Below are 70,216 nucleotides of genomic sequence, written 5' to 3'. Positions count from 1 at the left end.
ATTTTTCTGCATGTGACTCCTATTAGACTTTTTCCAACACTTTAGACAAATTTTTCCTATGAATCTGGAGCCTAAGTTCTGATACCACATTTGTCACGACCCAACCTATGGGCCGGACCGGCACTAGGACCTAGGCCAGCCTAAAGCCCCCGAGGCCCGTAGTAAGCCTAACTATTCCTTAACCCAACTCTGAGGCCCATTTGGGCCCAATTTCAAGAATTCAACCGGACAGAGTCCGGCCATAAAGTGGACCTTTCAACGGAGAGTTTTTGACTCAGCCGACCTGTAAATACAATATATAATCAATTAGGGAGCTCAGCTCACCCTCCACATACTCACTGTCATAAAAATAAATGGGAGCTCAGCTCCCTCATCCAGTCTATCAAACATGCATATAATAATACGTTTACAAGTCCAACATGATAATTATATTACAGACCCAAATCAAATAAATACTTCTAACACATGCGAAAATTCTAGGAGTTAATAAAATTACACAAACATTAATAAACAACCTGCAAAGGAGAAAAGCAAGTTAACCACAATAAAATCCTCCTGTAGCCTGAAAAATAATGAACAGGAGTGAGCGTTCGACTCAGAGAGTAAAATATCAATTTTAACCATAATCTCTATAACTATCTAAGGCTAATGCACCTTATAGAGTGAAATGCAACATCAGCAATATTTTCACATCATAACAGCAAAAAGGTAATTTGGAGCACTCACACACCCGATAATGTCAAACAATACATATATGGGAGCTGATCCCCTATACAGTTCTCTTAATCCAACCTGTGCCAGCGAAGAACTCAGCTCGGACTTCCACTTAAATAACCAAATCGGGGTCCCAGCGAAGAACTCATGTAACACCCCTAAGTTCGGTAGTGCGTTCTGCTGTACCGGTGACCAGTGTTGTCCGGACAGCTAGGATGCTTAGAACTACACTTCAATATGAGTGAGGAGACATAAAATAATGAAATACAAGAAAAGAAAGTACAAGAAAAACAAAGGAAAAATGATAGCAAAGAAATGTGATCAAGTTAAACGAGCCGGGAAACCTAGCGATGGGTGACCGCACCGGGAAGTCACGGCGTGGACCGTTGACTGGCCCTAGACTGCGGGGAACCCTGGAAAAATATTTTAGGACATAAATAGAACCTTATGGAAGGATTAATCTCATTAGAAAGATTAAAGAAAAATTAAATAATTAGTACAAAGAAAAGTGAGAAATCGAAAAACAGACAAAATACGGTGTTACCGAAAAATCGGGAAAGCCACCCGAACAGGGGCATTATGGTCATTTGACACCCCGAATTGTCTTTTGACCTAAATGTCCATTAAAAATAAATAGTATTACACTAAGAAAATAAAATGAAAAATTAAATTGGTGGTACCTAAAATAAATAGTGGAAAATCATGGGTTAATGTGGAATAAATGCACATTTAGCTTATTATATGATTAAATGACTAAGTGGACCACTAAAGGATTAAATTAAACATAAAATGTGGCTGATGTAAGGCCACTATACCCATCAGAATGTTCATCTTCCTCATTTCATAAACATTGCCGTGAATGGAGGTGAGAGGAACTCCATAGCCATTTTTCATGCAAGCTTTCTTAACTCTCCATTTTCAACTCCAACCTCTTGGGTTCCTTCATGAAACTTTGTCTACACATCACAAGGAAGATATTGATACCAATTTTGAGAAGTTTGGTGAAGGTTTAGCAAGTTACAATTAAAGGTAAGTTTGCATTTTTGAGAATTTCCTTGTTAAACTTTATGTTTATGTTATGGGTGTTAGTTTTGTGAAGGAAATTTTGAAGTTTAAATAGTTATTGAGATAGCCATTTTTGGACAGCCATGGGTCACGTTTTTGATGAGGTATTTGTGTATATAATTGATGAGAAATAATGTTAATCATGGTGATTTAGTAACCTAGTGATTTAATGCATGTATATATGGTGAATGATGCACTTGGATGGGAATTGGTAACTTGGACAGCACTTTGATGTTGAAGGACAAATTTGGGCAGCCTTGGGGACACTTGAATAAATGTGTATATTCATGGGAGTGTTGGCAGAATTGTGGCATTAAGGAATGAAGGATATGTGTATGAAATTATTGTGTAAAGTGTATGTGAGAATTAGTGGTGTTTAGGTGTGTATGTAATGGTATTGAGATATTGTAAATGTGAATTATATTTGGTGTGTTGAGGGTAATGGTAATCTGCCCAAAATAATGTTAATGTAAAGTAGATTATACTGTGGTTAATGCACCAAAACAGATTGGTAGGGAAGTGAACCAAATTGCAAGGTATATGTGTGTTTGAAGTGGGGTGTGAAATGCATATTGAGGGCAGTGTACATTTTAGCCCATAACCTGAAATGTGTAACCTCAATTGGTATGAGACCAATTTGAGGTGAAACTAGGCACAAAATGTGCCAACTTTCATTGAGAGAACATACCAAAATTCTGCTTGCAAGGTGATGTGAAAAATGACCAATTCGGATTAGGTACACTTGAGACCTAAAAACTGACCATTTGGGCAGCAGTGAGTGTTTAGGCCATAAATCACTCAAAACAGGTCCAATTGACCTAAAATTTTAACCATGAATAGTTAAGACCCATACCTACAAGTCTTATGAAGACACCAAAGCCCAGAAATGACCATAAGCAAGTCAAAAAGCTTGCACAAGTTCGGGTCCAAAAACTGGCCGAACCAGAGTTGACCAAATTGACCTAAAATTGACCTAAAATGGTACCATTTGACCAGCAATAGTATAATGACCATAACTTGGTCTACTTAACTCGGATTGACCTGAAATTTTGCCCCGCGTGCAATAAGACCTAGATCTACAAGTTTGTAGTTTCGACCGAGACTCGAAAATCGAGGGAACTAGATCGTCCGGTTAGGTCAAACCAGTGTCCCGGAATCCAGCAATTTGCATTAAAATGCACTAAGCAAGGAAATGACTTTGGTAAAACATACCAAACCTAAAACCTTATCGAATGTGACATATTAACGATACTAAAACCTAATGTACCTAAAACGCAATGAGGGCCGGTATATTAGGTGATTAAGTGAATAATTGAGTTCAGTGCATTGTTTACCAAACACCATCGATAGAGACAGTTTAATTTAGTACTGAAATACTTCAAATTGTGTTTCTCAGTTAACAAGGACTCAGCAAAAGGGAAAGAAATACTGAGTCAGGACCAGGAGACAAATATCAGAGGTTTGTGCACAACAACTATTTCTCTTGAATTTTCAATTGAAATAAATATTGACTATTTGTATATTATTGTTTTAAATTGTGTTTGTGCACAACGACTATTTCTTTTAAATTTTTCAATTGAAATGAATTATGACTATTATACATTATTATTTTAAATTGTGTTTGTGCACAACGGCTATTGCTTTTGAATTTTTCAATTGAAATAAATATTGAATATTTGTATATTATTGTTTTAAATTGTGTTTGTGCACAACAAGCTTTTCTTTTGAATTATTTTCAATGGAAATAAATATTGACTATTTGCATATCATTGTTTTAAATTGTGGAAATGTGTTTGGTGGACACTTATTGATTGAAAAACATTGTGAATGGTTTGAAAGCTGTGAAAAATTGTTTGAATGGTATTTGATGGATACTTATTGATTGAAAAGCACGTAAATGGTTTTGTGGAAATTGAAGTGAATTACGAATTGTGTTTCCATTTTGTGAATGAAATTATAACTTTGGAAATTTATTGGATTCTTACGGATCATTTGAATAAAATGTTTGGAATTCTTTTGACTCACAATTGGCATGACACTGATAATATGTTCCTCCTCCATTAATGGGGTGAGTGTGATTATTCCTCCCTCTTTGACTTATCGATGCAGGGTGAGTATGATTATGTTCCTCCCTCTTTGACTTATCAGTCTGAGGTGAGTGTGGATGAGTACTCATTAGATAGCTAGCTTCCTCCCTCATTGATTTCGATTATTGGGGTGAGTCTGTCTTGTCGTGGTGTACAACACGGCATATATGGAAAAATTTGTGTCATGACTTAAATTGCGATATTGATTGGCAACACTGTATTCTCCAGTTATTTGATCGAATGGTGTTATTGATTTGCAAAACGATATTATTCAATTATTTGATCGAATTGTGTTATTGATTTGCAAAACGATATTATTCAGTTATTTGATCAAATTGTGTCATTGATTGGAAAAAACTGTGTTATTCAAGAATTTGATCAAATTATGTATGAATTGGCAATCGGTTTTCTTTAGCTTTTTGACTAAATTGTGTTATTATGAATTTTGATAATTTGTGAATTGGAGTTTAAATTCCTTATGACATTCATTGTCTTGAAATCAACTATGGTTTTAAGTATCCACTAATGATATGATTTATGAATTGTGATTTAAAATTGTATTTGGTTAATGTTGTGCACCACTGAGACATTGTCTCAGCGATAGCTTTTTATTATCGCGGTAGAGAGATAGACAGGCGTGACTAGGTCGCTAGTACCGCCAATGAGAGATTTTGGGTATAGTGAGTATACCATATGTGGCATTTTGTCTTGTAATGTATATTCCTTTGTATGTATATTTTGTTCTTGGTTTTGAGCAGTTGTAAATTTAAGTTGTATAATAAAGTTGTAAAATAATTATGAGTTATTTGGCTTGTAAAAATTGTGTTATATTTTTGTATCTTAGTCTTTGAAAATCACTGTGGATTTGACTTGAGAAATGTGTTGTGTTGATAAAAATGTTGGAGTTGAGATTTGAAATTATATTGAAGTGCTTTTTACAGGTTTTCTGAAGAACTGTTTTGTCCAAAATACAAATGGCACCTTGCCAAAATTTTCTGAATACTCCAAATAAATCAAATGAGTTAGTTGTTTCACTTGATTCACCAAAGTCTTTCACACACTGTAAATAGTGCTCACCACTGTAAAAGAAGAAAAGTTTTTAAAATCCCTTGTAGTGTATTTAATGGATTATCAGTAGACGGAGTTGGTAATTCATTAGGTATACTACGGGATCATGTTATGCCTTACAGAGGGGTAGGGTGTGACATGTTTCAGTGGTATCAGAGCAATGGTTTTAAAGTGAATTTCGAACTGTGAATTTGAAATCTTTATGTCGGTAACTACAACTGCTCAAATGTTTGATACATACAGTACATTACATTATAAATATGCACTAACGGGAGGAAATCTCCTTGTATTATTGTACAGAGGTCGGAAATAAATTTTGATGCATTAGTGACTAGTCCTTTAGGATAAGGATTGTGATAACAAGTGAAATTAGTTTTGGAAGAGTTTATCGGCGAAAAGTATTTGCTGACACACCATAAAATTATAAGCTAATTGGCGAGCCTACTCAATGTAAGGCAAGAGGACGTAAAAGTAAGATGCAGTAATGGAATTGCTCTAGATGAGGGCAAGGAGGTTACTGTTAGAAATTGCGAATGGATATTGTAATCAGAATAAGATTCGAATATCAGTGAATTCAAAAAGAATAAAAGATAGCAAAGTTTGATCTATTGGGATGTATCGTAGTAACTATGCAATGTTCTTGATATTTATACTGTAAGCTGCAGATTACAGTACTAACTTGAGATTATTGTGTAGAGCTACGTACTACCCGATAATACACCTAGATAAGAATAGTTGCCAACGGCATCTGTTTTGGTATAGTTATGCCATGACAGAATTTAATTGTTAGAAATAAGTTTGAAAATCCTACGTAGGGATCTAAAACTCAAAAGTTAAAATATCGAAGGGTTATAGTTCAGTACAAAAGGAAGTAAGTTATAGAATATTGACAGATAAAAAGAGTTATGAAAATAGAGAATTGAACAGTTAATTCATATGTAACAAAGAAATATTACGAATGTGAGGAAGACTATGGACTAGAATGGTCAGAGGACCAATGACTGATGAATGATTCTAACATGACCTCAAGGGTCATTCAAGGAGCAACGTGAACCGAAATATTAGACAACATAATAGTAAGAGGAGATTGGGGTTATCCAAGCAAATTAAACATTGTATTAGATTGTTAAAAGTCTTACGACCATATAGAAAGGAGAAAATAAACGTATGACTATTGTAAGATGGCTATTGGGTAAAAATTTCGAGACGAAATTTATTTAAGGGGGGGAGAATTGTAACACCCCTAAGTTCGGTAGTGCGTTCTGCTGTACCGGTGACCAGTGTTGTCCGGACAGCTAGGATGCTTAGAACTACACTTCAATATGAGTGAGGAGACATAAAATAATGAAATACAAGAAAAGAAAGTACAAGAAAAACAAAGGAAAAATGATAGCAAAGAAATGTGATCAAGTTAAGCAATGGAAACCTAGCGATGGGTGACACTTGCAGGAAGTCACGGCGTGGACCGTTGACTGGCCTAGATCATGGGAACCACGGAAAAACATTTTAGGACATAAATAGAACCTTATGGAAGGATTAATCTCATTAGAAAGATTAAAGAAAAATTAAATAATTAGTACAAAGAAAAGTGAGAAATTGAAAAACAGACAAAATACGATGTTACCGAAAAATCGGGAACGTAACCCGAACAGGGCATTATGGTCATTTGACACCCCGAATTGTCTTTTGACCTAAATGTCCATTAAAAATAAATAGTATTACACTAAGAAAATAAAATGAAAAATTAAATTGGTGGTACCTAAAATAAATAGTGGAAAATCATGGGTTAATGTGGAATAAATGCACATTTAGCTTATTATATGATTAAATGACTAAGTGGACCACTAAAGGATTAAATTAAACATAAAATGTGGCTGATGTAAGGCCACTATACCCATCAGAATGTTCATCTTCCTCATTTCATAAACATTGCCGTGAATGGAGGTGAGAGGAACTCCATAGCCATTTTCATGCAAGCTTTCTTAACTCTCCATTTTCAACTCCAACCTCTTGGGTTCCTTCATGAAACTTTGTCTACACATCACAAGGAAGATATTGATACCAATTTTGAGAAGTTTGGTGAAGGTTTAGCAAGTTACAATTAAAGGTAAGTTTGCATTTTTGAGAATTTCCTTGTTAAACTTTATGTTTATGTTATGGGTGTTAGTTTTGTGAAGGAAATTTTGAAGTTTAAATAGTTATTGAGATAGCCATTTTTGGACAGCCATGGGTCACGTTTTTGATGAGGTATTTGTGTATATAATTGATGAGAAATAATGTTAATCATGGTGATTTAGTAACCTAGTGATTTAATGCATGTATATATGGTGAATGATGCACTTGGATGGGAATTGGTAACTTGGACAGCACTTTGATGTTGAAGGACAAATTTGGGCAGCCTTGGGGACACTTGAATAAATGTGTATATTCATGGGAGTGTTGGCAGAATTGTGGCATTAAGGAATGAAGGATATGTGTATGAAATTATTGTGTAAAGTGTATGTGAGAATTAGTGGTGTTTAGGTGTGTATGTAATGGTATTGAGATATTGTAAATGTGAATTATATTTGGTGTGTTGAGGGTAATGGTAATCTGCCCAAAATAATGTTAATGTAAAGTAGATTATACTGTGGTTAATGCACCAAAACAGATTGGTAGGAAGTGAACCAAATTGCAAGGTATATGTGTGTTTGAAGTGGGGTGTGAAATGCATATTGAGGGCAGTGTACATTTTAGCCCATAACCTGAAATGTGTAACCTCAATTGGTATGAGACCAATTTGAGGTGAAACTAGGCACAAAATGTGCCAACTTTCATTGAGAGAACATACCAAAATTCTGCTTGCAAGGTGATGTGAAAAATGACCAATTCGGATTAGGTACACTTGAGACCTAAAAACTGACCATTTGGGCAGCAGTGAGTGTTTAGGCCATAAATCACTCAAAACAGGTCCAATTGACCTAAAATTTTAACCATGAATAGTTAAGACCCATACCTACAAGTCTTATGAAGACACCAAAGCCCAGAAATGACCATAAGCAAGTCAAAAAGCTTGCACAAGTTCGGGTCCAAAACTGGCCGAACCAGAGTTGACCAAATTGACCTAAAATTGACCTAAAATGGTACCATTTGACCAGCACTAGTATAAAGACAATAACTTGGTCTACTTAACTCGGTTTGAGCTTAAATTTTGCCGGGCGTGCAATTAGACATAGATCTACCAGTTTGTAGTTTCGACCGAGACTCGAAAATCGAGGAACTAGATCGTCGGTTAGGTCAAACCGGTGTCGGAATCCAAAGAATTTGCATTAAAATGCACTAAGCAAGGAAATGACTTTGGTAAAACATACCAAACCTAAAACCTTATCGAATGTGACATATTAACGATACTAAAACCTAATGTACCTAAAACGCAATGAGGGCCGGTATATTAGGTGATTAAGTGAATAATTGAGTTCAGTGCATTGTTTACCAAACACCATCGATAGAGACAGTTTAATTTAGTACTGAAACACTTCAAATTGTGTTTCTCAGTTAACAAGGACTCAGCAAAAGGGAAAGAAATACTGAGTCAGGACCAGGAGACAAATATCAGAGGTTTGTGCACAACAACTATTTCTCTTGAATTTTCAATTGAAATAAATATTGACTATTTGTATATTATTGTTTTAAATTGTGTTTGTGCACAACGACTATTTCTTTTGAATTTTTCAATTGAAATGAATTATGACTATTATACATTATTATTTTAAATTGTGTTTGTGCACAACGGCTATTGCTTTTGAATTTTTCAATTGAAATAAATATTGAATATTTGTATATTATTGTTTTAAATTGTGTTTGTGCACAACAACTGTTTCTTTTGAATTATTTTCAATGGAAATAAATATTGACTATTTGCATATCATTGTTTTAAATTGTGGAAATGTGTTTGGTGGACACTTATTGATTGAAAAACATTGTGAATGGTTTGAAACTGTGAAAATTGTTTGAATGGTATTTGATGGATACTTATTGATTGAAAAGCATCAGAAATGGTTTTGTGGAAATTGAAGTGAATTACGAATTGTGTTTCCATTTTGTGAATGAAATTATAACTTTGGAAATTTATTGGATTCTTACGGATCATTTGAATAAAATGTTTGGAATTCTTTTGACTCACAATTGGCATGACACTGATAATATGTTCCTCCTCCATTAATGGGGTGAGTGTGATTATTCCTCCCTCTTTGACTTATCAGTCTGGGGTGTGTATGATTATGTTCCTCCCTCTTTGACTTCCCAGTCTGAGGTGAGTATGGATGAGTACTCATTAGATAGCTAGCTTCCTCCATCATTGATTTCGATTATTGGGGTGAGTATGTCTTGTCGTGGTGTACAACACGGCATATATGGAAAAAATTGTGTCATGACTTAAATTGCGATATTGATTGGCAACACTTGTATTCTCCGCTTATTTGATCGAATGGTGTTATTGATTTGCAAAACGATATTATTCAATTATTTGATCGAATTGTGTTATTGATTTGCAAAACGATATTATTCAGCTTATTTGATCAAATTGTGTCATTGATTGGAAAAAGCGTGTTATTCAAGAATTTGATCAAATTGTGTATGAATTGGCAATACGGTATTCTTAAGCTATTTGACTAAATTGTGTTATTATGAATTTTGATAATTTGTGAATTGGAGTTTAAATTCCTTATGACATTCATTGTCTTGAAATCAACTATGGTTTTAAGTATCCACTAATGATATGATTTATGAATTGTGATTTAAAATTGTATTTGGTTAATGTTGTGCACCACTGAGACATTGTCTCAGCGATAGCTTTTTATTGCTGTCGCAGGTAGAGAGATAGACAGGGCAGCAGACTAGGCTGCTAGTACCGCCAGCGAGAGATTTTGGGTATAGTGAGTATACCATATGTGGCATTTTGTAATCAGAATGTATATTCACTGTATGTATATTTTGTTCTTGGTTTTGAGATTGTAAATTTAAGTTGTATAATAAAGTTGTAAAATAATTATGAGTTATTTGGCTTGTAAAAATTGTGTTATATTTTTGTATCTTAGTCTTTGAAAATCACTGTGGATTTGACTTGAGAAATGTGTTGTGTTGATAAAAATGTTGGAGTTGAGATTTGAAATTATATTGAAGTGCTTTTTACAGGTTTTCTGAAGAACTGTTTTGTCCAAAATACAAATGGCACCTTGCCAAAATTTTTACAGATACTCCAAATAAATCAAATGAGTTAGTTGTTTCACTTCAGTTCACCAAAGTCTTTCACACCTGTAAATAGTGCTCACCACTGTAAAAGAAGAAAAGTTTTTAAAATCCCTTGTAGTGTATTTAATGGATTATCAGTAGACGGAGTTGGTAATTCATTAGGTATACTACGGGATCATGTTATGCCTTACAGAGGGGTAGGGTGTGACAACTCAAGCCGTGTCTACCCCAAAGGATCGGGTCCCAGCGAAGATCTCAAGCCGTGTCTACCCGTCTTATCCATAGTCAACACCACATCACACGCACGCCAACGCACGCACACTGCTCCAAATTACCACATCAACATCCATGGCACTTTAACAGTTATGAATGCAACATAAAACGTGCCTAGAGTTTAACTACATAGATACATACATATAAGTGATGCATGGGCATGCTTAAACATATAATAATATCGAAATTACAATTAAAATTAATATTTTACTCACAGACTTGACAACAGTTACTGTGGCGGCTGGGCGGAGGAAGAAGGCTGTTCCGGCTCACTTGATAATTTTATTACAATTATTTAATACAATTGACTCAATACAAACTAAGAAAAGACCAAATACGTCCTAAGTCGTACCGAAAATCCAACAGAGTCTCCCCTATACCTAGGACCTACCCAACCTGCAAATAGGTTTAAAACACACTTCTATATCCACCAACCATACACTCACAACTCAATCACACCACACAGCCCCTCCTGGGCCCATCCAAACAGTCATCAATCACAATATGTAAAATTACAGTTTAGTCCTTATAATTGACCCTTTTTGCAAAAACCACCCAAATAAACTCTAAAAATTCTAAAACTTTGCCCCGCGGGCCTTAGCAATATTACTAGGCTAATGCAAAAAGAATCATAATTTTCTAAGCTACCACGAATATTTTATGGATTTTTAATCCCATTTAAGTATTAGAAAATTATGAAAAAGTAAGGTTCGGGTTTATCTATGTCGATTCCGACTCCGGGGACGCCCTCGGGACGTCTGACAATGGTGGGATAGCCAAAATCTCGAACCAATTCAGAGACTTTTTCGGTAGCCGGTCTGTCTAGCCGGAAATTCACAGACCTGGACAACTATCGAATTTCCACTAATTGAAGATACTTACACGAAGCCCACAACACGGGGGTTAGTATAAAATTTTTACGGAATTTTCTAAGCCAATTTAATGCTCGGAAAAACACTACGAAATTCTGTGGGACCCACCGAAAAACGGTGTCAAAAAATTTTGAAATTTATATTGCTGTAAAGCTCTCGACCAGTGGAGGGCTCTGGTACTCTCGGTTTTCTCGTGGGGTTCACGGTTTGCGAGAAATCTAGCCCAAAAGTCAAAATGGGCTAAAACTTTCCGGACAAAAATTGGACAAACCGCTCGATGGATTTTGGTGTTCTTGGTGTCTATGGAAAGCTCTCGAGGTGCAAATGGGTTTAGACACAAGACCCGGCCTAATTGGTGGCCGGATCGGCCGAATTTCAGCTGGGAAGACAAAGCGGCGCGCTGCGCGACATTTCCCGGCGTTCCAGGCGGTGGGAGGAGGCTGGGGTGGCGCGCCGGCGAGGTGGGGAGGCTGGGGAGACGGCTAGTCGGTGAGGGGAGGTGAGAGGAGAGAGAAAACGGGAGAGAAAGAGAGAGAGGTGACGCGATGCGGGAAGAAAAAGAAGAAGGAGAAGGAGCCGGCCCAATCTGGTCCGGTTCGATTCGGCCGGTTTGATTAAGGATATAAAATTTTAAATTTTTTACTCTGCCTTGGGACCGAAAATGAGGCCCAAAAATTTTGAAAAAATTCTAAAAAACTCAAAAAAATTCGTAGACTCCAAATATATTTTTAGTTTTGCCACGTGGTCTTTAAATTAATTTTTAAAATCATCAAAGTTTTTATTTTCGGAAAATCGAACTCGATTTCTAAAATCTGAAAAATTTCAAATAATTTCCTAAAATTCAAATAAAATAAAATATCAATATTTACCCAAAAATAATAAATTTAAAAATTAGGGGTGTTACAGAAGTTATGAAAGACTAATTCTATTTGATTTGGAGGTGAAAATTGTTAGAGTCCAAGTTCAATGAGAATTAGGAATTAAATTAAAATTAGATATGATAAAAAAAATAGAAAGTTTAATAGAATTAAAATTAGAAAATTTAATAATAAAATCTTAAAAGAACTATATTTTAGTGACTTATTTATATGAGTAGTTATTATTGATGGAGTAGGCTTACGCTGAATCATGTTAAATTTTGTGTGGATGTAATTTTTACAATAGTATATGTATAGAACATATTTAGATTTATGTCCTTAGATCTACATTCATTACGATTAGATATAAGATTCTCTCCTCAATATAAAGTCTAACTCTACTCTTTATTGGGTTCTGTCTCCCCTCAGTTGGGTTCTGTCTCCCCTTAGTGGATTTTGTTTTGTTTACATTTCTTACAGTATTTGATGGGTTTGTTGATAGTTGAAAACAGAGTGTAAATTATTGACCACTTTTAATTGGGGACTTGAATCTTCAATTGTACGTAATGATATTATATTAATGGAGTCTTATAGTGTGACTATGGTAGATTAAATTTTTTGGCGGATCACAGAGGTAGTAAGTTTTTGAAAATTTCTTTTATTAAATTATATTGCTAAAGGTTTCTTTTATTGTCCAAAAAAAAAATGGCTTATTACTATCTAAAATATTATTATACATGAGTTTTTATTTTTTATATTTATATTTTTTTATACAAAAATTATACAGTATTTACATTATGATACATATGAATGAATGAATGAATGGTCAAATTTTCTAACAGAAAAATTTTAGCTAAAGAAATAATTGACTTGGCACTTTCTTCAGTCTTGTGGTCGTTGGTGCTAATTAATATGAAAAGCATAGAGCGTTAGCAATCAGTAAAAGGCTTTAATTAAATTGGTGCCTCTTTTTCCATTTTTTTTCCCAGGTGCGTGCCCTGTGGTGCAAGGCCAAGAAAAAAAAAATTATACATATTTTTAATATCCAAATGAAGAAAATAAATTTATTTTCATCCTTCTTTCCTCTTATTTCTTCCATCCCACTTTCCTCATAACATCCAGAGAGTCTTAGAGATTTTCCATATAATTTAAGGGAAATTCTTACTTAGATCGATCATGAATTTAAAATATAATTATATAAAATTTATGTATTTAATAAATAAATATTAAAAATAAAATTATATTATTATATTACTTGCCGCTAACGCTCTATGCTTAATAGAGAATTCCGAAGTGAGTTTAATAATTATTTTCTTCAAGGGAAACTCATGCTTAATGAATTATATTATTTTTTTTATATTATTATATTTTCTAACAGAAAATATCACAAATACAATATCCAAATGGAGAATTCCCAGGTGAGTTTAATAGTTATTTTTTTTTGTTATTAATCTTAAAAATTCATTTGCTAATTCATTTTAGTAATGAAAAAAAAAATCTATTATTATATTACTTGTCGCTAAAATGGAATGGTAATGAAATTTTAAATTCATTGTTAATTAAAAATAAATTAGCAACAGAATTTGCTAAATATCAATAAAATTCCGTAATTTATATTCTATTGCTAATTTATCAACGAAATATCAATCTGTTTTTTTTTTTTTTTAAATAACATTAATCCATTGTTAATTTACCAACTGAATGCTAATTCCTTTTTAATTTTAAAAAATAAATTTTAAATAAAATAATAAATTATTATTACAAATGCTAAAGAATATTATTTAAAAAAAATATTTTTATTCAAAATTAAGGTGAATTACAGAATCTCTCTTTTTGTGTGTATACATGTAATTAAGAAGTTTATGCTTTTCTTTTTTATATTAAAACAATGAATTTTATAGAAAATTCTAGTTGTGAATAATAATAATAATTATATAATATGTTGTGTAACTCATAAAAAAAAATCATACAAAATATAAATTTACTTTATTCCAAAATATAAGCCATCAGTAATCTTGAATATTGATATAAAAAAAATTTAATTTGTAATTTTTGTAATAATTAATTAATTTTCTTATATTTGTAAATTTTATTTTCAATAACAAAATTTTTTATTTTTTAACCAAACAAGAAGAACAAACCATCAACGCACACATTGACATTGGTCAACAACCAAAAAGACTATGTTAAATAAATAAAAATAAAAACTCCTCTTCACGCCATAAATAAGACTATACGTCAATACCCAATAGTCCTGTGCATCGACTAACTCTACATCGCCAAAACGGCAGCGAAGAAGCCAGCAGCCACAGTTCCAGAAAAAGCAAATCTGTTTGAAACGGCGCCGTTTTTAGGTGAAGGACCTTCAGATGGCGGGTCGGAGTTTGCGGATGGAGGAGGCGGACTAGTTGCTGGAGGAGGAGAAGACTCTGGAGTAGTAGTAGGAGGAGGAGGAGGAGGAGGAGGAGTAGTTGCTGGAGGAGGAGAAGACTCTGGAGCAGTAGTAGGAGGAGGAGGAGGAGTAGTTGCTGGAGGAGGAGAAGACTCTGGAGAGGGTGCTGGCGACGAATTACTCTCTTTAGGTGCAGAAGGAGAGACAGTTGGTCCAGATTGAGGAGCGGCGGCTGGTTCCGGAGTTGGAGTCGGTGACGACGGTGGAGATTTCATGGGAGAAGATGCTGGTGAGGACAAAGGAGATTGAGCTAAAGCGGAGGTCAAGAACAGTGCCATTAGCATCAAAACGACAACGCTTGAGCGAGCCATTATGAAGGAGGTGAAGACGCGCAAAAGTTGCAGAGACTAGAACTTGTTCGCTGAAACAGAGAGAGTCAGCTTGACGATGGAAGGAAGGGAGGGGAGAATGGGGGGAGGTATTTATAGAGTGTGTCCGTTTAATTATTTCGTAGTCAATAAGTTATTTCTACACCGTTGGATTAGCTAGAACTTGTTTCACACGACTGTCATCAACGGTAAGGATTGTTTTATTTTTTTTTTTTTATTTTTGCAATGAGAGCCCCACTTGTAAGGGAAAATACACTATTTTTTTTTATAAATAACTAAAATATAATTAAAATTTAAATATAAAAAAATAAATATAAGTTATTTAAAGTTAATTTTATATAAAAATAAGTTTAATAATTATTAAATTAAATATTAATATTTTTATTATGCATTTTAATTTATTTTATATAAATATAATATTAATTAAATTTTTTTTTTAAAAAAATATTAATTTTAATTTAATAATTATAAAATACATTTTTATCTTAGTCAACTTATATTAATAAGCACTTCAACATTTGGAGGGCACTAGAACGTGTGTGTGTGGGGTTATGTGGGTAACCGCAAACAGACAGTCGTGAATGGATCACAGTCGTGCACGTGGAATGTGATTTGTACATCGTGGTCATAGGGTTCGAGAAATGAAAATTTTGTGGTGGGTCCACATACGTGGAAGCCATCTATTTGGAAACCCGAGTGATACGTTTGTTGGACTGTTTCTTTACTCCGTTTACTTCTTGGTCAACAAAATAAAGTGCAATTCCATTTCTCTCCTCGCATTTATTTAATCAATAAATAACGAATGCGAGGTTTTTGAAAGTAATTTTTTTTATTTATATTATTATAAATAAATTTCATCTACTAAATATATGTAAATTTATAATAAATTAAATATAAATAACAATTTTTTTTATAAAATTTTATTTTATTTTTTTAAAGTCGATTTAAGAAATAGACAAAAACTTTTCATTTTATTTTTCTATAATTAAAAATTTATTATTGTATTTGTACCTAACTTTTGCCATGACCCTTTTTTATTATAATCCGACAATAAAATAAACTAATTCCAGATTGAACGTGCTGAGGTTGATCAAATGTAAGGACTTGTGATCCATTGGGGGGTAATTTATAAATTAGTCATTAAAATATAATAAAAATTATAATTTAATTTTTATATTTTTTAAAGAAAAAGAAGTTAGCCCAATTCTATTAACAAAGACAATTTAATCTTCATGGAATACTTGGTGAAACCCACTGACACGTTTTTCGTGAAAATGGCGTTGTGGAAGGTTGGGCATTTTTCATCGACGTCACAAACCAGAGTCTCATATTTCTCATAGCCCTCGTCATTTTCCACTTGTGTCTTACATTTTATGAGTATCTCCCATAGCACTAGTTATGAGTATAGTGGATTCAGTTAAAATTAAATAAGAAAAAAATTTAATCAAATCAAATTCAATTAATTTTATTTTATTTTATTTTATTTAATTCAGTTTAGTTTACGATTTATTCATTTTAAAATTTTTTAATTATTTTTATATCATTTTCATTTCAATTCTAATTATATTTCTTAAAATTAATCACAAAATAAACTAATTGATTTTCTTCAATTCTATTCTATGATTTTCCTAAAAAAACAAAATCAAATAAAATAATTAAAAAATTAAAATAAAATAAAAATTAAATTATTAAAAAATTGAATTAAAATTTTAAATTAAATTTATTTTTTTATTTGAATTAAATATTGCACATCCCTAATTGTGTACTACAGTAAATGCTTCGTGAGTTAGCATATAGAATAATATATTCATTATAAATATAAAAAATATGTAAATACAATAAATTAAAATAAAAATAAGAGGGAAAATTATAAAAAAATATCCAATGATTTCATTAATTTTCACTTCTAAGGCGAGTTTGTGACAAAGTTTTAGCCAACGACGATTTTCTATTTTCTTTCCTCAGAAGGTGCTGACGCAAAAAAAAAAAAAAAAAAAAAAAAAAAAAAAAACCGCTAACATGTAAGAAAAAAATTATTGACGTGAAATATTAAATAATAAAAAAATTATCATGTAATTTTATCAATTTATCATCTTAGAGTTTGAGATTTTTTTTTTTTACTTTAAAATTTGAGATTTATTTTATGATAAAATAATAATTTTATAATAACATAATATTTTATTGGCATTGAAATAAAATTTTTAAATTTTACATGCAGTTAAAATATTTCGTATAAAAAACAGAATTTATTTATTTTAAATATAGTGATTTAAAAAGTGAAAGTATAATCATGCAAAGTTTTACATGAAGACCTTTGATTTTTGGTTTATTAGTCATTTTTTCTTCCTTTTCGTCAAATTCTTCTAATTTAGAGACTTGACTTTCAAAAAAAATTAAAACTAGTAAATTAAGTTTTTCCAAAAAATATGCATTAATTTTTTCATAATATTAAAAGCAACTCATATTTAAAAAATAAAGATTTTCAAATTCTGACTATTTTTGAAAATTAAATATTTTGCTAATAGTAAGAAAAATTAATGGCTGTTTAGTTTAACCGTTGAATACAACTAATAGCTGTTAGCTGATAAACTGTTAGCTAATAGCTGATGATAGCTGTTTTATATTAAGTGTTTAATAAAATTATATTTAGTTATTATTGTTGATATATGAAATGACTAATAAGAGTATCATATAATTTATTTAATTTTTAAATAAATATAAAATTATAAATTTATTACATTATATTATTTATTTTATTAATAAATTAAATATTTATTATTAAATTAATATATTATATTATTTAAATAAATATATAATTATTAATCTATTATATTATAAAATAATTATTTTTTAAGATAATTAAATAATTTTAAAAATATAAATAAAATAATAAAATAATTATTATTGTTAATAGAAAAATTTATAATTAATTTTAAGCTTTTAGATATAAATAAATATTTTATATTATTAATAAAAAATATTTTAATAAAGTTAAAATACGTTAATTAAATGTTAAAATTATAAATAAAAAATAAAAATATTAATAATATTAATTTTTAAATTAAATAAAAAAAATAATATAATCAAAATAAAAAATAAAATCAAATCAGTTATAGTTGATGAGAAACAGCTTTAAAAATAGAATTGATACAAATTGTAGTCGATAGGTAGCATATCAATTGCACATCTATTTTTTTAAACTTATCAAATACTATAACTTACTTGTTTAGATATCCATCAGCTATTAGCTGTATCTAATAAATAAATCAAACACTCCCTAAAAAAATAATACAAAAATTTAAATTTTTTTTCAGATAAAATAATACAAAGAATTGCTAAAAAATGTAAATAATTAAAATGAAACACATTTCAGACAAACATATATAATATATTATATATTCAGAGAAACATATATAATATATTCACTCTATAACACCAAAACGGCAGCGAAAGCACCGGCAGCTAGAGACCCAGCAATAGCAAATCTATTTAATCCCACACCGTTTTCAGCAGGAGCAGGGGCTTCAGATGGTGTGCCAGAAATTGAGGAAGGAGGGAAAGCAATTGTAGCAGGAGCCGGGGAAGACAGAGAAGGAGGAGATGGAGGCGAGTCAACAGTAGCCGGTGATGGCGCATTTGCCTGTGGAGTCTTCAATGGAGAAGGCGCAGATACAGGTTGCTTAACGGTAGAAGCAGGTGTTTGAGTAGCTACCGGAGATTTTGTCGGAGAAGATACAGGGGAGGATGTTGGTGACTGTGCCACGGAGGACACCGCAAGCACCGCCATTAACATCAAGAACACTAAGCTTGAACGAGCCATAGCAGTTGCTTTTCTTGTTCAATGAGGTCGGAACACGCAGAATGAGAGTGGTGCAAGTATGATGATAAATTACGGTGAGAGGGGATATATATATAGATATATATAGCAGATTCGGTGTGAGTTGTTTTGGTCAAATCAAGAGCCGTTAGATTTTCTGTATCTTTAAGGCACGAATTGTGAGGGAAATGAACGGTTCAGATGTGGTGATGGAAAAGACCAGCTGGAGGGATTGATTTTGGGTGTGCAAAATCATGATAGTGGGGACCAGGTAAGGCAAAAAGACACACGGTGTTTTTGGACTGGTGGGGTCGGTGAGTGTTGTCAATTAATTATGGCCGTACACGTGTTGTGGAATTTGAAAAGTGGAAGGAAGGACAATTTGCCCTTTGCATAACGGTCAAAAAAATGGAAAAGCGGAGTGTTTTGGTTTCGGAGAATGCGGTGAGAAAGTCCGCAGTGATTCAGGGAATTTAATTTATGGGAAGAACCTGGATAACACGTTGAATTATTTTTAGAAATTGATCTGACAATTTCTTCTTCCAGTGATCAACAACACTGGATTTGCATCAATGGGATCTCTCATGTCTGGTTTACACCTTTTAAGAAGAAAATGAATGAATGGCTTTTCAGTGCAGTGCAGTACATAATTCTTTCAGCAGAACTTTATTTTGCCAAGCAAGTGTAATCATAGTTAAGAGTTTCTCACTAGAGAATGATAAAAGAATTTGAATTCGTCTCCATGATCAGTCCGATTGATAATTATGCCATTCTTTTGTGTGACTCGTGGGTGTCGAAGCCGGAGCACCTTGCTCATCGGTTAGAAGTAGCATCTGCTGCAGTGTTGATGCTAGGTTTACCATTTTCATTGGTGAGATTGCTTAATTGGCCATTGAATTCTACTCCATAGATATGACCCATTTTAGCACGTTTGGTCTCCAGATACCTCTTGTTTTCCTTTGTGATGGTAGTTAACAAAGGAATCCTACCTGCAACTGTCAAACCATAGCCCTTGAGCCCAATGTACTTTGCAGGGTTGTTTGTCATCAACTTCATTGTTCGGACACCCAGATCCTGTAATATCTGCAACGAAAATGAAACAAGTTTTAACACAAAAGAATATTCATCCAATTGAATTTCAATATTACCAAGATCAAGAATAGTGTCTAGCAAATTAAACAAAAGATTCTTATTCGGTTAAAAAATGTCATTTTATAATTTGGAAGGTCATGATCAACAGTTCCATTAAGATCACAGGACTCACAGCTAAACCTGAGGATGCAGAAATATATTATTATAAAATGAAGCAAAAAGCAACTTCCTTTTGTTATTAATTTTGTTTTACTTCTTCTAGGTTGATTAGAGTAAATGGCTATAGAGAAGTATCAAATTTAGTTGCTCCAAATGCCTGGTCAAGCGTGACGATGCTTCATTTTGTTTTATATGGAGTAAATAAAGCCAAAAGCAGAAACCCTAATAGGGATTACCTGGGCACCAATGCCATATTCTCGTGAATCAACAGGCAGTCCTAGTTCTTCATTTGCTTCAACTGTATCACGCCCAGCATCCTGTAGGTCGTAAGCACGGAGCTTGTGGCCCAAACCAATTCCTCTTCCTTCATGCCCCCGGAGGTATATCAGCACACCCCTGCCAGCAGCCTCAATCTGCTGCATTGCGAGTGCCAATTGGTTCCCACAGTCACATCTGGCAGAACCAAATATATCTCCTGTGAGGCATTCTGAATGCACCCTCACAAGAATATCCTGTCCATCCCCAATCTCACCCTGTTTGGGCAATACAGTTGCTCACAAGTAAGAATCCCTCTAATTTAAACTGAATATAATAAGAACTGATGCATGCTTGCATTTGAATTGTGTAGTAAAAGTAGAAGACTGTATTCCCACCAAGTTTTAAAGTTATGGGCACAGTATCTAGTAATTACCATTCCATCCCATATTTTGAATTAATCATAACAATTAGTCCAATTTAATAATTGTTGTTAACAATTGTAGCAAATATGATTGTGTAGCATATGCCTTAGTACAAAGGTGCTTGTTTTTAGAAAATCAAAACTGAATAAAGACAAGGTAGGAAGGGCAAAATTTAAGACATTTTTTTTTTTTTATCAAATGGTAAATAAACCACTATATAACAAGTATTCCCTCATCCCACCGCATTCTTTTTAGACCTACCAGACTTCAAAACCATAGAAGCAATTATGGTAACAACACATTTTAAATTTTAAGCAGTCCAGTAAATTTATTCTACCCTAATTTTGGAGAAGATCCCAAAAGAATTTGAAATTGCTCGAGTATCAAATAATAAACATTGCTCACCTTAACCATTGCAATATGTTCAATGCCATCTAATATTGACCTATAACAGTAAGCTGTAAATGGACCCCACATTGTTGGTATCCGAGCAGCAGAAGAACGATCTACTAATTTCTCTCTCTTCCTCCTATACCTGTCAATTATGATCCATGTATTTGTTAATGAGACTGACAATAAGTTTTCTAGCAGTGACATCAATGAAGATGAATATAAAGGATGCAATATAGCAGAAGAATGCAAGGATCTATGAGCTGGTATATTCACAATCAGCTGCCAACTCAAAATGGCAGTTGGAGTACACAGAATTTGAAGGGCAAGAGAGCTTGTAACCATAAAAATGCTTTACTCTATTAAAATATATAGCAGATGAAGAAACAGACACTGACAAAGCTAATTAACCGTAGAGTCCTTTTGAAATAAGCAGAAAGTAAAGCTCCTAAAAGAACAGGAAATACTTTACCTGATTAAATCAGCAATAGATATAATTTTTAAATTCTCCTGCTGTGCAAATTGACGAAGCTTTGGCAATCTAGCCATGGAGCCATCATCATCTACAATCTCACATAGAACTCCAACAGGGTCCAATCCAGCTAGAACAGCAAGATCAACAGAAGCTTCTGTATGTCCAGCTCTTTTCAAAACGCCACCCTCCCTGTACCTCAATGGAAAAATATGGCCTGGTCGGTTGAAGTCCTTGGGCTTTGAATCTCTGTTTGCCAAAGCTAACACGGTTGTTGCCCTGTCATGAGCTGAAACCCCTGTGGTTGTACCATGTTTGGCATCCTACAAAAGATATTTAGAGCCGCAAATAAAAACTTCAGAACTATTGTGTTTTAAAAGTACATTAATGCACACAATGAATGCATAACTTCTTATATCTGGAAAATACTAAGAGCAAGGGACTGTAAACCTCTGCTTGACAGGATCTGAGGGAACATTCACAAAGCGTAAGGAATTTATCTTTTGCAAGAAGAGGAGCGCTTACAAAATAACAGTTTTATGGCATGAAATTGTGATGGTTTGTAATAAATCTGTTATTGCCTGAAAATAATTGAAGAAACCAAACAGTAATTTAATGCTTTTCTTTGGATAAATGAAGTTACTTATCTGAAAGAAAGAGAACATCTAACTACTGAAAAAGCCAATCAGACACTACAATAAGGTGATGTACTCTGTTATATCTCCATCATGTCAGAAGTAGCATCAAATGAAAAGAATAGAAGAAAAGGTTTCATCATAGACATTTCAGAGTCTATTGCATATAAACATTTTATGTTTTATATTTTTCAAAACATATTATGAAAACAGAAATATATTTATCAAGTACAATTATGACTACAATTAAATTTCAAAAGTTAGAAATCACCTCTCATGAATGAAAAACTTGCTTATTTCTAATGAAATGCTATCAATGCAAATGACATTGACAAGAGAAATCAATTATTCCATATCTGAAAACACCAGTAAAAAAAAAGAAAAAGGTATATACCACTGTCACTGTGAATGCAGTGCAAAGTTTTTCATCATTTTCATTTTGGGTAACCATTAAAGGGAGTTGCAACCTGTCAAGATATTCACCAGCCATGCTCACACAAACTATTCCAGTACCGTGCTTCACAATAAAAGCCATAGCTTCAGGTGTTGCCAACTGTGCTGCCATGATAAGATCCCCTTCATTTTCTCTGTCTTCGTCGTCTACAACCACTACCATCTAAAATGAAAAATGTAATCAGCAATGCAACAATGAGAAGATATATTTTAAAGTAGTTATTGCTGAAAATGCTACCATAAATTACCACATGGAAAAAAAAATACCTTTCCTTGACGAATATCCTCAATGGCCTCAGGTATGGAGGAAAATCCTTCTGTGGGGCGATCCAAATCAAACTCATCATTATCGATAGGGAAGCCACTGAGGATGGCAGCAGTATCTGCTACAAGGGTTCCAAATGCTATTGCATCAGGCTGTAATTTAATTTCAACTGGTTTGTTATCAATTAAAGTCCTCTTTGCTGCAGCATTATTGCCATTGGAATAGGACAACAGGTCACCTTCATCAGATACTACTGCTGCTTGAATTTTGCCAACACCCTTAATACTGAAGGGAGATTTAGTACCATTAATGCAGATGAAATTGGCGTTCAATGTGCACCCATTTGTGGAAAATGAATTTACTCCATGTAATCCATTGAACAATTTGAAGTTTCTCCATGCCCTGTGTAAAAAGTAAGGGGTGAATAAACATTTTATTGTCTAAAATGATAAGACAGGAACAATAAAAGAAGAAAAGCCACTCTGCTAGCAGTTGTAGAACCAAATTCATGAAGCCAAGCCTAGATCAGCTTACTATAATATAAACTTCTCAAAAAAACATAAATCTAATGATATATCAACAATCATTTTTCATGAACTACATAAAATTTGCGTAAAGAAGAAAAACTATTATCAATGATAAAGTCACAAGAGAAGTGCAACTATTTACTTGGTGGATTAATTGCTTTCCAATCTGTTCATAAAATAATCGGTAAAAATTTTTGTTCTTTTGAAGTAATTTTAGTCATTGCCAACCAAATACAGGCATAACTCCCCTTTCTAGAAATTCTTCTTCTAGAATAAACATCATGAAAATATCGACTGGAAATTGATGACTATTAGCCATTCATTTTCATAAAAGAACAATGAATCAAACAAAGCAAACATCTACTGGAAAAGCAAACGAATAGGAAAAGCAAAGAAAGAAGAGAAAAGCCCAATTACAATAATAATAAAAAAATGATACAAGATTAAACAACAAAAAAAAAAAAAGAAAACTTTACCCAACAACATGAAAGCAAAGAAAGAAGAGAGAAGCCCAATTGCAATTAAAAAAAAAATTCTACACGAATATCCCCAAAAAAAAAAAAGGAAAACTTTACCCAATAACATGAAAACCCAGAAGAGTTCTAACATGTTAAGCTATTAAAAATTCAAGAAAGTAAAGAAAAAGAAGAAAACAGGAACAAAGGAGAACTCACTGGGTACAAGGGAGAGCTGTTCTGGCAGTTGTTGAAGAGCAAGAAGGGACGTTAATAGAAGCCATTTCTTGGTTAAGGCCTCCGCAAGAAGAGATCAACTCTTATACTTTTGAATCTGGAGACCAAATAGGCCTCATGTGCATATATTTATAAAGCTGTCGGAAGGAAAGAGGAGGCAAAATTGAAGGTCAGCAGAGACGATGAAACAACTGCGAATTTGCACGAGAGGATCATTCTTACCCGCGGGTGACGTGCGTGGCGTTTCACCAACCAGTGGAAATCGTGTCAACAATTAGGAACTTATATAATTATAATATTATAAAATTTTAATTTTAAAATATAATATAAATTTTTAAATTTTACATAATAATTTTTTTTTTATTTTTAATTATTAAATTTTTAATTAAAAATTAATGTGAATAGTTTTCACATGGTACTTAATCAATATTTTTCTCTATTTTTTTATATAAAATATAAAATTATTCTTTTTATATATAAAAAATTATTCTGTTTATGAAAAAAAATAATAATTTACACATAATAAAAAAAAAATATTGACTAAATTTTATATTAAAATTATCTAAGTCAATATCTAACTAATAATTAAATATTAGAGAGATTTTATTGTATAAAATTTAAAAGTTGATAGAGTTTTATATTATATTTTTAAATTAAAAAATTATAATATTATAATTAGATAAATTTAAAGATGACTATTAAAATTTATCCCAACAATTAATAACTTTTATTTTATATTTGGAGTTCACCGGTTTCATTTTCGCCAATCTAATTTTCTTAAATTCAACAATCTACCACTTTTACGTAAATACTTAAATATTATTTTTCAATATATAAATATATTTTATAATTTATTTTGCTTTTAAGATATTGCTAAAAAAGGATTATTCAGTGTTTTTCAAAGTATATATAATTTCACTCTCCTATAAATAAGAAAAAATTAAAATTTTGTCTAAAAATTCACTACCTTTGTAGAGCTTTCAATGTCTGCTATAATTTTTTTTCTTACTAAGGGTGAGCATAATTTAATTTAAATAAATAATTAATATATATTTTTTATAATTTATACTTTATTTATTTCATATAAAATAATTTTTATATGAAAATATTTTATTAAAATATTTTTTATTATTTAATTATAATATTACAATAATATATATATATATATTAATAAGATTATTAAAATTTAAAAAATAAAAAATAATTTTATCATGATTTACTCTTTTGAAAAGAGGAAGTAATTTTTTGAAAAAATCACATAGTTTTAAGAAAATATTTTCTCTTTAATTACAAAAAGTATTTTCTATGAATGTCTAAACACTAGAAAATATGAAAAAATAATTTTTATAAAACAAATGGAGTCTTAGTTTGATTCGATTCGATATATATTTTAAGAAATATAATTTCACTTTGATTAATTTTTTAAAGAAAAATTTGATAAAATTAAATCCAACTAAATAATTTTTGAATTAATTATTATTAAATTTCAAATTTTAACTTTATAAGAAGAGCAAAGGAGAGGGAAGGAGTTTAAGAGGAGGATTTGAATAAATCCATATAGAAAGCATTCAATTTTAAGGGTTTTGGATTGAAGGGGCTATAGAGGGTTAGAGAGAATGCATGTAATTTAAGTTAGGATAATTTTTTTACAATGAATTAATGGAATTTTAATTTTTTGAGTAAAAATTATTTAATTAACATAATTGAAATTTAAAAGTTTTAATATAAATATTAAAATATAGGGAAGAAATTTCGAAAATTAAATATTAAATTAATATTTTTCAAAAATTAATCAATTAAATTAATATTTTTCAATTGTTTCAAAAAACATTTTTTTCACTTGTGAATTCTCACTTTAACAAATAAAAATTAGGTATAATATATGACCAAGCTGCTGGCAAGCACGTGGGGATCGATGAATGCGTGCACAATATGGGAAATGCAGGGTGGTTAGGCTTAGCTGGCAAAACTTCCACCGCCTTTCGTTTAAGACGAGAAAACGTGATACTTGAGTGTGACTATGCAACGGTGTCGCTTGGAGATGGCCCGCCGCCGTTTACTTTATCTTTACCCAAAACGGAAATTCCTTTTATAATTAGTAAAGGGAGATTTTTCAAATATTTTCATACATTACATCCATTCTCATTTATTATTATTTTTTTTTTAAAAAAACACATTCAACATAATTATTTTAATTTTTAAAATAAGTAATAATTAAGAATATATGTGAATATATTAAATAAATTAGCATTTGAATTTGTTTCCACTTGAATGAAAATAATGCGTTTACTAATATAAATTTTAAATTATCATATATCAAAGAAAATTAATAAACTTTTCCGTCCACTGAATTTTTTTTTCTAATATTTATTACTATTAAATTAATATTATCAAAATATCTACAGCAATTCAAAATATGAAAAATTTTAATTTAAATTTAATTTATTATAAATATAAATGTATAAATTTTATATATTTGATAAATAAATTCTATATAGAGACTGAGTATTCGGTTCAATCAAACTGAATCGAAATGAATCATTAAAATCAAATTAATCAAATTATTATATTTTAGTTATCAAATCAAGCTAAAATAAATGAAAAATCAAACCAAATTGAATTACTCTATTTTAGTTTAATTTGATTTGAGTTGATCGATTTTTGAGTTTAGATACATTTTTTTAATTTATATTTGATTTTCAATTCATTTAATTTAATTTTGACGTTGATTTTAACTTTATAACCATTAATCAATGAAATTAAACAATTTATATATATAAAATCACATATAATTTATAAATTTTTTATAAAAATAAATTAATTTAAAAATTAATAAAGGAATTTAATTTGATTTAATTCAACCGAACTTTTTCTTTAAAATCAAACCGAGTCCAAATAAATAAAATTCTTAAAATATAAAATTAAAACAAATTAAATTACTTAAAAAATTAAATTAAATTATCAAATTCAAGTAATTTAATTTGATTTATTTTATTTAAACTAAATAATGCCGACCTCCGATTCTATCACGTGAGGAAAATCTTTATATATATATATATATATATATATTGGCCAATGAAATGAGAGGGGTGAGGGAAGTATGTGATGAGCAGGTGAGGAAATAAGCAGAGGATAAAAGGAAAATGGTGGCTAAGAATTAATTAAAAAGTACAAGACGTAATCGCGTCCCCACATACTGAATGAAAGGTGGCGAACAGCGCAAGGATACGCTGTTTGCGTCTTTCAAGCTGCACAAAAGTTTTTCAGAATTTTCTACACCCTTGACCCCCACCGTTACCCTTCCCTCCATTCAAAGGCTATTAATAATTTAAAAATAAATTATCATTTAATCCTTGGTAGTACAGTTCTTTATAATTTTATCCTCAATCTTATAATTATGATAATCTAAGATGGAAGAGAAATTGGTCCGATCAAACCTGCACAAGGCTTGCGTCTAGGGATCCTTCATCCCTCTACTTTTTTATTATATGTGTGGAATGTTTATCAGCACATACTCCGTAATCAGGAGTGTCATGATCTATTACATGGTTGTCATGTGGCCAGGGGCGCACTGCCAATTTCTCACTTATTTGTGCATGTTTTCAATTTTTAAAAGCCCTCCATAACTTTTGAAATGGGCTCACAAATATCAATAACCAAACAAGTCCTTGCATGACATCAGATTGGCCCTAAACAATTTCGAAGAATTGGATACATATATAATTTAAAGATATTATAGGACCTTCTTTGCAATTTACCATTTAGTAACATAACATATTTCCAACAATTCCCATCCTCACATTCTGCCACGTATGTCACGTGGGTCCTATCACAAAATCAATCTCTCTCCCTCTCATGTGATTTCCGCCAATAGTCTCGTAAAAAGCCCAAACACCCTTTTCTCTCTCATTTCCATTTCCATTCATTTCCAGTGTTTGGAGAAAACTGACGCCAATGGAGAGCTTGGCACTCCATTCTATCTCCACCACAACCTCCTTCTCTCTCTCTACCCGCAATTCCTTACTCCACCGATCACCAAAATCCATCTCCAAATTTCCACCTTCCATTGTCTTTCCACCGTCTCTTCCCACCACCATTCGCTCGCCAGCTCTTTTATCCCCAAAATGCTTTCTCTTCACTCCTCTTCACAAGCCATTCAAAACCCATTTCCAAATCCGTGCCTCCTCTGACCAACATGACTCTTCAACCGCAAAAAAGCTGCCGCCAATCGCTAACCCACCTCCTCGATGTGCCAAGCTTGTTCCCCTTACAGTATCTGTGTCTATAGGTCTGATTCTTCGCTTTTGTATTCCTAAACCCGTCGAAGTAACCCCCCAAGCGTGGCAATTACTCGCAATATTTCTTTCAACCATTGCGGGTCTTGTTTTGAATCCATTGCCAGTTGGTGCTTGGGCGTTTCTTGGTCTAACGACATCCATTGTGACGAGAACTTTAACTTTTTCGACAGCTTTTAGTGCCTTTACTAACGAGGTTATTTGGTTGATTGTGATTTCTTTCTTTTTTGCTCGTGGGTTTGTTAAAACTGGCCTAGGAGATAGAGTTGCAACTTATTTTGTTAAGTGGTTGGGGAAGAGTACTTTGGGATTGTCGTATGGTTTGACAATTAGTGAGGCTCTTATTGCGCCGGCAATGCCTAGTACTACTGCCAGGGCTGGTGGAGTTTTCTTGCCGATTATCAAGTCCTTGTCGTTGTCAGCAGGGAGTAAACCAGGGGATGCTTCTTCAAGTAAGCTCGGATCTTATCTCATCCAATCCCAATTTCAGGTTAGTATGATCGCATATTTGTTGAGTTGTTTGGTCTACTATGCCATTACAATATGTGCAAGTAGGTGCTTGTTACTTGTATGGGCTGGAGTGAATACAATGGATCAGAGTATGATCACTTGCTTGTATATGTTTATTGGTCAATCCATATCTGAGATTTTTCGGTAGAGAAAATTGTTAATGGGTGGATTTGTTTTTTTAGGTTTAGTAGATATGAATTAAAGGCAATTGCTTTTACCTTGACATTAGAAATATGCTTGTGTGTTATTTTGACCGGTAAAGGCTGGATATATTGAGTTGCATGAAGATGGGTTGCCTGTCACTAGTCTAATGAGATTTTTATACATACTCTGGTCTACGGCTTCACTCTGCGGTTCACTTTAATGTAGTTTTTATTATGAGCAATTTAGGGACCAATTTATTGTTTTGATTTGGTATTTTATTTTATGCTATTTTCCTTTTCATTGCTATAATTTATGGCCATATATACATTAGTTGGATAATTTCCTTCTACCCTTAATGATTTTCATGTACTTGATAACCTCTGTGACTTATGTGTTGTTCTTTTATGATGCTTGACAGTCTGCTGGGAACTCTAGTGGGCTTTTCCTGACTGCTGCAGCTCAAAATTTGTTGTGTCTCAAATTAGCAGAGGAACTTGGGGTTATAATTTCAAGCCCTTGGGTTTCTTGGTTCAAGGCTGCCAGTTTGCCAGCTTTTGTTTCTCTTCTAGCTACACCATTTATCTTATACAACCTTTATCCTCCTGAAACCAAGGACACTCCAGATGCCCAGGCAATGGCTGCAAAGAAACTGGAGAATATGGGTCCTGTCACAAAAAATGAATGGATCATGGTTGGCGCAATGGTTCTTGCAGTTTCTATGTGGGTGTTGGGGTAAGTCATTTTTATAGTTCATAGCACTGAAGTCATTTGATTATAATCTCTATTTATTACATAACAATTCTGGGTGTTGCATGAACATAAATCAATGGCTAAGAAAATTTAACCTTGGATATTCTGTGAACCATGTCCTTGTTACTCATTGTTTTAGAGAATAAACTTCTCTGATGTTTGTTTGGGCCCTGTACTATTTAAATGCTTGATGATTTACAAGGTATCATCAGTAGGCGTGATGCCTGTGTGAAAAGTTCTGGGTTAAAATTTGTGTAATATAGTACACTTTAGCTAACATGTTAGGGCTAATTGATATTTGAGTGAGTTTTTGATGCTATACACTTAATTTTCATGTGGGATAGATAATGTACTTAATAGTGAACATATTAGACCTTTCCAGTGCTCACATAATCCTTTTCTTCTTGTTCCGAAATAAAGTTAACTGTCTTGAATCTTGATATCATCATCTGAATGTCCTATACTTCTATGTTTCTCATAGCCTGTACTCTCCAATTTCTCATGTTTTCCTCACTTTTCTTCAGTTGTGTCTTCCATACCCCCGGATTTTGATCAAACTCCAGTTAAAATATACTATTTTTAACCTTTCCTGCAAGGATTATTGCCAATATGAGTATAGAAAACATACATGGAATTTGGGTAGAAGTTAAATGGGAATGAAAGGAGAGAATGCAAGTATGGAGATTGATGCATTGGGTATTGTATGGGATATGGAAGATATGTGGTTATGCGCAAAAGTGGAAGACTTCTCTATTTGGTGTCATAAGGCTAAAATAGCTTTATTGTGGTTGGAGCAAAGAAAAAATAATTAGGGTTTATAGAAAACCTCTTCATAAAATTTTGAATAAAAAAAAAAAACTGATTTGTCTTCTAGAAACCTTATTTATGCTAGGTGGGATAAATCTTATTCAAAGACTGAAAACTAATCCTAATTAATAAAGACGTAAAAGACAAGAATCTAAATAAAGAAGGAAAAGAAAACTAAATAAAATCCCTAACTGAATAGAAAATTAAGCAAAATCCAAAACTGAATAGAAAACTGAATAAAATTCAAAATTGAATAGGACTTCATATGTTTCTGCATCAGTGACCTTTTCTTTTGATAGTTGTCTACTTTTTGGGTTATAGAATCGACGGTTCTCAAATTTTTTATTCTTCTTGATAGTTCTAATTCTATGCCTCCACTAAATGTATTCTTCTGTGTCTGCTGCTGCAAGACATGACATTTGCTTCATGGAACCACCATCATGGCAGCCTATTTTGCATAGCTGCATGGCCTCTCTTCTTTAGGAAGTGGTCTTTGACTTTGATCTCCACCTACTAACAGTTAAAGAGAGAGTTCTAGAAGGAATTGAGGACAGTTGGTTTTGTGTAATGACCTTTTCCATCTGCAGCATCAAGCACAGTGCAATACCAATCTTTATAGAGGTTTGCATACTTGCAGAATAGCCAGATACTGTAAAGCAACATGAATGTGTTAATTGAAATATTAAAAGCACATTATTGAGGGAAATTAAGATGAAAATTAGATCTCTGAAGTGAGTGTTTTGACTTGACGCTTGTAATGCCCTACAAATCATATTTTTCTATTGCTTATTAAATTAACTAGCAAGAATGAGGGAATCGGAGAGACAGAGCGAGAGAGATTATGTTTCTTTTAATGGTTATTTGCTGATAATTTAGACTATAATAAGATTTTTTGCTTGTTAATAAGATTTTTTGCTTGTGTTTCATGCAGAGATACTCTTGGTATACCAAGTGTTGTAGCTGCAATGATTGCCTTATCAATATTACTTTTATTGGGAGTGCTTGATTGGGCCGACTGCTTAAGTGAGAAGTCAGCTTGGGATACCTTGGCTTGGTTTGCTGTTCTGGTTGGCATGGCAGGCCAACTGACAAACCTTGGTATCGTAGCCTGGATGTCTGGTTGTGTGGCCAAGATCCTTCAATCTCTCTCTTTGAGCTGGCCAGCTGCCTTTGGTGTTCTTCAGGCATCTTACTTCTTCATTCACTATCTATTTGCCAGTCAAACCGGTCATGTGGGAGCTCTGTACTCTGCGTTTCTTGCCATGCACTTGGCAGCTGGGGTGCCTGGTGTGTTGGCAGCACTGGCTTTAGCTTACAATACAAATCTTTTTGGTGCTATTACACACTACAGCAGTGGTCAGGCTGCTGTATATTATGGAGGTCTGTCCCTTTGCTTGCAATACAATCTTTTTATCAACTCAATGCTTGTTTCATGTGGTAAAGGAATTTATGTCCAAAAAATGAATCATTTAATGTTCTAATTTCCTTTTTGTTTCAATTGGTTGACAAGGGTGTGAAAGCAATGTAATATCTCATCACGACATTGATTCAGCTCAAATGGTTTAAAGACTCCATTGTTCTCTCTCTCTCTCTCTCTCTCTCTCCCCTCTATATTTGGTTGAATGGGAAAAAGTGTAGTCTTTTTGTGAATCATTTGTTTTGGTAATTTAGATACTTACGATTTCTTCTTATGATGCGTGATTGCATTCTGACTGATGCGATTAAATTGTTTTTTTTTTTACCAGCTGGATATGTAGATCTTCCTGATGTATTCAAGATGGGCTTTGTAATGGCGCTAGTTAATGCCATCATCTGGGGAGCGGTTGGAACCGTCTGGTGGAAATTTTTGGGCCTCTACTAATTTCAACTTTACATGTCGATAACTGCTTAAATTTCATGTTGTATGATGTCCTATTTCAGGTGACAGTTGAGCTCAATTGCTCGAGAGAGAGATTTTGATTTTTAGATTTGATATTTAATTATTCGTAACTGTGTTAGCTTGTAGTAACACTAACACAGGAATAATTTTTTTGAAGTGAAAAATCATATTGAATACAAAGTTATACTTCACTGTCTTTGTTTTATCTTGTGTGCAATACCTTCTCTATTTTTACTTAAATAAGATGAGCAGATACACAGTTTGAACTTTGAATCTCCTTTGCTTCTTTACCAGTGGCCAACAAACATTTATAATTGGATTTTGTTATGGACATTGACAAAAGGAAAATGCTAAAAGAAGCTCAAGTTCAAGTTGTGAACCATAGGATTTTTTTTTTTTTTTTTTTTTTTTTTATAGAAAAAAGCACTTGTTCATATTTTTCCTATTAGAAGGATTGTGAGGAATTTGTAACAGGAACATCCAATTTTCATAAGGAAAAGTTTGAAGGTGATTATGAATTTTAAAATATCTTGAATGAAACTTGACGTAGTTCTTATCAATATCAATGATTGAAGAAAAAAAAATGAAAAGAATTCCTATTTTGCGTCTTAGATGAAAGGAATGGACTAGAATTAGCAGTATTCTATGAGATCCGATAGCACCCATCAACTTTGATTGCCAGAATTTGAGATGGCTTGAAACCCCATTTGAGCTACTTCTGTCCGAGTACCAAACTCCAATCCAGCTTGAACAGAAGGTTGTTTGGGCAAGATGTACAAGAACTTATGTTTGTCTGCTTCAATTTCCTGACAATTTATCTGGTGATTATGAATTTCATGCACAATCCGTGAAAATTGTCCAAATTTCTAGTCATACAAATCAATCTACATGTTCAATAAAAGTTGATCAAATTTTCAAAGCTTTGAGATTTCTGTTTGGCCTACTTTATCCGAAATTTCAAAATTTACCTCTAAAATTTCCAAAAAGTAATTTATTCTCAAACATTTTGGAAAAATTTGATCCCAACAGCTGTAATATTATAGTTATTTGTCTGACTTTTATTTAGAAATGAAGGATTCAGCTCCTAAATCCACAAAATGATTTGATAGGTAATGAGCTTCTATTTTCTAGCACTGTTGGGTTGAACTACCATAAAATAATATAATAGAGTTGAGTGATTTTAATGATAAAAATATAAAATTAAGTTTGTTGATAAACTTAATGATTATGGATGAAATTAAGGTGCAAACACCTATCCAGACCTAAAGAAAAAGAAAAATGTTGCAGTGAATACAAAGCTATTTTCTGCTCTTATATCAAATGGCAGACCTTCGATTATCTTATGTTCTTTAGGAGACTAAAGAGGCTGACAAGAAGAAAAATCTACAGCCCAGGTCCCTGTTGGTCCTTGTTCTTCATGAAGCTTAAATATACAAATTTCCCCAACACTTAGGCCCTTGTTCTGCAGCTTTTAGGCTCTCTTAGAGACTTAAAAGGTCGACAAATGCTCTCCAGCACCTATCCAGAAATTCTGTTTCATATACAAGCACCTGCAACTTACAAATTTCCCTTGAAGTTTCTGTTCCCAAAAGTTTTTTGAATAGCAGTTCACAAGAAATGAATCATTAAGCTCACAGGTGCACAAGGTGATTTAATAGGTGACCAGATAACTCCTTCTAGTACTGTTAGCCAAGTCGAAATGCACATAAATTACAATGGAAGAGCAGCTTTCATTTATTGATAGGTTTCATCTTCTTTCTGGCTTTGGGAACACCCACCCAGACCTGAAGAAAGAAGTTAACAGTGAGGACAAACCCAGTTGCTGACCCTACTGCAAATGGCAGGCCTATAATTGTCATTTGCTCTCTGGGAGAATCAACAAGTTGACAGAAAGCAAAATCTCTGGCACCTAGGCCCTTGTTTCCCATGAAACTTGAATTTGGGAAGGTCAAGAATTGCCCACCTGTTGGGATTTCCCCACAAAGTTGGTTGTATGCTACACTGAATTTGGATAAAAAGTTGAGCTTTACCAATGAAGTTGGTATTTCTCCAGATAATTTGTTATAGGACAAATCCAAAGTTTCCAAGCTTGACATTCCTGATAAACTATCTGGAATTGGCCCTGATAGGTCATTCTTGTTTAGTTTCAAAACATGAAGCCTTTTCAAGTTCCCAAAACTTGGCCAGATTGGTCCAGTGAGCTTGTTGCAACTTAGATCCAAAGTTGGTGGAAGGCTGCCAATTTTGTTATACTGCAAACTTCCACTGGGTACCCTAGTCTTGTAAAGAGGAACGCATGGGGCATTTCCATCAGTTGAGATATTCCTGTCCGTTAGGGTTTGTAGTCCTGTCAAGCTCATTGGTATTCCACCAGTAAATGAATTGTTGGACAAATCCAAGTAAAAGAGACTATTGAAATTGCCTATCCAAAGTGGAATAGATCCACCCAAGAGATTCCAAGACATATCTAATAACTGCAGTTTTTTGCAGCCATTCAACCATAGTGGAATTAAACCTCTCAGTTGACAATTGGGAATGGCAAGCGCTTTGAGATTTTTGAATTGCAAATTCACATCACCAGGTATTTGTTCATCCTGAAAATTCATACTAAGGATCAGTGTAGTTAAGTTTTTGCAATGTTGTAGAATCCCAAGAGCCCCTGATATATTTGCAAGGTTGTTCTTTGACAGTGAGAGGGATGTCAGAGCTTGGAGGTTCTTGAAGTTATAAGGAATCTCTCCACCGAGTTTGTTCTTGCTAAGATTTAAAATATTCAAGCTTTGGCAGTAGGATATACTTTCAGGGATTGGACCATGGAAATTATTAGAACCAAGATTTAGAGAAACGAGATGAATCATAGCTGAACAATTGATATTGATAGCACCATTGAGGGTATTGTTGTCCACATCAAGAGTTATAAGGGATGGGGAATTCACCAATGACTCGGGCAGGTAGCCACTGAACATATTTGTGTTGGCTGAGAAGTGCTCAAGTTTTCCAAGCTTGCCAAAAACATTAGGAAGATTTCCAGAAAACCTGTTGGAGGAGATGTCCAACTCAACAAGGTTAGAAAGGTTACCAAGTTCGGCATTCAGTTGTCCAGAAAATATATTATCTTCAAGGTGCAGTACATGAAGATTTTGCAGCTGCAAGAGACTCTCAGGAAAATTTCCTGACAGACTATTGCTATTAAGGAAGAGATGCTGCAGAGAAGTACATTGCCCAAAACTTCTTGAAACTTCACCAGAGAAATTGTTACTTGCCAAGTTGAGAACTTGTATATGGGGTGAGATTTCACAAAGTGTTGCATTTATGGAACCTTTAAAGTAATTCTTTGACAAGTCTACGTACCTGATTGAGGACATCTTCCCAATTGGTGGTATTGAATCAACAAAATCATTGTTGCTCAAATCAAGAACTTCCAGATTCTGCAGACCAAATACTTTAGCTGGAAGGGTACCATGGAGTAAATTGTGAGAGAGGTTCAGGATTCTGAGTTGGTCTAATCCTGCCAAGGATTCGCAGATCATTCCTGTGAGTCTTTTGTTCCCAAGTTCTAGCCCAATAACTCTTTTGCTTAAATAAGTGGAATTATCACAAGTGACACCAGTCCAAGTGCAGCAATCAGAAGCAGTGCTATTCCAGCCATCTATCTTTGATGTCAAACAATTGGAGAAACCATTGAGAGCTAGTAGGTCACTTGGATTGCACGCCATATAGGTTTGGAAACTGAGTGCCAATAAAAGAAAGGATAAACACGAGTTTGAGAAGTAATCCATGTTCTGAGATCATGAAAAAACAGAGGAGTTGGGCAAATGGATGAGTTTCCATTTCTTTTAAGTTCTTTTTATTGTGCAAGTAGGCTACATAGAAATTGCCTCTTAACCCAGATTCTCTCCAAGTCGCTATATCAGTGATGTGGGCATGGATGATTAGTCCTCGGAAATAATCATTTGCAAGGACTTTTCACTATCCCTAAACCCACGTTAATGCTTTGCTTTATCATTGACGTAAGTGATGGATATGCTTTGTTCTCACGGTAGTGTTATGATAACAGCTTGGTTAGCTTAACATAATTGGATTAAGACACCAACAATTCATGCAATTAAGAATTTGATTATATAAAATTATTTTTTAAAAATCACATCTTAGAATCGTGGACTTGTGTCACCTTCGTAGTTATTTGAAGCCAGGAAAAAAAAAAAAAGCAGTAAGGGTTTATTTGAAATAAATTATTTGCCAGAAAAGAATTTTCACATAATCATGCACGAATTCTATTTCTTAGATTCCAGAGTATAAGCTAAGGGAAATAGATAACAGAAACTATATAACAAATTACACATATGGGAGATCAATATACTATTTCAGAAGTTTCTGCTCTCATATCAGATTTTCTTCTCTCTCTCTATTCTTCTTGATGATATATTGTTTTAATGCCAAATAAAGTGTGCACACTGAACTCATCAAGCACACTGAGCATGTTGATCACGAGTGTGCTTGGGTGAAAAGATGATAAACGATTAGGAATGGCTGCCTTTTAGATTTAAAATGATACAAATCTATGGAAAAGATTGACTTCGCATGATAAGAATGCTGATTAAGGGCTAATGGGGATCCCTTATATCAAGAATAACAGAAAAGATTACACAACTGGATTTGGCTATAAAGGTTAGTCTTATGATGTAAAAATTTAAGCTTGGGATGTGAGATGGAGTTGGACATATTGAGTTCAAATTTGAACCTGATATATCATACATATTGCTGCAAGCATGCATTTTTTATTCTATTCTATGTGATCACAGTGAGATCCAATCATTTCAAATTGCAACTTAGAAATGCAGGATCAAACCTTTTGCCTTAGTTTCTGATGGTAGTTCCTTCTTTCTTCCTTTGGCTTCGCGATCACCCAGCCAGACATGAAGCAAAAGATAACAGTGAGGACAAAGCCAATGGCAGCTCCTATCCCAAACTGCACACCTAAAATAGTCATTTTTTCTGTGGGAGGCTGAGTAGCAGCAGTAGCAGGAGGAGAAAGAGGAAGATGGGCAAGTTGACATGAAGTAAAAGCCCCATCACCACCATATAAACCATTGTTCCCCTCAAAGCTTGAACATGGAAAGGTCAAGAACTGGCCTCCTGTTGGAATTTCCCCATAAATTTGATTGTATGCTACACTGAATTTGGATAGAAAACTTAGCTTCACCAATGAACTGGGAATTTCTCCAGTTAATTTGTTATGGGACAAATCCAAAATTTCCAAACTTGACATTCCAGATAAATCACTCGGAATTGGCCCGGAAAGCTCATTCTTCTTTAGTTTTAAAACATGAATACTTTTCAGGTTTCCAAAACTTGGCCAGATTGGTCCAATCAGCTTGTTATAACTTAGATCCATAGTTGGTGGAAGGCTCCCAATTTTTTTATACTGCAAACTTCCACCAGATCCCCCAGTCTTCTTGTATAGAGGTATGCCTGTGGCATTGCCATCAATTAAATTATTCCTATTTGTGAGGGTCTGTAGTCCTGTCAAGCTTATTGGTATTTCACCAGTGAACAAGTTGTTGGACAAATCCAAGTAAAAGAGACTATTGAAATTGCCTAGCCAGGATGGCACTGTTTCGCCCAAAAGATTCCAAGAGAGAACTAATAACTGCAGCATTTTGCAACGCCTCAGCCATAGTGGAATTGAACCTCTGAGTTGACAATTTTGCATAAGGAGCACCCTGAGATTTTTAAACTGCAAATTCACATCACTGGGCATTTGTTCATTCTGAAAATTGCGATCCAAGGCTAGAAAAGTCAAGTTTTTGCATTTTTGTAGAATTCCAAGGGCTGCCGATATGTTTGTAATGTTTGTATTTGAGAGTGAGAGGGACGTCAGGGCCTGCAGATTCTTGAAGTTGGAAGGGACTTCTCCACCAAGTTTGTCTCCACTAAGATCTAAAATACTCAAGCTGTGGCAAGAGGAGAAGGTTTCAGGGATTGGACCATGGAAATTATTTGAACCAAGATACAGAGAAACGAGATGAATCATTGCAGAACAGTTGATATTGATAGAACCATTGAGGGTATTGTTGTCCAAATTAAGAGTTTCAAGGGATGGGGAATTCACCAATGACACAGGCATGTGGCCAGTGAATTTATTTGTGTGGGCAGAGAATTCCGCAAGTTTTCCAAGCTTCCCAAAAACATCAGGAAGAATTCCAGAAAAGCTATTGGAGGAAATATCCAACTCCACAAGGTTAGAGAGGTTGCCTAATCCAGCATCCAGTGGTCCAGAAAATTGATTATCTTCAAGATGCAATACACGAAGATCTTGCAGGTGCAATAGGCTCTCAGGAAATCTTCCAGAGAGACTATTGCCTTTAAGAGAGAGATGCAGCAGAGAAGTACATCTTCCAAAAGTATTTGAAACTTCACCAGTGAAACTGTTACTTGCCAGGTTGAGAACTTGAATACGGGGTAAGGTTTCACAAAGTGTTGAATTGAGAGAACCAACAAAATAGTTATTTGACAAGTCGACAAACCTGATTGAGGGCAAATCACCACCTGTTAGAATTGAACCGGTAAAATCATTGTTGCTCAGGTCAAGAACTTCCAGATTTTGCAGAGTGAATAATTTAGTTGGAAGGGTACCGTGAAGAAAATTATGAGAGAGGTTCAGGAATCCGAGATGATCCAATACTGCCAAGGACTGGCAGATTGTTCCTGTGAGTCTCTTGTTCCCAAGTTCTAGTCCAATGACCCTTTTGCTTAAAACAGTGGAATTGTCGCAAGTGACACCATCCCAAGTACAGCAATCAGCAGTGGAGCTATTCCAAGCTTCAATTATTGACGTTAAACAATTGGAGAAACCAATCAGAGCTGCTCGGTCATTTGAATTGCATGCCATCCTGGCCTGGAAACAGAGTGCTACCAGGATAGAGCACAAATAGAAGTTTGATAAGTCCATGGTATATTTCTGACCAGAAAAACAGAAGAAAGAATATGGTGTTCTGGAGGAAATAACTTATGCAAAGCAAATGGATTATTTTCTTAGATAGCTACGAATTTCTCCATGGTGGGACCGTCGAGTGGAATTGAATGAACAAATAGAAATGGTTGTTTCATCTTTGGATCTATTCGGCAATACTAATTGTTTTAGTAATAATCAGTTGTTCAGCTGTTAGATATTAGTGACAGTTTAAGTAATTTTTATATTATTTGATGGTAAAATATTTATATTAATGTACTGCTAATTTTTAATATTTTAACTCTAATTAAAATATTAATTATTATCTTAAAGCTGTTCTTGGAGCTTTGAATACAGATTAGCTGATCAAGGAAGACGGCTTCTCACAAAGGTTCTGGTTCTCCTGCCAAGGTTTGTTATTTTGGTAGCTTTTAAATTTTGGATATGTTTTTCATATATATGAATTTTGAGATATTCAGAAAATACAATTAAAGTTAGAGTTTGAGAGTTCTGATTGATTGATAGTGAAACTTTTCCTCTTATTTTACTCGTGGACATAGACCTTATGATTGAATCACTTTAAATCCTATTATTCTTCTTCTTTTTTTTAATATTGTGTGATTGTACAATTTATGTGTGTGCGTTAGATTTACATACTTGTTATAACGAGGTTGAATAGGAAGACTCCATCAAATAGTGACCCGAGTTGTTTCTTCTTATTAATTTCAAACCAAGTCACTGTTGAAATCAGTATAGCATTGTGAAGTGGGACAACAAAACGGGGTGTTTTGGAAAAAGATAAATGATTGACGTATTGTCCGCCATGACTCGTGTAACCATCTCACCTGTTGCAGATGAATTTGGGAATTTGGTAGCCTTTCAAATTTGCCAAACAAGTAACCGGCAATTAAATCAATGAGATTGAGATGTAAAATAGACTTATGCTATTTTTATACTAAATTTTGAAATAAAGAATTTAGATTTAATTTTAATATAAATTATCAATAAATTGTAAATTTCAAATAGCACCGTTTATTTATTAAAACTCTTTTATAATGAATTTCAAATGACACAATTTTATAATTCATTTTAAATTTATACTCAAATAAAATGTTATATATATATATATATATATAATTTATTTATTTAACTTTCAAATTAATTAATTGAATTAATTTTAAATAGATAAATTTTAAATTAATTTATATGAATAATTAGATTACTCTTTATAGACGATTTCAAATCGAGTTTGAATTTAAGTGAATTTAAATTTACAAAGCAAAATTAGTAAATTCTAAAAACTTAACGAATTAAATGTAAGAAATTTCTCTTCACATTTCCATCATTAATTAAATAAAATTTTGTGAATTCAATTTAATTAAATTTCATATTTTGTTTGTATGATTTGAATAAAAATTTTTTAAAATTCAATTCTATGAAATTCGTTATAACTAAAACTAATTCTTATTAAATTTGATAAATTTAAAATGATTTCTATAAATTTTCAAAAAAATTTCACTCAATTACCCATCTTATATTTATTAATTAGAAAACTTACCAAGTATCATTAATTAATTAAAAAGAAATATTTATTTTAGCTTGTTATTAATTTTTATAGCTAAGTATAATAATTTTTTAATAGAGTAGTAGATTATAATTTTTTAATTTTATTCTTAAATAACAAAAAAATGAATTTTATTTTAAAATTGTACTAAAAATTATATAAAATTTAATTGATTATATATTTTAAATTGCGTTTTACCTATTTAATTTGATTTCAGAAAATTTTGTTGAATAAAATATAACCAAACAGCATATAAAATTTTTGTTCCACAATTGCTATCATGATGACCTTTAATGTGTCATTAGGTCCTATGATTATTGTGTTTTTAATTTACTTTGTTAGTACTTTTAACCATTTGATTAGATTTTATCAATTCATCTAAGGAGAGTTTATCAGTAAATTTCACTTTGTGAAAAACAAATTTACCATAGAAAATCTTTGTCATCATTAATCTTATTAGATTCCAAATTGTCAAGCAGCAGACATTGTACTTTTGGTGTCTCAGTGCTCCACTACTGGGCTCCAGAAATTATTATCAACAATAATTGAAATTAGTTCCAATACAAAGCCAAATGCCTTTGTATCTTACAAGTGAAGATTGAGAATCCATGTACATTGTTATGTTCGTGTACACATACATCTGTTGAGAAACCAACTGTTCTTAGTCAGCTAAATGGATGCTTTATTTGCGCAGGCTTCAGGTGGTGAACTGCCATCAAACAAATGGTGGTGCAACCGGCTCCAATACTTTCACCTGAGCATTTAAGATAGACATGAAAACAAGTTTGCGCGGAAACTGAGGGCCAAAAGTAAGAACAATTGCACCACAGAAGAAAGAACTATCATCAGAAAAAAAAAAAAAAAAAATTATATCCCAAATAACAAAGATTCTCCATAAAGTACAACTAAAGGCAGTAGATTGAACTGTTAATTTGAAATCCCAGCAAATCATATGATTATTCCATTAAGTACCAAGTGACTCGCAAGCCATTTAACTCGAGGATTCGTTTGCCAACCTAATCCCCTTGGTTCGTTGAGCACCAACAAGGAAAAATGTTGAAACACACAAACTTGAAAATCTAAGTAACGCATGTATAAATATGCACTTCAATACCAAAGCAAGAAAATCACATAGATTTAGTTTTACTATTATTGTTTATAAACTAGAGAGGAGCAAACAAGCACATAGAAATAACTTTAACACGGTCCAACAAATGCATGTAGAGTTTGCCGAACATCTGTTCTAGATAACTCACATGGGTTCCTCTTTCTTCACCAAAAAGAGGGATGAAATAACATTTCAGATGAACATCGTCAACTCAGGCCTACTATATACGTTATTCTGTTCATCCTCCAGCACAGGATAAGCTGCCACAAGAGCATCTTGAGATCCAATATACAGTGAGTTGTAGATCTTCCAGTACACTTCCCTGACCTTCCGGGCAGGATGGAACAGCCCCTGGAGACAATAGTTTAACACAATAGCAGCACCCAAGGCCACCCTCATTCCTTCAATGGCTTCCATTACAGCATTGATGACATGAGGGGAAGTCTCAAAGATGTTTGGCCACACATAGTTAAGTAGGTGGATTAAGGCATCCTCACAACCTAATCCAGCAACTCCCAAAGCCATGTGCTTGACAGCAGAAGCTGCAGTCTGCCTATGCACTAGATCTCTGTCCATGAGGGCATCCTCAAGTAATGGAGTCACCGCATAGATATAGTCTTTACCCATTTCCCCTATGTACTCGAACAGAAAAGAGAGGGATTTCAAGACACCATTCTGCACATTGAGTTCTGGAACACGATACTCGTTCATCAGGGCTGGCAAGACTGTAAATGGTGAACATGTTTCTGCAACAATAGCAATGGCAACAGTTGTGCAAACACGATTCTGGCGCTCCTGGACCTTTAGATTGTTTAACAAGGTGGCCAGGACATCTTGAGGCCCAATGGCTTTGGCAATATAACCAAAAGTGTTTACAGTAGCCCTCCGAATACCCTTCTTGTGGGCCTTAAGCATCTCCAGGAGCTCAAAACAAATTCTCATCCACTCTCTGGCCGGAACAAACTCAGCCCCGCGATCAGCAATTCGACCAACGAGATCAATACAATTCTCCTGGACCTTTTCATGCCTATTCTTCAATATGGGGGTCAACCTAGGAAGCAAATCTTTAATAGGAGGAGTCATCTTTGTCATACCAATAACATTGACAATGGCCTTGAGAGCTCCCAAAATTGATCCAAGAACTTCAGGGTATTCTTCTCCCAAATATTCATACAAGACAACACCAAGATGACCCATCAGTTGTTCCTCTTGACACTGCTTCATGACAACAGCAATCCTAGAAATAAGATCTGCTGCTTGTTGTCTCACCTTGGCGCTTTTGTTGTTCAAGCGCCACTTTATGGTACCACAAATCTGTGGAAGATAAGGTTTCACCCTCTGTCCAAGAGCATTCACAACAGCACCAAACCCATTAAGCATCACATTGGCATCATCACTAGTCTGCTCTTGGAAAGCATAAAGAATACCATCAATCAATAATTCTTCCAATCTAGCATCAATATCAGATGCACCCAAGTTTGCAACCACTTTCTCAATTGTTTCCATAACCATACGCCTGTATGGTTCACTCTCATCTTTAAGATCCTCAACAATTCTGCCTACAATATCTTTGACACCAACCTTGTTAGCAATCTCCACAGTTGTATCCACAAGTTGCCGATAATTTCTCCTATCCAATGCCATCCTTCTAACCCAGAAGTTCCTAAAAAACTCGGGAAGAATATCAGAACGAATATATTCAGCTTCCACACCCTCAGTACTCACACATTGCTTTACCACTTTAAGCACAATTTTTTTCATTTCTTCATCAGGAGATTGAAATTCGCGGATTAGGATAACCATAACTTCCTTGGTGTAGTAACTGGCATATATAGCATCCATGAGAGGAATGATAAAACCAATTGCCTTCAAGAAAGCAGCCAAGACCTTCCCACGGTGTGACCTAATACCCTTCCACAATGGCTTCAACACAGAGTCAAAGCTTTCAATACCATAAGGGGCAGCAGCCTCAGCAAGAGCAGCCAAGGACAAAGCAGTGATTGTCCGCACTTTTTGATTCTCATCATTGAGACCGTGCTCTATGATTTCAACAAGAGACCTCAAATGAGGCAGAACAGCACAACCAATCAAGATAGCAATCTGCTGCACAATCTTGATTCCAGTGTGGCGGGCTTGCCATGATTTCTTACTCTGACACACAGCTTTCAAGAAAGGCAACAGTGCTGGAATCCCCAAAGCAGAGGCAACAACACTAAAAGCTCTAGCAGTTGTGTTCCTAACATACTCATCAATGTTATCAATATCAGGACGCATAGCAGCAATCATAGTAGCCAACCCAGCTGCTTTACTTAAATTAGAGATGATCTCTCTCCCTTCCACACGAGCATAATAGTCCTCATCAATCAACAATGGTTCAATCACAACAAGAATCTTGTGAACATAAGGCCTGACCAACTCATCCAACTTATACAAAACCCTATCGATTACCTTCACCAAAAGATGCCTCTCTTGATCTTCCAAGGTGGGCTGCATAAGCAGTGGCAAAATTCGGTTAAACAAAGGCCCAGCACCAAACTCTCTCGCCTTATCAGTCAACTGCCTCAAAGCAGTCTTTCTCTGAGGAGGTGTCCCATTCTTAACCTTCAGCAAGAGCTTCATAATTTTCCTCTCTTTCTGCTCATCCGGTGACAACTCCTCCTCATCATCTTCATTCAATAAAGCTCCAAAGTACTGATAATCCTCTGGCTTCATAAATGGCAACCCACCAGGAGCTTCCTTTGGCACATCAAATTGCTGCCCCCTATTATCCTCTGGAATAGCATAAAGTGGAGTCCCCATTGGTGTTGGGGTTGCCAGTAACTTCCTTGCAGGCGTTCTAATAGGTACATAAGATGCTGGAGGCTCCAAAATCTTGTATCCTTCCTGTGGAAACATAGCATCTAGCTCCTCATCAGTCAAGGGCCTGTTTCTCTCCTCAATATCCTTCTCCCACCTTAACAAATTATACTGCTCAGGGGTCATTGCACCCCGCATATTAATGGCATTTGGAGTAGGAGTGGCCAAATCAATCCCACCCACAGGGGTAACTCCAGGAGTATAAGCAGCTGCTGGTGTAGCCCCTGCCATAGGTGTGGCACTTCCCATAGTTGCTGGCGTCTCATCCCAACGTGACCTCTGCCTTTTTGGGGTCGGGGTGACCAGCCCTTTAGGAGTTGCATCCCAAGTGACTCCAGCTGGGGTAGCGCCAGGTGTTACTCCACCAGCAGGAGTAGCATCAGAATCTGCCAGCCTGCCAGGAGTAGGCGTTTCATCCCATCTATTCCTCCTCCCCACAGAAGGAGTTGCATCCCCTAGTCTCCCAGGAGTAGGGGTAGCATCCCATCTTCCAATCCCAGGCGTGGCATCTGGCAAATCCCAATCCGAATCAGTCTTGGCCTTTTTAGCCACAGCCCCGTCATCCTGTGACTGGTCCCACCTATTCCTCCTCTTGGGTGCAGCCTCCTTAGTTGCTGCAGCAGTGGTCTCCCTTCCCTCTTTTGCTGCCTCTTCTTCCTCCTTCTTCTTTTTAGCAATTGCCTTAAGAGTCTCCTCTTTTTCCCTCTTCAACGCTTCCTCCCTCATAACATCTGCATACGTCCTCACTGAAGGATCCGGCGTCTTCTCCCCAGCAGCAAATGCATCATGCCTATCTGGTGAAATCACTCTATTCAACCTTCTCCTCCTATATTCATCCTCGCGATCAATAATCTTGGACGGCTTCTTGAACCCACCATCATCCATCTCATCAGCACCGCGAGGCATCTCTTTGAGGAGCGACTTCGGTGCAGTATAAGAAGCAAGCTTTCGAGCAACTTCATTGTCACCAACATCAAACTCCTCCTCATCATTCACAGCAATAGAGGTAACATAAGCATCGCGGTCCGTTCCGCCATAAAGTTCTTTATCGAAGGTGAGAGTGGTGAGGGAAGCAAGCTCTTGCTCCATTTTTTTGCGCTCTTCTTGGGTTTTTGCTATCTCTGGATCCATTATTGATTTGAGATTCGATTCGTTTCGTGCTTTTATTACTGTTAAAGATAATCTAAAACCCTAAAAAGCAAATAAAACAATTAAAAAACAAAAAACAGAAATTAGGGTTTTAGGAGGCAAAATGGAAATGGAAATGATAGGAAATCTTAAATTGAAAAGACGGGGAAAACAAAGAATTAGGAACTGACCTGAATAGAGTTTTGATGATCGTCCAATCTCAATCTCTCTCTGTCTGTGGAGTGGGAGAGACCGTTTGGGAGATTTTGGGGGTTACAGGTGGAGATTTGCGTATATGACGCTGATGGGGCGAACCGACTTGAATAAAGGTCGGTTTTCGGGTGGGCGAGTGTTAATTATGGGCTTGGGTAGTTGGGTTGCTTTTATTGGAATTGGACCGATCCAATGGGTTTTAACTTTTGGGTTACTGCCTAATATTATAAGAAGAGAATAAATAGTCCATTTTATTATTTCCTTTGCCTTTTTCTGTTAGAATCAAATCTTAAATATTTGCAATGGTAACTTTTGCCATTTGATTTTATAGTTAATCAAACGAAATTGGATCAATTTAGTGTTAAGCTCAAACTCAATTTAGTTATAAAATTGGATTATAAAACTCAAGTTTAACTTGATAGAATATTATAATACTTAAAATCGACTCCACAAGCTATTCAAAGTTAAATTAAACTCAAATTTATTTTAAGCTGTTCACGGACATTTAAATATTAAATTCCATTTAACGACGACAATAATTAACCCTATTTATATTTAAAAAAAAAAAATAATAATTTACTATATCTGAAAAAGGAAAAGAAGATAATAGCATCTATTAGCATCAATAATATTGTATGAACCGCTCTCAACATACTCCAAACATTAAACTTAAAATACTAATATTATCTTAAAAGTTATTACCACATAAAATCAAGGTAATGAAAAATTTCAAATAAATAATTCCGTTGTACAAAGAAACCTTCATTTGAATAAATACTACTATTTTCAAATGAGCAAGGATGATATTCAAAATTGGTACTTCTAAAATTCTTAGGAAGGGAAAACCAAAATTTGAACAACTACTAGCACAATGAAAAAAACACCTATATATTCTCAAGTACAGTCATGGCATTACTACCAAATACACCTTTGAAAATTTTATATGGGCAAATTAATTGATTAATTATAAAATAGATGATAAAAGTGAAATCAAAGCGCAGAAACAGTAAAAAAATTGACTTGAAATAGCTCTCTGCCACCACAACATCTTCATGCTACTAGAATCTCACATACATCAATCTCACAATTTCATGAAACACATATTCCATGAACAATCAACCTACAGATTTTAAAAAAGGAGAACAAAAATTCTTGGTCATTAGTTCCTTTATTGTCATAATAACAACAGAAAATAAAGCATTTGCGACCTGATCAGAATTTTAAAAAATTTAAAATAAATAAGAAAAATAAGAAGTAAAAATACTTCCAAACTTAATAAAACAAGTTACTACTGAAGATTCATAATAGGAGTAGTGGCCCAAGCTACTTCTCCAAACAAAAACAAATAGCGGAAAAGTTAAATATATCACTAAGTCAAGTAACTTCATTGCTTTTGCTCTTCCTCACGCTTTGCGTCTTTGATCTCATCTGTCCCATCGTCCTGAGCACATGAAAGCAAATATCAATAAACATCTCATTAGCAACACAAGATAAAAACCACAACAGACAATATGAAAGAGCCAGACCAGGACCTGCATATCTGAGGTCCACAGAGTGAGATTATCCCGAAGAAGTTGCATGATCAAAGTGCTATCCTTGTATGAATCCTCTCCCAGTGTATCGAGCTCGGAGATGGCTTCATCAAAAGCCTAAGAAACACAATATATACATTTATGGTAATATATCATTATGATCTATATAGACCAAGAAAGTAATCATTATTACTGGTCCTAAAACTTGTACACACGAAGAAAAAAATCAAGATCAACCCTTAACTTAGTTGTCCTCCAGTTATCATTAAAAGAGACGCAAAAAATGAGCAGCAGAACTTAACCAATGACATGTAATGTGGGAAAGAACTAATTTTATAAATTTCTGATTCCCTCACCTGTTTGGCAAGATTGCAAGCACGATCAGGAGAATTCAAGATCTCATAGTAAAACACAGAAAAGTTCAACGCCAGTCCTAGCCGGATGGGATGAGTTGGAGCTAGTTCAGCATTTGCAATATCCTGTACACAGACATTAAAACAAACACTTGTAAATATAGCCACGCCTGCACTAAAACTTACAACACCATCCAATAAAATAGCTTAATTTTGACACAATGTAAAGGAAAAAACACTTCCCAGCTATTGCAGTGGAACAAATAAAAATCTGCAGTAATCAAGATGCAATACCATATCACAATTCCATCGGCCCATGATAATTACTTAAAAAGGGAAAAATCTATCCCAAAATTCAAATCAAATGATTGACCAAATCAAATGGTTGAGTAAAGGTACATAAACACCACAATCTACTACAGTTCATATATAGTCAGGGAAGCTCAATTGTCAAATGTTTTCAATGAATTAGTCAAATAATAGTAATAGCATAATTAAAACACAATATCGTAGTTGACAACTATAAACCAGAAGCATGTATTCTTAGAAAGGGTTTCTAATATTGACTCCCAGAACAAATAGATCTACACAAAAGACAACAAAATCATCACACAAGCGGATCAAATATAACAAAACCTACATCAAGTAAACATATCATCACTTGAAAATTATATATAGCGTATAAACAAAGGGATAAACGACGAAAAAAAATCCCAAATCAACTTAACAAACACGTACAGATCCAATCCAATATTGGCGCAAACGAATGAGTCACATCACATAACCAACAAGAGCAGATCCAACTAACATTCAACATTATTATGCATAAAAAATCAGTAAAATCTCCAAATTCATACAAACCTGAGCAGATTTATACGCATTGAGCGTATTCTCAGCAGCCTCTTTCCTCTCATTCCCAGTCTTGAATTCAGCAAGATACCTATGGTAATCTCCCTTCATCTTCAGATAAAACACCTTGGAATCGCCGCTGGCAGCAGCCGGCACAAGCTTCTCATCCAAAAGTTTCAAGATGCCTCCGCAGATCTCGGAGAGCTCGCCCTCAATCTTGGCCCTATACTCCTTGATTGCAGCGACGTGGTCGGCGTTCCCTCGGTTCTCTTCCTTCTGCTCAATGGAGGAAATGATCCTCCAGGACGCACGGCGGGCGCCGATCACGTTCTTGTAGGCGACGGAAAGGAGATTGCGCTCCTCGACGGTGAGCTCATCAGATTCCGGGATGGAAAAGACCACCTTCTCCATGAATTGAACCATTTCCTCGTAGCGCTCGGCTTGCTCGGCCAGCTTGGCCATGTAAACGTTGTCTTCACGCGGAGATCCGGCGGCCATTTTCCGATTCCTTTTGGTCTTTGGTGTGAGATTTGAGAGGAGTTTTTCTTGGAATTTTCAGAAAAATTGGGAGGACTAAAACAGATCGGCAAAGTGAATGGCGGAGTCCTGCATTTTATGATAGAGGGTAAATTTCATATTTAGTACCCTGATTTTAACCAAATTAAAATCCAGTTCTAGAACTGGGCTGGGTTTTAAGCCCAAATCCAATATCCAAAAATTACATTGGGCCATTGCATTTCTATTTGACACATAAGAGATTTATTTATTTATTTTTATAATACATTTAAAAATGTAAAATTTTAAAGTGAAATTGAAATTTAATTTAAAAGAAAATTCAAATAAAATTCTGAATTGAGAAGAAAATTCACAAATGAAGACTGATTAATTTGATTAAAAAGTAATTTCCTTTTTATATATTTTAAATTTATTAAAAGAAAATGAGATATATTTAAAAATGGACCTAACTTAGTGTAAAAATAAAAATATAGTAAAATGCAATGGGAGCCCATAAAACCAAAGGCCAGACTAGGCACTTCTTACCGAAATTGGAGCCCATAAAACCCAAGGGCCTGCTTGCTCTTATAAAGCTAGAATTCTGACTAAGGAGGTGATGAGTCTATAGACTCTAGACTTGAAATTGACGCTGTCGTGTGCAATATGTATTTAATTATTGAACCAGGTTAGGTTATGCAAGAAGCTATAAGACTTTAACTAAATTGATAAATATAATTAACTAAGGCTCCATTTATTTTAAAAGTATTTTCATAATTAAAAGAAAAATTAGATGAATTCATATTTTTAAAAGAAGAAATCATTTCCTAAAATTTAAAAATCTTATTAAAATATAAAAGTATTTATATATTTATAATATAAAAAATATTTTTATGAAGAAAATTTCTTAAAAAATAATTTTTATAAAAATATTTTTCATATATAAGTTATTTTCACAAAATAAAATATATAATAAATTTTTTTAATTAAATAAATAGTATATTTATCTTTTCACTTAATCAAACAGTAATATCGAATGAAAATATTTTTTATTTTGACGGTAATATAAGAGATTAAAATGTTTAATTTTAAAAATATAATAATTAAATTATAATATTAATAAAAATTTAAGAATTAAATAATTTAATTTCTAAAATATAATAATTAAATTATAATATCAATAAAAATTTAAGGATTAAATAATAAATTTTTAAAAATTTTATGGTTAAGGTTTTTTTTAATAAAAGGGTGTCAATTAATTTTTTTTTTATTTGCAGAAATGCATATGTCAATTTAAGCAAATATATACACACAAGAATAACTAAATTAAAAAAAAAAAAAAAAAAAGTCGATTGACTCAGTTATGCTGCCACTTTTGTTTTAACGGTAGTCAAGCATTGCCATTTTGGAACAATTCATTGTCCTGTATATGTTTCTTCTCCAGAGTTGCCATCCTTATATATGGCATTGACAGTATTGTCCCTCTGTATAAATTCTTCAACTACCAAAAAAATTGTCTAACCACACACCGTATGCAATTTTGTGTCCCATGAGAACATTTTCCTCTCAAGATTTGGCATTTGCCATCCTTACAAACATTGTTTCAGTTGTTCTCTGTTCAACAATGCAAAAAATGTTAAGACCATATATTGAATTTCTGAAACTTTGGTTTGCCTTGCAATTGTACTTTTTTGTTTTTGTTTTTATGCTATTATTTTTTATTTGCGGTTTATGGATATTGGGTTCAAAAATATGACCAGTAAAAGAGAAAGTACAAGATGAGTCAGTGGATAAAATGACCATTGTTTAGATAACTAAGCCAATGATGAGTTCTATTAGAATTAGTAGTCTTAGTTGAGTAGAATCAGAAGCTTACTTCGTTTGTTAAATCTCTTTCGATCACGGTGGATATTTCAAGACCTTTATCTTAGAAGTGATCAAAGTATCGCTAACTTTCTTATTCGAGTGTCCGGATATCATATAGTTATCGGGTTCGAATAGCTCATTACCCATTACTCAATTACCTATTACTCGTATTATTTTAGTGGTTGTTAATGCCATTTCTTTCTTGATCTTATACATCAAAACTATGTTAATAATTAATCTAAACTATGTTATACATTTTAAATTATTCACGGAATTCTTTAATTTTATACATCAAAGGCATTTATAAATTATAAAATTTAATAATTAATATAAATATTTTTTTAATAATATTCTTTTTAATCTAAGTTGGTAAAGAAATTTTACTTCTAATTATGAAGAAAATATGATAAACTAATACTTTATAAATCATAAAATTTTTAATAATATATAATATTTTCTTTCCCTCCATGATCTTATGAGTCTTTAAAGCATAGTCGTCCATGAAAATGTCATTATAAATTATCATGAGTGGTATTACAGATCTAAATTACATCATGAAAATGATGTCTCTAACTTGAAAATTTAATTATCTCAATTCTATGGGCGACTGTGAGGGGATGAGGAAACCATGGAAAATTGCTTAATTAAAAATTATTTTTGTTTTCCCAGAAAAGTCTAAGTTTAATAAGTTAATCTCGAAACCTTTGGCTACTTCCAGTCAATTACGCCATCTTGACTACTTTTATTTTCTATTTTATATATTAAAAAAAATGTTCGCATTTGCTTAATTACCAGATCACTGCGTGCATGAAAAGCTTAAATTTATATATAAAAATAAATTTAATAATTATTAAATTAAATATTTATAAATATTTAGAGCTTAAAATTTATAAGTAAATATATTTGTGAGTAACCCAATATTTAGAACGTAAAATTTATAGGTAAATACATTCATGGGTAACCAAATATTAAAATGGGGTAGGTTTTGATATTTTATAGGGAAAATAGACCTGCTCTAACTTCACCCAAAAATTAGTTCAAGACACGGAGATTTATCCAAATCTTATATATAGTTCAAACACTTTATCTCAAACCAACGTGGGACAATAATATATATAAGACATTTAATTTAGTAATAAGTTTAAAAATTGTTATTTAATATTTTTATTAGCCGCATGTGAATATTTCACATTGATTTTAAATAGGAGTATTTTAAAATTTTATTTTTAGAATATTTGTTATTATATTTGCTATTACGAATAAATTCTTTTAAATAGAATATAATTTTTTTTAAATGCAATTATACTAGAAAATATTACATTGTTATATTTTTATAAAGAAATATTGAGAGAAAAATAATAAATAATTTCTTAAAAAATAAAAATTAAATTTAGTTTTAATAGATACATATAATTATTAAAAATTTAATATGAATTTAAATTATATTGAACATAATTAATTAAGAACTTTATCATTAATTCAAAATAATTTTAACATACAAAATTTTTAAAAAATAAATATTAAATTATATTATTAAAATAAAAAAAAATACAACTCGAGAATAAAATGACTAATTATTCTTGATTATTCTGACCATAAAAACTTAAAAAAAATTTTAAACTATCAGATAAACTAACAGCTAAATAAAACATGCTGTCCAAGTATTGAAATGTGTATTGATATTATATATTTGCAAATTCATTTTCAGGAGGGAACATGTGATGAAGACACATTCATGAACCATATTTGCCTCTGGACTCTGGGAAGGTCCCAGGAACTTGCTCAAATGCTCAGGTTATGACGTCAACGAGTAGGCAGGCATGCATCAACTACCTAGTCTTTCTTCTTGTTCTTCTCTTTTTTTTTTTTTTTTTTTTTTTACCATTATTACCTTAAAATTTTTGTTTTTAGTGCGTAAAAGAAGGAATAATGATAGGTGAGAAAAAAATTTTCCACTATATATATATGATATTGCTATGTAAAATCTGTGGAATTTTAAGCCAAAAGTGATAAGTATTTGCTTGAAGCCCCAATAAGAAGGAATACAAAATTAAGCAGTCCAGCAGTGGTGGGTCGTAGGTGGTGTACTTTGGCTTTGTTGAGTCTTAATTAACTTTTTTAAGTTGACTGACTGGCAAGCAATGTAGCTTGGGCGTGGGTGCTGGGAAGCCTCCTCTAATGGCTAAGGATTGGAATATTAAAGCTATTTCAAGTTTGAATACCTACTTCCACTTGCAAACATGTGCTCGTCTTCCCATCTTTCTTTTTCTTTTTTACATTTGGTCAAGCTAGTAAATTGTGGGTAGGTATTTGTTGCACAATTTTTTTGTAAAAACTTTAAAAAAATGTAATTAAGTCTTAATTTTAAATTAATTCTTTTTTTTTCTTCTGTTGTTCAACTCTGTTTGAAATCAATTTTGTATCAATATTCAACTATTGAAAATCTTTTGAAACTACTTCCTTATTGTTTTCACCACTAATTTATCATATCCCCCTACAAGAGCATTTGATTCTCTACGTTAGACATATCAAACAATTTTAAGCTTTATATGATAAGTAGTAATGATTTAAGAAACGTATCATAATGTAGCAAATGAATCAATGATAACGTAAAAGAACAAGAAAATAGAGTAAAAAAAAGAAGGAAATCACCACAAGAAGATGAGCAACAGTAAGTTTTGAAATGGCTCTGCTTCTTCTGGCAAACCCTGCAAAAACCAGTACATTATGCAGACCTCGACTAAATTAAGAGCTTTGTTTCTGAGTTCTGACTACTGATCATCGTTGTGGTTAATATTCAATGGAGGAGAAAACACGGCATAGATAATACCATGTAGAGAAAAATTAAGGGCGATTACTATTACATCACCAAATTGATCATTCTCCATTATTAATGCCTAAGCATTTCGAAAAAAATCAGATGGGCAAAATTCAGCACCAATAAGTCACCTTGCAAGACTTTAATCACAATGTCTCTTTGCTGATGGGGTGATCAATCAATGAAGGATATAACACGGCATATATCAATGTCAATCGTAAAATTTACTTGGGATTCAATTTGGGTGCTTCCGATGAGTTCTAATTAAAAATGGATTTGATTTATATTTCAAAGTAAACATCATAAAACGACGATGCATTGTCAAATTCAATGCTTTTCATTTCAAATTCTTATTTTATTCGAATAGACTTTATTGTTAAATGCAAGGATTAAGAAGTTTCAATTCAACAAATTCCATAATGGCCAATCTTCTGATCAAGAATTTCTAACGTACAAAAAACTCTCAAATATGATTTCATAAGGTTTATTATTAGCATGCTTTTTTTAAAAAAAAAAATTATGACATGAAAGCCTTTATTTTATATAGGGAGATTGATGAATTTTTATTTGGTTTAATAATTATATATACAACGGTTTAATAATAATCATTAATTATGATGAGACTCACGTAAAATCCACTACAATCAATTGTTACAATGAAACCATTGTGCATACATTGGTTATATTGTACAATTTTTCGAGATTGAGGGGTAGGAACTCAAAACTTAACGCCTACCAGTTGAGTGATATGCATTCAATCATTAAACTAAACTAAGTTAAGTAACATGAAATATTATTATTAAAAAAAAAACTTTTGAATAAGACGCTCTAAATTTGAACTCTAATAATAAAAAAAAAAATACCTATAAAGAAAAAAAATTAAAAAGAGTATCTCAAGTAGACTCAATTTACCATATTATCTGCAAATTAAATCAATTAAATTATTACATATAATTATATTAATTTATTTACAATTATATAAATATGAAAAATAATTAAAAATGAAATCACGTTTATTTATACTTATTTTATTATAAAATAATTTAATTTAACAAAGAAGCAGAGTTTGTTTCGATCTTCTTAATTTATTAACAATAAACTTCACAATAATCAGTGCTTATTTTTTTAATTAGAGAACCGGAGGAGCAAACTCCAATACTAAATAATAATTAATTCAATGTCATGTGATGCCAGGATTTGTTTGAAATTTTTATTCTTTTTCTTTTCTTTTATTAAAATTGAAACTTAATTAATATATATAATTAATTAAAATTGCCCTTTTTTAAGGGAGAAGAACGATTCTTTTGTGGATATGTAAGCACATGGAGAAGCCATGAAAAATGCAGCTAGCTGGAGAGGCATGAATGTGGAATATTAGTTGGTTGATGAGGTATACTCTGTGAAATAAATAAAGAATTAATCCGCAGTTGGTGAGGTAGTTATCAAATTTAGGGATAGAAACCGGTTGGGTTTTTGTGGGTATTTAATTGGATCGAATGCTAATAGGATGAGTTTGGCTATTATATAATTGGATTTGAGTTTTAAAAATAATACCCGTAATGAATTCGATTTTTATACGTTGGGTATCCGTTGTCCGAACCCGAACCCGAACCCGAACCTGTTTATATAAATATTTAATTAAATATAAAATATATATTTTTTATAATAATATTTATAAATTTTTATATATTTTATTTTATATAAAATGAAATTTAAATATTTTATGAAATCATTAAAATTTTAAAATATAAATTATTAATTAAATAATTTTTATATAAAATATTAATTAAAATATATAAAATTAAACGGATTCGAATTTTTTTTTCGAATAATAATAATCGGGTTTAGAACGAAATCGACTAATTAAGTATAAATTTTAATCAAATTTACTATAAAATATGAATTTTAATAATATTATTTGGATTCGAATTTGTGAGTGCTCTACCCATTTCCTTCCTAATCAAATTAGAGCAAGAAAAGCAGTCACATGCCTTGTTCTTCTATAAATAACACCAGACTCCTTTCCATTCGATTCAACCAAACATAACCAAAATTTCCACAATCCTATATCCTTCTTTCACTCCTTTCACAGTCTAAGAAATGGCTCCAACACTTGCAGAAACAACCACTGACTCCTTTGATATCGCTGATTTTGTGATCAACCAAGGGAATGGTGTAAAAGGTCTTTCTGATTTGGGCATCAAAAGCCTTCCTAGGCAATATATCCAACCCCAAGAAGCATTGATCAATATCATCCCAAATGAATCTATACCTGTCATTGATATGTCAAACTGGGAAAATGATCCCAAGATCGCAGAATCTGTCTGTGAAGCTGCTGAGAAATTTGGGTTCTTTCAGCTTGTTAACCATGGTGTGCCTCTTGAAGTGCTTGAGGGTGTTAAGGATGCAACTCATCGTTTCTTTGGGCTACCAGCTGCTGTGAAGAGAAAGTACTCCAAGGAGCTTTCACCTTCTAACAGTGTCAGGTTTGGTACTAGCTTTAGTCCTGATTCTGAGAAGGCTCTGGAATGGAAGGATTACCTGAGTCTTTTTTATGTCTCTGAGGAAGAGGCTTCTGCATTGTGGCCTCCTGAGTGCAAGTAAGAAAACCTGAAACACCTTTTTTTTTTTTTTTTCTCTCTCCAGTCTGTTGGTTTCTGTTAACCCCCAAAAAAATTTATACTCTATTGTTCCGTGAATGACGATTCTTTTGTTTACAGGGATGACTGCTTGGAATACATGAAGAAATCTGAAATCCTATGCAAAAAGCTATTGACTGCTCTAATGGAGAGACTCAATGTAAAAGAAATAGACGAAAAGAAAGAGTCTCTTTTAATGGGATCCAGAAGGATTAACCTCAACTACTATCCTAGATGTCCAAACCCTCAGCTCACTGTTGGAGTAGGCCGCCACTCCGATGTCTCCTCCCTCACTTTCCTCCTCCAAGACGAAATCGGTGGACTTTACGTGCGAGTGAACGAAGGAAAAGGCGAAGAAGATGGTTGGGTTCACGTTCCTCCCATTGAAGGATCTCTTGTTATCAATGTCGGAGATGCACTGCAGATACTGAGCAATGGTCGATACAGGAGTGTTGAACATTGTGTGATTGCGAGTGGGAGCAAGAACAGGATTTCCATTCCAGTTTTCGTCAACCCAAAGCCAAGTGATGTGATCGGACCGTTGCCTGAAGTTCTTGCTGCAGGAGAAAAGCCAAAATATAAGAACATTTTATACTCTGATTATGTTAAGCATTTCTTCAGGAAGGCTCATGATGGCAAGAAGACTGTGGAGTTTGCTGAAATGTAATAATTTTTATTCTACCAGTTCACTACTGTTAATGTTGTAATCACTAAGTATTTATAATAAACTATAATAATTTTGTAAAAATTCACATAATTTAGCATTAATCTTCTGTGAATAATTTTGTTTTCGTCTTTTTCCTTGTCAAACTCTCTATTCCACCAAACAAAGAGTAATAGAGAAAATTCTATAAATATAGAGATAGAGGACAAGTCATATATAGTTTTTGAAACCAATGCTTATGCTTAGTCTCTTTCTTCTCTTCTTCTTTGTTTTTTTAATAGAGATTGAAGGAATGAAAACTAAAATTTAAATCTGATAAGTAAAATAATATGCCCTAAATAACTAAATTAAGCCAAATTAAGCCAAATTAAACTAATCTCAGTGTTGAAGTTAAAGGAAAAAAAAAAATCATGCAATCAAGCTAGGGATTGAGACATCATCTCTTGATTGATGTATATTTTATGTACAAATTTCATAGAATCAATGAGTTAAATAGGAAAATTCATGTTAGTGAGAAAACAAAACTATATAAAATCATAATAAAAATTGCTTATAAAAAAGTAATAAAATTTATATATTTTATAGGTGAATTTCATTATATATTTTGTATTTTAAATTTATAATAGATTAAATCTAAAAATTTATTATAATTACTAATATTTATCCCTAGAAATGATAAAGATTCGAGTTAGAGTTTAATAAATATTCCCATGATCTTAGAGCCGAGTCAATATAAAAAATAATTTTATTATTATAATCTTTTATAAGAAATTAATTTCATATCTTGCAAAAAAAAATATACAAGAGATGTGGTGGGAGAATATGTCTACATATTGAATTAATCACATCACCATGATTTTGCGCACCATGAATTAAAAAATATTTTTAATAACATTAATAATAAAGTAATTAAGTAATGCTTTTAGAAAATAAAAACTCATTAAGATTAATTATGAAATTATGTTGAGAATTTATTATTTTATAAAATTATTTATTTTTACTAATTATTGCTACTTATTAAAATTTGTATTTATTATGTTTTTTCTCAATAGATAATTTATTATTATATAAAATACTTACATTTTCACTTAATTGAGCAAAACGAAAACTTTTTTATTCCACTAACTTAATTCTTGGCTCTGGCCCTGCCTTCAATATGATATATTTGTGATAAATTAAATAATCTCAAATTTATTTTTACAACAATTTAATAATATATTTAAAGCAACTGTTTTTATAAAAATGCAATATTACACGTATTAAGATTCATTAAATATATTTATTTATTATTAATTTTACATTAGAAATTATTAATATTACATAAAAATATATAACATTACATTTAAAAGTGCAATATCACGTAAAAAAATATGATTTCTTATATTATCAGTGTAGAAATTATAATAAATAAATAAATATATTTATTAGAAAAATCGTTAAAACAATATTAAAATATATATATTTTTATTGTTTAGTGATAAAAATATATTTAATTCTCTTTTTTTACATTAATAAATGGTACTTTTGTAAATTTAAATATTTATTTTTCGTTAATTATTTGCAATAATCACTTACAATCAATTTTTTGAAATAATTAATTATCACTATCCTGTCTCATTTCTTTTCAAGTTTTAAGGATTTTCTCTAATTTTTTCTCTCTTTAGGAAAAAATTTAAAATAAAAAAAAACCATATTAACAAATAATAATAATAATAATAATAATAATAATAATAATAATAATAATAATGAGTCATTTATTATCAGATGAAGACGGCAAGACTTCATTGGAAACCTCGCTTTGTTCAATAAGGATTTAATTATCAGCCGTTGCTTAATTAGGACCACTCAGATTGCTCTTTAATTAATTAGGTAGATTAGAGTCAGAGACTTTTTAATTTAAATTTCCTATATTTTAATAATAAAATAAAATTTTAAATTATTTTTTAATAATATTTAAAAATAATGTATTTTTTAATTAATATATTTAAAAAATATTTTTTTTAAATGACAGCTTCAACAATAATATTAATTAGATGTGAAATCTAACAGGAAACAATGATGGAAAAACATAATTGACAAAATATTTAATTTATTTTCTATATTTATTAAGAATTTTTATTCTAAAATTTTAATTTAAATTTAATTTAATTCATAGGTTAAATTTTTTAATTTAAATAAAAAAATTAAGAAATTTAATTTTTTAATTTTAAAATTAAATTTCTTAATTTAAATTTAAAAATTAAGAAATTCAATTTCTTAATTTTATTAACTTTTAAATTAAATTAAAATTAAATTAAAATTTCTTAACTAAGTTTAAAAATAATTAAAAATAATTAAATTAAACTTCTCCAGTTATAAATATTGGGTTATAATTAAGCTTTAATTAATTTTAATTTTTTTAATTAAAGTATAAATAAGGGTTAAGTTATTAAGTAATTAGAAAATTTGATATAATTAATAAGAAAATTTATTTTAAACAAATAGAACATTTCTATGTTTAGACCATTTTGATACGCACTAAAAAGTTTTCTTTAAAAAAAAAAAAAAAAATCAGTAGCCGTCCACGAGGGATTTGGTGTTGCACTGGCACTGCCGTGCTAAACAATTCAAGTTGACGATCTGAAGGGTAATTTGGTCATTTCAGTATTGAAATGTATGCTAGTCAATTCCAGTTGCAGACTTGCTGTACCAGGTTTATCACGTTGGATTTTTCTTCTTTAAAATTAATTTATGATAAATTTAAAATATAAAATATATAATAAAATTTATTTATTAAATAAAAAAATACCATATATTTATATTTTAAATTTATAAAAAATTAATTTTAATAAAATTTTTTTTATATTAAAAATAAAAAAAAATAACTAGGGTTTATATTTTCAAGTCCAATGATTTATAGTCTAATTTAATTTGATCAGTTAATATTTTGAGTAATTTATTTTAACAATATGTACTAAATTCAATATTTCTTTTAATTTAATTTTTGTGTTATAGTCATATAATAATATAAAGTAGTTGAGAATAGAGTTTTAAATATATTAATTAATAAGCAAATCACTGAATTTTCACAATAATCATTTGGGTTTTTGAGTAAAAGTGGATAAATAAAGGGAATTAAGAACAATTCTAATTGATTGTGTGGATTGGAGATGTACGAATTAGACTATAGACCAGTCAACCATTGTTTGGCCTCTAACACATCGCCACTTGAAGAACCCACGAAACTGCATAATGGGGTTGGTGATGGTGAGCTCCCTATTTATATATATGTATGTTATAAATTAATAAAACAGTGAGAAGTTGCACATGTGTTTTAATGATTTTATAGCTATAAATAGCTTTGGATAATAGGTTAATGCCACCATAGCCACAGCTACCTTTTCCACTCTTCTCAGATTGATTTTCTCAGTTAATAATCTTGATATTGTTGAATTGCAATGGCTCCAACAATGGCAGTATCATCCACCGATTCCTTTGATATCACTGATTTTGTCATTAACAAAGGGAATGGAGTGAAGGGTCTTTCTGATTTGGGCATCAAAAGCCTTCCCTCTCAATACATTCAACCCCAAGATGCATTGATCAATGTCATCCCACAACAATCCATACCCGTTATTGATTTGTCCAATTGGGATAATGACCCCAAAGTTGCAGAATCAGTCTGTGAAGCTGCAGAGAAATTTGGCTTCTTTCAGCTGGTTAACCATGGCGTGCCACTCGAGGTACTCGATGGTGTTAAGGATGCAACCCATCGTTTCTTTGGGTTGCCAGCAGAGGAGAAGAGGAAGTACACCAAAGAGCTTTCCTCTACCAACAACGTTAGGTTTGGAACCAGCTTTAGTCCTGATGCAGAGAAAGCTCTTGAATGGAAGGATTACCTTAGCCTCTTCTATGTCTCTGAGGGGGAGGCTTCTGCATTGTGGCCTTGTGCTTGCAGGGATGAAGTCCTTGAATACATGAAGAAATCCCAAGTCCTCTGCACAAAGCTAATGACTGCACTCATGGAGAAGCTAAACGTGAAGGAAATAGACGAAACAAAAGAATCTCTGCTAATGGGCTCCAAAAGGATTAACCTCAACTATTACCCAAGATGTCCAAACCCTCAGCTCACTGTTGGAGTAGGCCGCCACTCTGATGTTTCCTCACTCACTTTCCTCCTCCAAGACGAAATCGGCGGGCTATATGTGCGAGTCAACGAAGGCAAAGGCGAAGACGATGGTTGGGTTCATGTTCCTCCCATTGAAGGATCTCTTGTGATCAACGTGGGAGATGCGTTGCAGATACTGAGCAACGGTCGATACAAGAGCGTAGAGCACTGTGTGATTGCAAGTGGGAGCAAGAACAGAATTTCAATCCCAATTTTCGTAAATCCAAAGCCAAATGATGTGATCGGTCCTTTGCCTGAATTGATCGCCGCCGGAGAGAAGCCAAAATATAAGAACATTCTTTACTCTGATTATGTGAAGCATTTCTTCAGGAAGGCTCATGATGGCAAGAAGACTGTCGCTTTTGCTGAGATTCAATCTTAATAATTTTCCCGTTATATTTGCTGTAATGTAATTCTACAATTCACTTTGATTCTTCTTCGCAAAAAAAATTAGTTCAACCACAACATGCTTGTAAAATCAATTGTACTTAATAAAATCAATGTGGCATAAATTAAAAAATAACTTACAAAAAATTAAGCCACATAATTTAATATTTAAAAAATTGTCATGTGACATATAATAAAAAAAATATTAATAAAATTATATTAAAATTTTAAATTAAATGATATATTTCTTTAAATTTTTTAAAATAAAAAACTAATCCTCCAATTGTAAATTTTTTTACTTGATTTATGACAAGTAAATATTTAAAAATGAGAATCATCTAAATAATTGTAATAAAAATACAAAGTCATTCCAATTTGTTCCTAGTAGAATTTCTAATTATATGATATCTACTATGATGACTGCTCTAAAGATCTATTATATTATACATTTTTATGAAAATATATTTCAGAAAAATAATTAATAATTATTTAAAAAATAAAAATTCAATTATAATTATTAAAACTTTTAATACAAATTTAAATTATATTTATTATAATTAATAAAATAATATAATTTTAAAATATAAAATATAAAAATATTAAATTACATTAACGCAACTCGCAGGTAAAACAATTAATTTAGAAATAAAAGTTATGTCTTTTGAGTCACTAAACACCACATTTACTCTCAATTAAGGAGAATTATTAAGTGCACCTGGTGCACATACACCTTCTCTCGCAATTATGTGGGACCCACTTCCTATATAATAGGAAGGACCCACTTTCTATGAGAGAGGGATGACTATTTTTTAGTGCACCTGGTGTACCTAATAATTAGCCCTCAATTAATACATGAATTAATCAAATCGTATATATGATTGAGATTATTAATATGAAATTTGATTTTGAGATATTTGGTTGTGATGGAGTCACCATTTAGAGCACACCATGTATATTCAAAGGGAAGGTGGCTTTGATAACGGAAGGTCCATGGGTCATCTGCCAAATGATCGAGCTGTGGAAAAGAGATCCAGAGATGCACGAATTGGGGTTCCATCGAGCAAGCTTTAAATCAGCCAAAAAAGGAGAATTTTTAATCTTTGAACGGAAAATCAGCTTAATTAGCAAACGCATCGTAGGGGAAAGCTTATTTATGTTCTTACTTAAATTGTTTTGTGGCTACGTATATGTATTTTCATTATTGGATTACATGCTTGAAGATCATTATAGATAGGGTTATGTAACATCTTGGCACTTGCTCTGAACTTCCCTTTACCAATCAAGACAACTATGTTTTATCAATCATGATAATTAACTATATTTTATTCAATAAGGTGATATCTAGAGATGACAATGAATCAGATTTTACAAATATTCGATCGTACGATAGATTTTAAAAGTATATAATCAGTTTTAAAATATCGTATTAAATTAAAAAAATAATAAAATAACAATGAGAATGAGAAGAAATAGAAGTCAATTACTTAATTGTGTTATTACATGCATCTTGTGGTTGAACTAATTTTTTTAGGGACAAGAATCAAAGTGAATTTTAGAATTACATTACAGCATATATATATATATATATATATATATATATATATATAATGGGAAAATTATTAAGATGAAATCTCAGCAAAAGCGACAGTCTTCTTGCCATCATGAGCCTTCCTGAAGAAATGCTTCACATAATCAGAGTAAAGAATGTTCTTATATTTTGGCTTCTCTCCAGCATCGATCAATTCAGGTAAAGGACCGATCACATCATTTGGCTTTGGATTTACGAAAATGGGAATTGAAATTCTGTTCTTGCTCCCGCTTGCGATCACACAGTGCTCTACGCTCTTGTATCGACCATTGCTCAGTATCTGAAGTGCATCTCCCACGTTGATCACAAGGGATCCTTCAATAGGAGGAACATGAACCCAACCATCTTCTTCGCCTTTGCCTTCGTTGACTCGCACATAAAGCCCACCGATTTCGTCTTGGAGGAGGAAAGTGAGTGAGGAAACATCGGAGTGGCGACCTACCCCAACAGTGAGCTGAGGGTTTGGACATCTTGGATAATAGTTGAGGTTAATCCTTTTGGAGCCCATTAGCAGAGATTCTTTTGTTTTGTCTATTTCCTTCACGTTCAGCTTCTCCATGAGTGCAGTCATTAGCTTTGTGCAGAGGACTTGGGATCTCTTCATGTATTCAAGGACTTCATCCCTGCAAGCACAGGGCCACAATGCAGAAGCCTCCTCCTCAGAGACATAAAAGAGGCTAAGGTAATCCTTCCATTCAAGAGCTTTCTCTGCATCAGGACTAAAGCTAGTTCCAAACCTGACGTTGTTGGTGGAGGAAAGCTCTTTGGTGTACTTCCTCTTCTCCTCTGCTGGCAACCCAAAGAAACGATGGGTTGCATCCTTAACACCATCGAGTACCTCAAGTGGCACGCCATGGTTAACCAGCTGAAAGAAGCCAAATTTCTCTGCAGCTTCACAGACTGATTCTGCAACTTTGGGGTCATTATCCCAGTTAGACATATCAACAACGGGTATGGATTGCTGTGGGATGATATTGATCAATGCCTCTTGGGGTTGAATATATTGAGAGGGAAGGCTTTTGATGCCCAAATCAGAAAGTCCCTTCACTCCATTCCCTTTATTAATGACAAAATCAGTGATATCAAAGGAATCGGTGGATGATACTGCCATTGTTGGAGCCATTGCAATTCAACAATATCGAGATTATTAACTGAGAAAATCAATCTGAGAAGAGTGGAAAAGGTAGCTGTGACTATGGTGGCATTAACCTATTATCCAAAGCTATTTATAGCTATAGAATCATTAAAACACGTGCAACTTCTCACTAGTTATTTTATTTTTATTTTTTATAATACGTATATATAAAAATAGAGAGCCCACCATCGCCAACCCCATTATCCAGTTTCGTGGGTTCTTCAAGTGGGTTGTGCAAAAGACCAACAATGGTTGACTGGTCTTTAGTCTAAATCGTACATCTCCAATCCATACAATCAATTGGAATTGTTCTTAATTCCCTTCATTTGTCCACTTCTATTCTAAACCAAACTCAATTATTAATTGCCTTTTTTTTTTAATTCATTTGATTTTATTTGAAATTTAATTAAAAAGTGAAGAGCTTGTAAAAGAAAATTCCATATCACTTGAATAACTGATACCACCAAAATTATATACCCTTTAAAAGTTTCTAACCTTGACCTTCCTAATGAATTAAAGAGCAATCTGGTTCTTGAGTGTTCCTAATTAAACAATGGCTGATAATAAACTAATATATACCCTGCGCTATTTTATTTTATAAAAAAATATTTATATATAAATACTTGAGATACATATATTTAATTAGTGAGTTCTACCAATTCATAATTAATTATAAAAGTAGATAAATTAGGGCATTCAAAATTGGGGTCTGTGTAGACCAAACAAGACAAAAATTTCTCACATTTTAAAATGTAAAATAAAATATTATAAAGTGAAAATTTATATAATCATCTCTCAAGATCCTGCATTCCACCAGTCCTATGGGCATTCAAAACCGAGGGTGAAGCACGAAACTGGGTGCTCTTCTCTCGCACACTGTCCTCTAAGAACGCCATGTTTGAAAACTTGCAGGATTACAAAAAGAAAATAGAAGAGAACTCCATCTTTGATAATGTCCCACGTCTCGTTAAAGCCTCATTCAATTTGCTACACTTCCATCAATCTTTTTCACTCTAGTCCCATTTTGGAAAATTTTATCTAAATTTAATTTATTATAAACATTTAATAAGTGATTCTGTATATTATGTAACAATTCTCTTTTTTTTTTTTTTTGAAGAGTATGTGAAGGGTCTGGTTTGGGTCGGGTCACCCACCGTAGAGTTCATTAACCACAATTTTTTTGGTTAAGATTTATGTAAAAGTAAATATTCAAGCAAGGGATGAATTTTTAAAATATATCATTCAAAACGTTATAATTTATTATTTAAATGATTTAAATAATGTTAATTTTCTCATCTATTATTTTATTTAAACATTTAATGTTGTGAAATTTGATTAGGAAATACTGAGATTAACAAAAAAAAAATGATTATAATAATATTTTAAAGGGTAATTTATTATATAATCTCTAATTTTATATTATTTTTAACACTTTAATTCTTCTATTTTAAAAATAACTTACTACTAAATTCTTATATAATGTCGAAATTAACTAATTTGGTCCCTTATCTGGTAAAATGATACTGTTTAGTGCTTATTATGTGAGACTATTTTCAGAAGATAAAGATACTCTCTTTCTTCTGACCAATGACACATGCTGTTGAGTAACGAAATCTGTGAAAAATGTTAAACGGAATGATTAAACAGCTTGATTTTTCACTTAATTGCTGGATAATATTCAAGAAAACATCAGCCTTGGAACATATCTTCAGGAGATCATTCTAGCTGCCACCAGTCCTGCTGCCAATGCTGCCCCAAATAAAGCATGCAATCTCACACAATAATACTTTGCCATGAAAATCTTCCCTTTGTCCTGTAATACCAAATTCTTATAAGCACTGATATCGACAAATTTTATGGAAATAACCAGAACTCACCTTGTGGTTTTCTTCAACAAAGGTAACTACCAGTTTTCCCATGGGCATTGTCAGGGCACAGAGAAGCTGCATTAAAGGATTCAAAATGGAAGAGAAATGTTACAGAGAATCCTCCATTGAAGTGTTTAGATGACAAGCACATGCTCTTGCTCTGTGGACTTACAATGCAGGTAAAAGGAAGAGCCCTGCTCAGACCAAAAGCAAACAAAAGAGAGTAGAGTGTCAAGATTGCTACTTTCACCACATCAGAACCTCTCTCAGTGCCAAGTCTAACCTGTATACAAATAAAAACAGGAGGATATAACTCAACTAAACAAACAAACATATAAGGCTATCAATGATATTTAGCTTAGTGATATTGAAGTTGTCTTCAGGACTGTAAAGTCTTGAGTCTGAGATACACACCAAAGGGGATATTTTTCCAACAGCTATATCCCCTTCTATTTGGTGGAAGTGACTGCAAAAGAGGATTAACGATGTTGTGAAGCCAACAAGGAGTGACACAGAAAGAATTGTACCGGTTAATGGGAGATTGGTCATCTCACTGTCAAAACAATAAGAAACTGATATTAACATGTGCAAAAACTTCTATGAAAGGGCTGAACTGTAACTACATAAATTATAAAACCTTGAACTCCCCAGCAGTAAGTAAAATGCAGTAGTGGCAAAGGGGCCAAATGCTGAAAAGCACAGGGGTTCACCCAGTCCTTGGTAACTTAGCCGAAATGGCGGGCACTGCACACATACAATGCTAAGCAGATAAAATATTACATGGCAATATGGCGTCACAAGATTTTCACAGGTGTATCCAAAGAAAGTATATGACGATTCCGCTATATTTGGATTCAAATTTACCAGCTTATATGACTTGAGATAGTACGAATCAATGCTTCAAAATTATTTTAAATACCTCCAAGCCAGTAAGATTTTCTGTACCTGATATATATAACCACAAGTAATTGCACAAGCTAGCAATAATATTGCTTGCACACTTCCTGCCCCTAGAGATGTCCATGTCAGTCCCATGAAGCCAAGGGCAAGAGATGAATAAGCAGCAACAAAGATCCCTGAACGGCTTTCCATAGCCGTAGCAGATGCAGGGCATAATTAGCCAAATATCTTACTGCTTTCTGTCAAAATATATTACTAAAAACAAAGAAACAAAGGCGTAATTACCATAAACAGATAGTTGAACAACTTACCTGCCAACCAAGTTCACAACTGATTCTTTCTTGTTCTTATCTGCTCCTGTATCGAAATCATAAACATCGTTGCTGTCCATGCACAATGTATAAGAATTTTAACACAGCTCAAAGGAACCAATTTAAATGGTTCTATCACACTACTTTAAGATAAACAATTGAATTTACTAGCAGGTGAAAATCGTGCAAGATGCTTCAACAGTAAGATCAAGGCGCAAAAAAGTATAATGAAATACAGAAAATTGAAGGAACTTATTTGCCAAATCAGTATTCTGAGCGTCATCTAGCTTAAAATCCTTTCAATATCCCTGAACAAGAAATGCAACCGAGATTGCCATTTAAGTCCCAAATTGGTCAGTTTCCTCCCTCAGATATCTGTCTTCAAGGTCCTACAACAGCTTAATTGCCTAATTCAACAACTTATATGAGTCACTTTCTAGCACACTTGTTAGTCATCAACACTATCATATACCACCCAAAGACAAGCTTTAAGCCAAAGCAGCTGCAAGGCAAAATGTTATTTTCCCTTTTTTTATAGAACTCACCTTAAATTGAGCCATGTTATAATAAGGATTGAAGAAGCTAAGAGCACAACATAGCGCCTAGCCGAAAACGTGCCGGTCTGCAGATAAGCAGCTGCACCACCTACCTGTTCCCAAAAACTAGAAAAGAGTTAAAGGCAAATGAAGTGAGGCAAATGAAGTGAGTATGGAGTAATCTTAGAAACTCAAAGCTTAAATCAAGTTCACACTTACGGTGAGTGGGACCAAAGCAACCGAGTAAATTGGCAATTTGATTGCCCTCCATATCAAGGTCACTTTAGAAATCTGTTCGTCTTTTTCTCCTCCATATGTATTATCATCGTATTGAGTTGCGCTCTTAGAAAAAATCAGTCTACTTTGGCTTTTTTGCTTGATTTCTACCTGTCTTCTATGAGTCCTAAAGAAAAATTCCTGTCTGCTATAATAGAACGACCACGATCTTGTAGAAGCATTTGGAAACAAAACTCCCTGATCAGACCTGAGAGAAAAACAATATCAGTAACTGCGGAAACAGAAGCAATGAAATCGATTTCAAAAGAACCACTCAGTCCAAAAGCTCAAATTGATGAGCCCTCGAGAAGATTTAAGTTCATATAAGCAAAATGTAACAATGGAAGATTGTGTCTAGCCTTGTAGCATAACTATACTTGATGAAAGATACATGGGGTTTCTTTAGACCCAACAACAGGTTCAGGTTACAGAATGCTACCGCCATATTTTCAGTGTTATGATCTGCAAGCAAGAAAGCAGAATTTTACATTGAATCCCAAATTCAATCAAATTTTTTTTTTTAAATGTTTGAAGAACAAATAAACTTACCTCGAAGGCTTACTCTTGCTCATGGCCTGCGGCCTGCCTGTCTGTCTCTCTGTTCCAAGATTAGATAAGATAAGAAGGTGACTGTAAACTTTTTCAAGTGTCTGTGACCTGTGAGAGGCAGTTGGAGATAGAGGACAAAAATTCAACACTAAAGTCTGTAACTGTTAACTGGCTGGAGGAAGGGCAAAGAAAATCTATCTAAAGCCAGTCACCACTAAAATGCTCCCATGTAAGCGTTAAGGATGAGATTTTTGCTGCCAAGTTTATTCGTAGATTATACAATTGAAAATGGTTCTCAGATGGTGAAAGAGTCCAGCCCACCTGCCCCAAGAGACTTCACTTCATTGCGCCGAATTTCAGTATAGTGTGGCCCAGTTCAAGACAATTGGTAAAAGATTAATTTTAAAAGAAAACTTTAGAAGCTGTTTACTCGTGTAAAATAATTTTTTATTTTTTTAAAAAATTATAATTTTTATTTTTTTATAAAAAATAAAAAATATGTTCACCTATAGGTAATAGAAAAGATTTTCTAATTTTAAAAAAATTTATATTTTTTATAATTAAAAAAATATTGTAAAAATATAATTAAAAACTTATTTTATTTTTAAAATTTTTTAATAAGTATTATTCATTTATTTTATAATAATATGATTAATTTTTTTTCGTATAAATAAATATTTTTTAAAATAATTATTTAATTTTAAAAATTAAAAAGTGATAAACATAATTTTGATTATAGAAAAAAATTATAATTTTTCATTTGAAAAACAGTTAGAAAACATAGTATTTGTTTTAAAGGAATACAGTGAAAAATTATTTTCTAAATCTTATTTTGTAACAATCCGATTTTTTTTTCTTTCTTAAATTCTATTTTCTTAAATTCAAAATATTATTTTTAATAAGTAATTTTAAATGGATGTTATTTTAATAAAATTACTATTATTTAAAAATTTAAATTAATATTATGGATTT

The 70,216-nt window shown here is 32.8% G+C and overlaps 12 protein-coding genes across 12 annotated transcripts; 3 read left to right on the top strand and 9 right to left on the bottom strand.

Moving 5' to 3' along the window:
• Positions 1-14,436: 14,436 nt before the first annotated feature.
• Positions 14,437-14,928, bottom strand: LOC110649459 (arabinogalactan protein 1). The gene has a single exon (XM_021804037.2). It carries the CDS (start codon positions 14,926-14,928, stop codon positions 14,437-14,439), a length of 492 nt encoding a protein of 163 aa, XP_021659729.2.
• A 3,304-nt stretch (positions 14,929-18,232) lies between these two features.
• On the bottom strand, positions 18,233-19,100 carry LOC110649467 (classical arabinogalactan protein 1). The gene has a single exon (XM_021804049.2). It carries the CDS (start codon positions 18,764-18,766, stop codon positions 18,374-18,376), a length of 393 nt encoding a protein of 130 aa, XP_021659741.2. The 5' UTR covers positions 18,767-19,100; the 3' UTR covers positions 18,233-18,373.
• Positions 19,101-19,363: 263 nt separating this feature from the next.
• Positions 19,364-24,282, bottom strand: LOC110649466 (bifunctional riboflavin biosynthesis protein RIBA 1, chloroplastic). Its single transcript, XM_058151259.1, has 7 exons — positions 24,111-24,282; positions 22,912-23,311; positions 22,586-22,807; positions 21,557-21,879; positions 21,100-21,229; positions 20,251-20,547; positions 19,364-19,846 (listed from the first exon to the last, which is right to left on the bottom strand). The coding sequence occupies exons 1-7, from the start codon at positions 24,173-24,175 to the stop codon at positions 19,577-19,579; spliced, it is 1,707 nt and encodes a 568-aa protein (XP_058007242.1). The 5' UTR covers positions 24,176-24,282; the 3' UTR covers positions 19,364-19,576.
• A 3,734-nt stretch (positions 24,283-28,016) lies between these two features.
• On the top strand, positions 28,017-32,718 carry LOC110649463 (dicarboxylate transporter 2.1, chloroplastic). Its single transcript, XM_021804042.2, has 4 exons — positions 28,017-28,913; positions 29,496-29,809; positions 31,566-32,014; positions 32,380-32,718. The coding sequence occupies exons 1-4, from the start codon at positions 28,083-28,085 to the stop codon at positions 32,493-32,495; spliced, it is 1,710 nt and encodes a 569-aa protein (XP_021659734.2). The 5' UTR covers positions 28,017-28,082; the 3' UTR covers positions 32,496-32,718.
• Positions 32,719-34,243: 1,525 nt separating this feature from the next.
• LOC110649462 (phytosulfokine receptor 1-like) lies at positions 34,244-36,043 on the bottom strand. Its single transcript, XM_058150645.1, has one exon. The coding sequence runs from the start codon at positions 36,041-36,043 to the stop codon at positions 34,244-34,246; it is 1,800 nt and encodes a 599-aa protein (XP_058006628.1).
• LOC110649458 (phytosulfokine receptor 1-like) lies at positions 35,438-39,562 on the bottom strand. Its single transcript, XM_058151258.1, has 2 exons — positions 37,363-39,562; positions 35,438-36,242 (listed from the first exon to the last, which is right to left on the bottom strand). The coding sequence occupies exons 1-2, from the start codon at positions 39,463-39,465 to the stop codon at positions 36,210-36,212; spliced, it is 2,136 nt and encodes a 711-aa protein (XP_058007241.1). The 5' UTR covers positions 39,466-39,562; the 3' UTR covers positions 35,438-36,209.
• Positions 39,563-42,120: 2,558 nt separating this feature from the next.
• LOC110649464 (uncharacterized) lies at positions 42,121-46,426 on the bottom strand. Its single transcript, XM_058151257.1, has 2 exons — positions 46,313-46,426; positions 42,121-46,184 (listed from the first exon to the last, which is right to left on the bottom strand). The coding sequence occupies exon 2, from the start codon at positions 46,122-46,124 to the stop codon at positions 42,330-42,332; it is 3,795 nt and encodes a 1,264-aa protein (XP_058007240.1). The 5' UTR covers positions 46,125-46,184; positions 46,313-46,426; the 3' UTR covers positions 42,121-42,329.
• Positions 46,427-47,461: 1,035 nt separating this feature from the next.
• LOC110649465 (14-3-3-like protein 16R) lies at positions 47,462-49,679 on the bottom strand. The gene is made up of 4 exons (XM_021804045.2): positions 49,081-49,679; positions 48,223-48,345; positions 47,867-47,983; positions 47,462-47,775 (listed from the first exon to the last, which is right to left on the bottom strand). The coding sequence occupies exons 1-4, from the start codon at positions 49,564-49,566 to the stop codon at positions 47,719-47,721; spliced, it is 783 nt and encodes a 260-aa protein (XP_021659737.1). The 5' UTR covers positions 49,567-49,679; the 3' UTR covers positions 47,462-47,718.
• A 6,586-nt stretch (positions 49,680-56,265) lies between these two features.
• Positions 56,266-57,640, top strand: LOC110649460 (feruloyl CoA ortho-hydroxylase F6H1-3-like). The gene is made up of 2 exons (XM_021804038.2): positions 56,266-56,844; positions 56,965-57,640. Exons 1-2 carry the CDS (start codon positions 56,345-56,347, stop codon positions 57,548-57,550), a joined length of 1,086 nt encoding a protein of 361 aa, XP_021659730.2. The 5' UTR covers positions 56,266-56,344; the 3' UTR covers positions 57,551-57,640.
• A 3,245-nt stretch (positions 57,641-60,885) lies between these two features.
• Positions 60,886-62,217, top strand: LOC110646506 (feruloyl CoA ortho-hydroxylase F6H1-3-like). The gene has a single exon (XM_021799965.2). The coding sequence runs from the start codon at positions 60,985-60,987 to the stop codon at positions 62,074-62,076; it is 1,092 nt and encodes a 363-aa protein (XP_021655657.2). The 5' UTR covers positions 60,886-60,984; the 3' UTR covers positions 62,077-62,217.
• A 1,324-nt stretch (positions 62,218-63,541) lies between these two features.
• On the bottom strand, positions 63,542-64,901 carry LOC131182481 (feruloyl CoA ortho-hydroxylase F6H1-3-like). The gene has a single exon (XM_058152039.1). It carries the CDS (start codon positions 64,790-64,792, stop codon positions 63,701-63,703), a length of 1,092 nt encoding a protein of 363 aa, XP_058008022.1. The 5' UTR covers positions 64,793-64,901; the 3' UTR covers positions 63,542-63,700.
• A 1,529-nt stretch (positions 64,902-66,430) lies between these two features.
• LOC110646504 (2-carboxy-1,4-naphthoquinone phytyltransferase, chloroplastic) lies at positions 66,431-69,421 on the bottom strand. Its single transcript, XM_021799964.2, has 11 exons — positions 69,245-69,421; positions 69,055-69,157; positions 68,639-68,903; positions 68,429-68,532; positions 67,884-67,955; positions 67,618-67,756; positions 67,310-67,416; positions 67,087-67,225; positions 66,845-66,955; positions 66,682-66,747; positions 66,431-66,617 (listed from the first exon to the last, which is right to left on the bottom strand). Exons 2-11 carry the CDS (start codon positions 69,138-69,140, stop codon positions 66,513-66,515), a joined length of 1,194 nt encoding a protein of 397 aa, XP_021655656.2. The 5' UTR covers positions 69,141-69,157; positions 69,245-69,421; the 3' UTR covers positions 66,431-66,512.
• Positions 69,422-70,216: the final 795 nt, after the last annotated feature.

Source organism: Hevea brasiliensis, chromosome 8, assembly GCF_030052815.1.
Source record: "Hevea brasiliensis isolate MT/VB/25A 57/8 chromosome 8, ASM3005281v1, whole genome shotgun sequence".
In the NCBI taxonomy this organism is placed as follows: Eukaryota; Viridiplantae; Streptophyta; class Magnoliopsida; order Malpighiales; family Euphorbiaceae; genus Hevea; species Hevea brasiliensis.
This window is presented reverse-complemented; position numbering and strand designations above follow the sequence as displayed.

Coding starts and splice junctions, on each gene's coding strand:
- LOC110649459 (XM_021804037.2), bottom strand. CDS start 14,928: ATGGCTCGCTCAAGCGTTGTCGTTTTGATGCTAATGGCACTGTTCTTG.
- LOC110649462 (XM_058150645.1), bottom strand. CDS start 36,043: ATGATCTGCGAATCCTTGGCAGGATTAGACCAACTCAGAATCCTGAAC.
- LOC110649463 (XM_021804042.2), top strand. CDS start 28,083: ATGGAGAGCTTGGCACTCCATTCTATCTCCACCACAACCTCCTTCTCT. Junction 28,914..29,495: donor TCATCCAATCCCAATTTCAG/GTTAGTATGATC, acceptor GATGCTTGACAG/TCTGCTGGGAACTCTAGTGG. Junction 29,810..31,565: donor GTTTCTATGTGGGTGTTGGG/GTAAGTCATTTT, acceptor TGTTTCATGCAG/AGATACTCTTGGTATACCAA.
- LOC110649465 (XM_021804045.2), bottom strand. CDS start 49,566: ATGGCCGCCGGATCTCCGCGTGAAGACAACGTTTACATGGCCAAGCTG. Junction 47,984..48,222: donor CTTGCAATCTTGCCAAACAG/GTGAGGGAATCA, acceptor TGTGTTTCTTAG/GCTTTTGATGAAGCCATCTC. Junction 47,776..47,866: donor TGTGGACCTCAGATATGCAG/GTCCTGGTCTGG, acceptor TCATGTGCTCAG/GACGATGGGACAGATGAGAT.
- LOC110649464 (XM_058151257.1), bottom strand. CDS start 46,124: ATGGATCCAGAGATAGCAAAAACCCAAGAAGAGCGCAAAAAAATGGAG.
- LOC110649460 (XM_021804038.2), top strand. CDS start 56,345: ATGGCTCCAACACTTGCAGAAACAACCACTGACTCCTTTGATATCGCT. Junction 56,845..56,964: donor TTGTGGCCTCCTGAGTGCAA/GTAAGAAAACCT, acceptor TTTTGTTTACAG/GGATGACTGCTTGGAATACA.
- LOC110649466 (XM_058151259.1), bottom strand. CDS start 24,175: ATGGCTTCTATTAACGTCCCTTCTTGCTCTTCAACAACTGCCAGAACA. Junction 22,808..22,911: donor AGGATATTCGTCAAGGAAAG/GTATTTTTTTTT, acceptor TTTTCATTTTAG/ATGGTAGTGGTTGTAGACGA. Junction 19,847..20,250: donor AATATGGCATTGGTGCCCAG/GTAATCCCTATT, acceptor TTTTCGTTGCAG/ATATTACAGGATCTGGGTGT.
- LOC110649467 (XM_021804049.2), bottom strand. CDS start 18,766: ATGGCTCGTTCAAGCTTAGTGTTCTTGATGTTAATGGCGGTGCTTGCG.
- LOC131182481 (XM_058152039.1), bottom strand. CDS start 64,792: ATGGCTCCAACAATGGCAGTATCATCCACCGATTCCTTTGATATCACT.
- LOC110646504 (XM_021799964.2), bottom strand. CDS start 69,140: ATGGCGGTAGCATTCTGTAACCTGAACCTGTTGTTGGGTCTAAAGAAA. Junction 67,757..67,883: donor GTTGTGAACTTGGTTGGCAG/GTAAGTTGTTCA, acceptor GGCTATGGAAAG/CCGTTCAGGGATCTTTGTTG. Junction 67,226..67,309: donor TTACTGCTGGGGAGTTCAAG/GTTTTATAATTT, acceptor TTGTTTTGACAG/TGAGATGACCAATCTCCCAT.
- LOC110646506 (XM_021799965.2), top strand. CDS start 60,985: ATGGCTCCAACAATGGCAGTATCATCCACCGATTCCTTTGATATCACT.
- LOC110649458 (XM_058151258.1), bottom strand. CDS start 39,465: ATGGACTTATCAAACTTCTATTTGTGCTCTATCCTGGTAGCACTCTGT. Junction 36,243..37,362: donor ATCAGAAACTAAGGCAAAAG/GTTTGATCCTGC, acceptor ATTGGCACTCAG/TTTCCAAACCTATATGGCGT.